The sequence below is a fragment of the Chanos chanos genome, chromosome 1 (assembly GCF_902362185.1).
Source record: "Chanos chanos chromosome 1, fChaCha1.1, whole genome shotgun sequence".
In the NCBI taxonomy this organism is placed as follows: Eukaryota; Metazoa; Chordata; class Actinopteri; order Gonorynchiformes; family Chanidae; genus Chanos; species Chanos chanos.
Genome location: NC_044495.1, coordinates 18572567 through 18644655, shown reverse-complemented (window position 1 = coordinate 18644655; position 72089 = coordinate 18572567). Strand labels below are relative to the sequence as shown.

The window sequence follows — 72089 nt, the reverse complement described above, 5'->3', positions numbered from 1 at the left end:
GTTCCAGGGCTGTTTAGTTAATCTTTCCAGAGAAAACACCCTCAAATTGCTTCAATTACATTTACTGTACAGTAAGACTAGTCTTGTGCCAACAGTTGCGTGAAATGAAAACATGTTCATCAGCGTCCTGGTGAAACGCTTGCGTGATCAGCAACATTCTCAGCTCAGGTGCCTCCCCCCCAACCTCCCCCAAGCTCATTTCTTCTCTCCTTTTCCCCCACTTCATCCTCCACCTCTTCTCTGCCCTCTTGACTCCGTCTTCCAACACCTTACAGACTATTCTGTTTCATTGTCATACAGCAGTGTTTTTGATGCAACCAGTCTTACACACACTCCTCAGTATAGCACTTAACCTTCCTTATCATAGAGCAGAGGCCACCATTCTAAAAAAAAAATAATGTGTCACATGTAAGCATACTTGCCTCTCACAGTGATGACTGCCGTAAAAATAAACAGCAGACAATAATGTAACAAAATGATCAATTCAGTACAGTCTAGAGACAGCACAGCATGCTTTCACGACATCAGCAGTTTGCACCTCTGTGGAAATGTTAGTACATGTGTCAGTCAGGCATTTAAAGGAAATATACAGCTTAGAGGTGCCCTTACAGAAAAAATTTATGGACCATTTGGGAGCAGAGGAGAGTGGTCACCTTCTCCTGTCTTTTAACTATACCAATATGACCCACCCACCCATGAATGATGGATGGACAGGCCCCACCCCAGCGCTTCCATGTAATGATACAATGATTAATGAAATCACATGTGCCTCGTCTATGCAGCCTATTGGCCTAATTTTTTTTTTTTTTTTTGAGAAATGAAACTACAGTAGTGAGCCTGTGTTTAATAGTAAATTTTATCATAAAATTTCTTTGGAAGCAATTGCGATAAACAGCATCAGTTGACGTGTAAAATATGTGGCGTGATCACACACCGTATATAATTTTCAGGGCCATGATTTAGCCTCATTCTTGTTGTGCTGTCAAATACACCAGAAACAGCCATCACCTCATGATAATACACTCTAATGTGCACTGGCTTAAGCAGCACAGTGACACTGGTTTGTGATTGTTAATCCCAGGATATAAATTACACAGCATCACATTTAGAAAGTCATCAATGAGTCAATATGTTAGGCTCAAGTATTATCATAAAACCCTCTGAGGAGGGAACCGATCGTGCCTAATTTGCTTTGACAGGGGAAGATCAGTGAACTTTACTGCCTTAGGGAGCATCAATACATTAGTAATCAGTGGGTGGTCACCACATGTCAACAATAGATCCTTCTCCAATGTGAGAAGACGAACCACAGCCTCTCAGGTCACTGTAAGTGGCAGCCTTCCTTTATCTCTGGGCCTCTGGATGGACAACTTCAATTTGTATTTAGTCCCACAGTGCTGAGAAAGCAGGTTGCTGAAGAGTGAAGATGACACAGGTGGATCAAAGACCCTAATAACCCATTAGGTACCTTTCAAAGGCATGGAAGGACCAGGCTGGCCGCGTTGGAGTGTGTGTTCTCGCACCTTTCTAATTACAGGACCTGATTTGGCTGCAAGTACTAGATTGTTACAGTCTTTATATTGATGTAGGGCTTTCAGATTCACATAATCATGTTCCTCTATAACCGAAGCATTACTACATACAGCAGTGGGCAGAAATGCAGATACAGGAATGAAGGGTTAGATATATCTGAGTGAGATTCAGAGTGAATGTTGAGTCTTCACTATTTTACCTGTGACTTTAAAGCATATGTATCCAGGGGTGCAGGAAGACAGATTGGAACACTTAAAAATGTTCCGCTTTGGTAAGAACAGGAGTGTGCAAATGAAGTGATCAACTAGTTCAGCTGAGAAAATCCCAGTATTCTAAATGTTAAACTGTAGGAGATCCATGGAAACATCAGATAGCCAATAATTACATGCAACAAGAAGTTTCAGAGGGAGTTTGTTTGCTATGCAGCAGAATTTTACACCATTAAAGTTCAATAAATCAGTAGTTGGCCTACTCTGATTTCAGAGAGCCCCACTGCTCTCATAGATTACTAATAGTAAAAGATTAGCCAGTAAGCGAAATTCTGATCAGCCGTCTCCTTTAGAACTATGTTTATCAATCCTCCCCTGGCGTGCTCTCCAGTGCCTGCAGGAATGATGAATGACTAAGCCTCATAAAAATCAAACTGGGAATTTATCCCAAAGTCACTCCTAATGGCATTTGCATAAGCTCCCAAAGAGAGAGTGTGGAAAGAAATGTAGTTTAGTGAATATGGTGTTATTTACTTGAGTTTTGACTTGAAAAATGTCTTTATGGAAGAAAGAAGATAAGAGTGTGTGTGTGTGTGTGTGTGTGTGTGTGTGTGTGTGTGTGTGTGTGTGTGCGCGAGCGTGCATGCCATGCACACATGTGTTTTTTCATTAAGACCATGACTGAGCACGGGGGGTCGACTGAGTTTAAGTTTTATCACCAGGCTCTGTGGCCTAGACCCTGACTAACGGCCATGTTTCGAAACCTCCATTAGGTGCTAATGACCTGTCAGTCAGCATGCCCCACTGATTTCCACACATTTCCACTACAACTTGGCTTCTCTGTTGTCAGGGTCATTGACACACAACACAAGTGTGCCCGCTCGCCTTTCAACTTCACTGATCTCTCTGGTTGGCCAGCCCCAGCCTTTCCTTTTGCTAGTCTCACAGACAACAGTGAGCTCTTGACAGTGGTGGCAAAACTGTTAAACAACAGCATCTCTTCACTTCTTATTTAACAATTATCAGAGTGTTTCTTTTTCCCATGTCTAATTGGGTTTGACTTAAATAAAGAGTTGAGTTAACGCTTTAGAACTGATTTCACACAGGTTAGCTGGTCCCTAGACTAATGATGCTCTAATGTCTGGTTACAAAACAAAAGAGTAAATCCTCTTAACTTCTAATAAGTAACCCTTCAAATCCACTTAATACTTCTGATCTGTAAGCAATCATAACATCATTATCATCTGCCAGGTCAGCTGCACAGTTTTTCAATGTTAAAGCCTCTCATTTGATCAAGGCTCAATCAGAAAAGAGCTGTAATTTTTAAACAGCTGTTTAAAGTTAAATGGCATTATTTATGAGATCTACTGTACAACATAGATCAGAGCATACAGTATCTGACCACACTGAATGAACCAAAAGCCATTACTTGCTTTAAATCAAGCTCAAATGATAGTTCTTTCAGGAGTCCCCTTGGAAACAATGCACTCTTTGAGCAGTCTATTTTTCTGGTTCTAACATCTCACCTTTTACCACTGTGATTCAGTCAAGATGACATTTGTAAGTGTTTGGTCATCTGAAATCTACTGACCTTGTGCCTCTAAAGGAGCACTCGCTCAGAAAAAGTATGTAACTGCACCTGAGACAGAAGGTCATGTTTGATTTATCTTTTGTAAAAAAAAAAAAAAAAAAATCCATCTCATAAGCAGATAGAGTATAAAAGCATAGTGCAGAAACTCTAAAAATTGACATGAGTTTAACTTAAAGGCACATCCAGACTGTTTAGGATGCTAAATACTCCTACACACTGATATCTATAACACTATTTGAGCAAAAAGGTTAAATTACATGCCCTGAATACCAACGTCAAACCTCATTCAATATTGTCTAACTGCACTTACTGTACATTTAGAAGATTTTGTTCAGAGAGCGTCTCAGCCTCCACACCACCCACTTCTTGATGCTAACCTTTTCTACTTGGATAAAGGTGGCAGCTCCCCCGAGACCAATTAAAAGAAGTTGGAATAAGCAAATTGTTCAGGTCATGACCCATCGTCCCCTTTACCCTTCATTCAGCATTGAATTTGAGTAAAGAATTATTAATAATATATTAATCTAAAATTTGATTAAACTTTAAATCTATCAACATGGGATAAGGTCTTGTTTCAAGGACAACTGAGGTTTCAGTTGACCTTCATTTCTAAAAATTCAATCAAAGATTAACTTATCAATGTTTTTGTTTGTTAAAGGTTAGTCAATTCGGGGGTCCTTAAATTCTGAGTGGAATGGAATTCACTTCAACATGGGCAGTTTGTTTTTAGTTCATTCTCTCTCCATCACACATACACAAAAATATGTCTCTGCATCTCTCTCTCTGTATGTCTGTCTGTGTGCATCCTGTAAATGCCACTGATCAGTTGGACAGGGAAAACCCTGTCTTAGAGGAGGCTGGTCACGGGACACATGTGCTCCAAAATTTTGCCACCTATGCCTCCAGATGGCTAACAGGCTTCTATCTAACCACATTAATTACTGTGCAGTGTGGACCTTAATCAGGCTCCATTTCGCACAGAACTCAGTGTCTTCACTACAGCTTTTAATGAGTGGGCCAGGACACAGCTAGCCGGCCCAGAGATAATGAGTCTTGCCAGCAGCTGGGTCTGAGGGAGCTATTTGTGATTTGCCAGGAATGGATGTGAGGAAGATCCTTTCTTTGTCTCGCACAATCGTAAAATTAATTGGCCAGATTAGAGAATAGTGTCTTTTTCTATGCCCATCAATTCCACCTTGACAGCACAAATGGAGTTCAGGAAAGTTCTCTACCACACGCATTATGGTGCTTTGATAACCTTGGAAAAAAAAGTCCATTTCTTTGACCATTTGGGTGGCCTTTGATTGATGCCCCCTTTTAACAATTTCCTGTGCTTCTGCATTGGAAGGCAAGGGAGAAATCCAGTCTTTCACATATGGTCTGTGAGAATTTAAAAACATGAGAGACTGTGAATCAGAGTTGTTTATCTGCAGTAACATAACCAACATACAATCAATAGTTACGCAATACCTTAGCTAAATATCTTTTCCCATGTTAGAGTCAGCTCAGCGCATTTCCTACAATGTGATCAATTCTTATGTCCATTGCATCTACTTTAAGCGTGAGGCCCAAGGTCAATCAATCGCCGTTTACAATATAAAAAAAAATGCCAAAATAATGTTCTGACATATTTTATTTATGCTGAGGTGAAAAACTGTTGCTCTGAAACTGTCTTGGGCTCATCTTGAGTTGTTCTAGGAGATCAGGGCCTCAAGCAGCAATCATTTCTAAGGTCAAAGGTTATAAAAATCCATTCAGCATCTCCGATTAGTCCAGACAGCTGTTAATGGGATTTAAGTAAAACTGTTGGAGGTGACTGATGTTAGTGTAGAGATGAGCCTCATGGGGTGATTTGGTAAATAATCCCCGTAGGGAAGTCCTACGCATCATTGAGCAGTGGAAGTTCACATGTCGGGTGTGATTGCTCATACAGTGTTAATTGCATGTTGCCACTTCTTTCTTATCAGTGTAACCCAACTGCCTGTGAGAGGCAAGAGCTGGGGAGAAAGAAAGCTGTATGCCGTAACATACTTTCCTCTTCCTTTCCTCAATCCAATGCACTCTCTGTATGAGAGAGAGTTTGTGTGTGTGTGTGTGCGTGTGTGTGTGTGTGTGTGTGTGTAAAAGAGAGAGAGAGAGAGAGAGAGAGAGAGAGTGTGTGGAATGACTTTCCAGACGCCTGGGTGTAGCAGTGTGGGCCCCTGGAGAGATCCATGAGGGTCGGAAGAAGTAGGAGGAGGAGGTGGAGGTAGAGGAGGAGGAGGATCTGTGGGAGCAATGCTGACTCAAATGTCTGAACCACAGCGAGGCAAAGACTGCCTCTCCATCTTAATCACAGCCATATGAGTAGGTACTGCGTCAGGAGAGACCTGATTCCACAGGCACCACCATCTGGCACTCCAGAGAGCGTGTTGTTTAAGGAGACGGTCAGGTTACTGACAGACCAAAGACAGTTTATGAAAATCTACCAAAGCTCCTGAGCTGTATAAGACCTGTGTGAAGTAGAAAATGCATCTTCAGCTAAAATGAATGATTTAAAGTTATAGCAGTAAACAATAGCTGCTTTCCTACTTTCTGGGTTAGAGGTTTCCTACTTTCTGGGTTAGAGGTTTTCTACTTTCTGGGTTAGAGGTTGCTATTACCGGCAAATATACTCGCCCACAAGCAACTATGCATAAAGTACTGATTTTTCAATATCCTTGACCTTCTCTTATTCTGTAATGCTATAAAAAGCTATCATCATGTTCCGTTGCTGCATCAGTATGTTAAATTGATATCCCTAGAAATTAATCTTGGCAACAACGCATAATTCATTTAAGTCTGTCTAGAAAAACACATCCATTATGAAAAAAAAGAAAAGGAAAAAAATGTCACATTATACTGCTCTGCATAATTCATCCCCTTGCCTCTTTAGAGAATTTAGAGGGCCTCACAATAGGTTTATTCTATATTATGTAATTCATTGGGATTGAGAGGTTTTTGCAAATTCTGACAGCCCTCATAAGTAATCAATTCTGCCATAGTGTGAATCCAAACAAGGGCCTTTGTCATCATTCTCTCTCCATTTTGACATGATTGAACAAACACATATTAGACAACATATGGTGAACATCACATCTGTACCTTTATAAAAACATACAAAACACCTAGAGATCAAACACTTTCAAACCGATACATCTCTGGTTTATATGTGACCATATGTGAAAGACTGGATTTCTCCCTTGCCTTCCAATGTGGAAGCACAGGAAGACATCAAGGTGCCATACATGGTCTTCTGTAGTAAGAGAGTGGCACAACTGTGATACGTGATATATCTGTATGTAAGCTCTTTTCCTGAGTTAAGGTATGTATTTTAATGAGGCAAGAAGGCAAGAGCCCCTCCGCCAACTACCCCCCAACAACCCCCCCCCCCCGCCACCGCCCACTCTCTCTCTGTTACCTGTAGATTAACAGTCTGTCCTGATCCTGGGGCCATCTCTCATTTGCATACAACATTGGTAATGTCCTATATTTTGAGGGAATTTTCACACCTTTTTCAGGTTTCAGAGGAACAGTTTTGTGCCACTATTTTTTTTTTTCATCTTCTTGGATACAGAGATTTTGGTATTTTTTCAAGTTCAAAAACAGTTTTGATGACTGCATGTTAGAAGTCCTTTAAAGTCCTCTTTGTAAATTCAGAGACACAACTAAGGAATAATTAATGTTAGAAACGCAGGTAAAAGATGAAAGAATTAATAGCTTTTCATAATTAAAAGTAAACTCTGCAGTGCCGATATATTCATATTAATTTTTTATACCTGTTAAATGTGGACTAAATAAGCCTACTAAACAACAATGCTATCATGTGTTTTAACATAACTTAAATCCCTCTTCACTGCAATCACAGCATAAACCTTTCCTATCAGCATTTTGACACATACACATGATCCTTGATAGGGAAAATTGTAGCTGTTCTCCATCCACTCTGATTACCTCAAACAGTAGACATACTGTATCTGGGGCATTCCAGATAATCTTAGGCAAAATCCCAGTGGGCAGGCAGAGGGGAACACTTACCTGCACCTGAGTCCACACCTGTGCCCTAAAGCCCACAGCTACCTCAGCTAGGAGAAAAGGCTCATATCTGAACCGCCTAAACTAGCCTTTGGCCAAGCAACTAGGGCAATGAAAAGCTTGCAGTCTTATAGGCCCTGGATGGACCTTATGACAAAACTTGGGCTTGCCTGTTATTATGGTAATTTCTTAAGTGTGTTTGTGTGTGTGTGTGTGTGTGCGTGTGTGTGTGTGTGTGAGAGAGAGAGAGAGATCATAGTTTCCTTGGGCATTTTTATGTTCAGCTTTGTTATTCACTGTGACATAAATTCAAAAGTTTTATTTCAGTGTCTGAAGCCATAACTTCAATGTCACCATCTTTGTATTTTAATCTGCTGTATATTTCCTGTAACACAGGCACTTTAATCAGTTGTCAAGTTTTTTGAATTTTACTTAAGAACTTACAATAAATAATTCAGAGTGCTAAATAATACAAGGACCAGATCTAATTCTCTCTAACACACACATGCTCACTGATCTTTCAAAATGATCATTCAGAATAACAGACGACTAACTGCTGCTTTGTTTGTGTGCATTTAGACTGGAAACAAAAAAAGTGTTTCATAATGAAAAATATGTCTTCAACACAAAATATTTGTGTTATCAAAGAGCTGAAATGAGACTGTCACAAAAATGTAAAACAAGTCAAGACGGAGCTTAGCTTGCTTCTGTCACATGTCCTGGAGTGATGAGGCGTCTCGTCCCTCAGGGGTGAAGACACATTCGTCGCATCCATCGGAGCAGGAGTGTGACAGGACAGCCTGTGGGACAGATCTGCAGGACCCTGTCATGGTGTCATCCCTCAGCGGGTGAAAGGTGACAGGATCTCACTCCGATATGCTCTTTAAGCTAAATCTATCTTCAGACAGGCCTTCAAACAAAGTGGAACACTTTTCCCGGTTTGACATTTAAACAGCTTGCTGCTTCAACTAAACTGTCAACCTCAGCTTTCTCTAAGGAATTTTCTGAACAATAGAGAAGTTGAACGCATTTAAGGCAGGATCACGAGTTCCCACGGATCTCAAAGTTGACGTTGAACTTTCAAGAAACTGCTTTATTTGTAGAGCAGACAATCGTATATTAGTGTGTGATGAAATCCTGCGAATAATGAAACAAACCTTGCTGCATTTTCAGAGCATGAAGAGAGCAGGTTAGCTAAGCCACCACTTCACAAACATCAAGTAGTGGACCTGGAATTGCATGTGCACTAACACTGCAAGAGGTAATAAAGATGTGACAAGGTTGGGAATAATCAATGGAAGACCGCTGTGAGAGCACTGTCTACTGCCACCTGGCACTCCACAAGTGGCAGAACCAAGGATTGCTTCCAATCGATTCTGGCCTCACAGGGCAGCGCAATTAATTGTATTAACATTTAAACAGCAGGAATCCAAATTAACAGAGGTTAGGGAGTAGTCATGAGAAGGGAGGGGAGGATATTTTCATTCCTCATTAATCAGCTTTTTAATGACCTCTTGGCAATTTGTAAGCACAACTGAGTAACCCACCCTCCGGTAAATGAATGTTGTGACTGTTTAAAGTAAATGGATGCGTTTCTCTCAAGTGAACATGTTATCGAGAGGCATGACATCATGACTTAAGAGAACCATGACTAAATTCAAAATAATGAACTTTTGAGAGTCTTTCACATACAGGATGAGGTGTGGAGGTGGTATACGATGGGACCATACGTGCTCTCTTATCTGTAGAATGAAACGTGGTGAATTATGCATGATACTGAACAAATATATGTTGGTGCAAAAGGCTGTAGCCCTTGGAGAAAACTAAGGACTGGTCAAGTATGGTTAAAGTTCCCACTCTGAGACTTTCTCTGTTCCAGCTGAGCCTGAACCGAAAGCTCTAACAACTGAAGTTCATGCCAGTTCACGGACACTAATCCCCAAAGCTTCAATGCTCCGAGTCTGGCACCTGACATGCTTCTTACATTACACCACTGCATTATTCATGCATTTAGCAAGCCAAGCTCTCCTAGCCAAGCTCTGGATTTGCAACTCTCTACTTGACACCTTTCACCTTTCTTCTGTAACATTCTCTGAGAGGAAGAGAGGCTCCACTGAGATGCATATGATAGCAGAGCACTAAGAAACTGTCACCCAAGAACAAAACGTTCAACATCCGCTGACAAGCAGAGCATAGTCAAATAGCTTGAAACAACAGAGACAGCATCCAGCAAGAGAGGTATGGAGCAAAAAAGACCCAGGTTGTGCACAAAATACCTGTGATCACAGAAAAGGAAGTTGACTCCTCCAAGAGCCATATCACCAAAAACCAACACCACGTATATCATGGATATACTGATGAAACATGCAACTCCCGTAGTGAACAGAATGCATCCATAAATACAAACAAAACCTCCTCCTTTTTTGCAAAATCATACATTTAACACCCCCCCTTCATTTTTTCCCCTTAGGTGAAGTACTCAACACAGAGTGAACTGTTAGGAAGGTTAAGACATTGTCACTTGGTGCCAGCGGTCTTTTAACAAGCCTCTCCAAAGTGCTCCTGTCTGATTGGAGTGGTAGGTGTTCTGACGTTAATAGCAGCACAGCACATTAAGTGGCAACTTCAAGTGGTGCACTTTCTCAGGCTCCACTAGATGCCAACCACCTTAGACACAGTGTTCTATTTCACTTAGTGGGTATATACACCACTGTGCAAGCCAACAGACCTCTCTGAGGTAAAAGGTTTGGGGAGGCATGTAAAAAATATTTACCTCTCAAATGTATGCACAAAGAGATGAGAGACAAAGACTCTTGTGGGCACTGGCGCTAAATGTAGATTGCTACCATACAACACTGAGGGCTGAATGTAGCCAGTGTATAAACAGATACCACAATCATCAAAACTTAATGCTTCACAGCTTCGAACGAAAACTTTTGAATGCAAAGATTGTCAGGCTGGTGTCAGCTAAACGTTCTTGACAACAATAGCAATGGCTCAGAGGAAGCACAAATGCCTTGAAACATACATAAACTGCTATGTCTGTGAGCTCTCTCTCTCTCTCTCTCTCTCTCTCTCTCTCCCCCATTCTTATTCTTTCTGTGAATATAAATCATGGAGGTGGCCTCAGGGTGTGCTCGGCTGGTTTGGAAACTGCTCAGTAGGCATCTGCCTGTCAACACCACAGCCGCATCAAATGACAGATGGAGTCTCGGGAGGAGTGCGGGCTGCATGAGGGGTAAGGTAAGGGACAGGAGGAAAGCCCAAGGCAGCTAAGCACTGAGGAGGTATGCACTAAGAACACCAGTGGGTCACGCGGTAGGGGCAGGGTGATGAGGTAGCCTGGGTGATATTGTATACCCCTGTCTAAGACAATCCGCATTCAGACGGTGGTAAAAAGAGTTCAGCTGCACTTGAAGTGGTAATGAAATAGGTGATAAATGGAACTGTGATCGGAGCCAAGGCTTCAGCTGGTGGGGACTTGATGAGTATGAGGATTTGCATCTATGAAGCTGAAGAAAACATCTGGAGCTCAGGAGATTTTTTTTTTTTTCCCAGGTATTTTGTGATTTGAAACGGTCTTTCTGACGTGAAAGCAGTGGTGTGATTGTTTTCTTTGGTTTGAACAAAAACTCTACGTCTGACACCACAACAACTGTAGGCCATATTCTGTTTCAGTGCTTTGAACACTGTCCGCAAAGTGAGCTCTATGAAAGTCCTGAATATTTTTCATTCAATTCATGCAGCAAGTTGAATTCTGAAGAGTTGTTTATTCCAATGACTTTAAAGTGTCAAGAGTACAACGTCACACAAAGCAGTGTTGCAGTGTCAAAAGTAATATAGCAGAAGCATGAGCTCTGTGATGTCTGGCAGTCTCAGAGCTGTTTAAAGCGTACGTGTGGAGACCAACATGTTTCTATGACTACAGTGCTAATTTACTGACATAGAGTGAAAGGACGATACAGATGTTACTTCACAGGAAAAGTAGTTGGAAAAAAAAGTGTCATAATTCACAGCACTGCTAAACACACAGAGCCAAAGGAAAAGGGGAAGACAATCACAGAAGGTTTTAACAGTCAAACCCCACCCAGACTGTTAGCCCTTCTGAAGATCAAACTGCAAAGAGGGTGCAAAGACATTTGGGCAGGCTCGAAAGAAAGTGTTTTCCAGAGGTAACCTTTAATGCCTTGTAAAGGCATTTTTAAATTTGTGAAGTTGAGAGGGAGAAAAAAAAACAGGGGATGTATTTGAATTGGGCCAGCCAAAATCCTGTTTGAAACAACACTGGGCATCTGTATATGGCAACTGATCAACAAGGAGACACCTTCAGTCACAGTACAGGCACTGACACCTGTACCATTAGTCATTGCCTGGCATATATGACATTTTATCCCAATTTTGAAAGTCGTGAGAGTACATTTAAAAAAAAAAAATCTTTGTTGAAGACATGCAAATGCTTGCCGTGAAAATAGTATAACTCTAAAAATCTGGTTAACAGGAACCAGGTCGGAATGCAATTTGCACCCTGAAGCCTAAGCTGAAAAGTGTTATTGCTTCCCTGGTGGGTGTTGAAGCACACAGTGAAAATGGTTTGAGATAAACAAGTGAAGCTTTCCAAACTGTGACTCTGTGAGAGCTCAAATGTTACATCCACAGTCAAAATGATTTCAGAATACAAGTGGCGTACATGTGTTTACTGAAGTTTTCAAATAACAAAGTCTTTTTTTTTTTAATGAGACTCCATGCTAGAGTATACACAAAATCCATTTCACATTTCACAACCAAGCTCTTATTCACATCTGACATATATGAAAGTTTTCAGTGGTCTGGATGAGAAAACACGACTTCCCCGAAACAACACATATTTGCACATACTTGCAACAACACATACTTGCATTTGTTAAAATAAGTACATCAGAATATCACTCTAAGACCTAGAAAAGCAGCCAGTGAAGTTATATGCAGCAAATATTTTTGGAGCGTCATTAGTCTTCTTTACAGGTTATCCACAGTAGCTCCCTGACACTGACCAAACCGGCCCGCGTGGGAACACTGGCCATGGGTCCGGTTCACTGGCTCCTCTGCCCCATTAATCATGAAAGAAGCTAAAGGATCAACCTTATCTACTTCTTAACTTTTTAATAGAGTGGATCAGTCACAGAACATCTACCACAACCTGTCTTCCAAATGCGCGTATCTGATCTAGAGGACGTTCAACAGGGTCTGAGTCAATTGTATCAAGGGATCACAGTTTCTTTTACCTTGATTTCAATTTAGCAGTGTCATCTACACAGCAAGGAGGAATTAATACCAGGAGTGAGATATGCAGATGAGATTCAGTGAAGCAAAGGGAGATGTTTATTTAAGTAGGAGCAACACTCTGTGCCCCCATGCAGTTCAGTGACCCTCTCCACAGCAATTCCCACAGCCTGTGAGGCTCGTCCATCACATTCATTTACGCAGCTACACTCAGGCAGACTTTACTCAACTCTACTGAGGATAGATATGTTTTCCGCTCCTGTGGAGTACAAATGCTGTCTGCACAAGCCCCTGAAGCAAAATCTAGCAATTATCTCCAACATAATCAAATGGCAATCCACAAAGGCCAGGGAGTGCTCTAATACAGATGGTAGTCCGGAGACTACCGTCATTTATTCATCTACTTATGTATTTTTCTTTTAAATTAATAGCATGGGAGTTCAGTTGAGACATACACAGTTATTTGGAACAAACACAAAATATGTGTTAAAAAAACGTAATCTGAACATATGAGAAATTTTGTCTTGTTTGTCTTGTTCCTCTTATGAAAACTAAATATATAGTGACAACTGCAAAAAGTGTTTAAAGACATAATATGATCAAACACAAATATTTAGTGTTTACATCCACAACCACGAAAATATTTCCAGTTAATTTATCAAATTTTCAAACTCTATTTTAAAGTAGCCGTCATTGTGAAGAAAGTCCATATTTTCCCTCAGTATTTAAAAATATTTTTCCTGTCTTCACTTTCTTTCTTTCTTTCTTTCTTTCTTTCTTTCTTTCTTTCTTTCTTTCTTTCTTTCTTTCTTTCTACCCTAGAATAGAATAGAAAAAGAGAGAACAGCTCTTGGTAAAAATGAAAACATTCCCTAATAGGTTCAGATTGAATGCAGTGAATGTTATATAGAGCTGACCCATTCCCACTTAAAACAGAGCCTCTAAAAAGCCAGTCTATTTCTTTCTCCCTGATTTATCTCATTCTGATGGTATGTTAATATGAGCGAATCCAGTGCAGTGGACTACAATTGTGGGGAGTAATTTGGCAGCTGTCGGGTAACACAACATGTAGCAGTCTCTGCTGAATTATTCATAGCTATATCAATTCCCCAGGTAGCAATCCATAGCATGTGCAAATGCTTGCCAGTTGCCCCAGGATACCCGATGCTTCTATTTCCTGGAACTGAAGAAACAAGCTGTTAAAAGAGTCCTTTACTCATTTAAATGCTGTAGGTTAAATTAAAGAAAAAAAGAAAGTCCAAATTCATGCTTCACTCGAGATATGGTGCTCTCTTGATGCGACACACCTGTGCTTGTTCAGTATGATCAGTTTTATTTACTGTCCTCTGTGGTGTGTTAAAACACTCAGCTCTCCCATTTCCACTGGTCATCTATTATAGTTGATGAGAAGGTTTGTATTCCTCATGACTATATTATTTTATCTGATCACAAAGGTGAAGGGCATTTGATGATCAGACGTGGCTTAAAGCACAGCAGGGGACTAATACACCTTGCCGATCTTAAAGCAAACACCTGCCTCCTTCTTTCAAAGTCCCTGGACCAAATGCAACTGAGGTAAAACACACACACACACAAAAAAAGCCAAACACAACACACCCACAGAGTGAAGAAACATCCTGATGTTTTAATCTGCTCCCAAATGATTCAGCACTGCGGGTTTTTTTGGCGATGCTTGCTGCGTCACTTTTTATTACTTTTGACAAGACCATGTTTATTTTCAAGGATTGTGTGAAAATGAGGTCCCTTGGCAGCTGAGGCATTGCTGCTGAATTTCTGTCCTGTTTCAAAGAGACTCTTACTTTATGAGGCTTCGGGCTATCCGAGGAAGTGTACATACTCAAGAAAAGACAAATCACACAATATCACAAATGACTCACAAAGATACCACAAAACCCATTACACTCAGCCAGCAAATGCCAGGCTCAAGAGCCAGACGGGAATGAGATCAGCTCCAGCTTAATCTGTCAAGTTTGATGAACAACGGTGATGAGGAGACTAGTGGGAGGGTAGGAAGGCCTCAAAGCCTGATGGAGGTGTTTGTGATGACAGGTATCACAAGCAGACGGTGGGCCCTTCAAAAGGACTGATGAGTGAATTAGGGGCTGTTTAAGTATCACGTTCTCACCACAGGCTGTGCTCATAATTGGGCATCGCTCGCTCACGCTCGCCCCCCCGCCGCTCCAAACCTACTCAATAAATTTTGGAGATGTGGTTGGTTGCTGAAGCTGGAGACAGATCTGGCTACTCAGAGGTCTGTGTACAGCCAATAGGAGCACTTTAATGGTATCTTACCCACTGTCCCTATAATATCAAAGACGCATGAGTGTACCATCAGATGCCGTTGTGTTTTCCTGATCAATCACAAAGCAGACCAGCGAGATAGTTAGCTGATCTAGATACACGTGGCACAAAAATAATCCCCTTAATGGACCAAATCTTACATATGCCAAGAATGCAACACATGAGTGAGTGTCTGAGAAAGGAGCCACTATTGATTAGTCTCTAAAGATTGAGAGAATAAGGACGGGGCTTCCAGTTGCTCTGCTGCCATTCGCATTGACAACACCATCATCTGTGCTGGTCTCTCTATATTTCAACAGTCATCTTCTCAGCTTGTCTACAACATATATGTTGTGTGACTAGAGCATTTTACAGTTCACTTTAATGTCTCTCCACAAGGATTTTATTTCCCCTAACTGAAAGTGCCAACAGCTCTGCTAGTCTGACATTTCTGCCCTGTTTACGAAAAAAATAAGATGAGCCATTGTTGCAAATTGTTACATCATGAGGGTTCAAGCTCTTTCAACACACTGATGGTCACTGCAATTTGCTGATGTATTCTGACTTTGAAGAGAAGATACAATAAAAAATGAATATTGAGATCACTTTAAGTGGACTAAAACAAACAAACAAAAAAACCCAACTGTGAAATGACATAACATACAAAGAATTGCGTGGAAGGTCATTTTCTAGCTGTGCCATAGGAACACAGCTGGTCATATTCCCTTGAATAGGTGAGTCCATCAGGGGACCGGGGCCTGTCCCTGTCTTTCTTAGCAGTACCTCCTGATGCTCAAGTGCCTATATAGTAGCAGTACAGATTTAGCGAATAGTGATGCAAGTGTATTAGATTGCTTGGTGATGCTTTGTAAACTGAGGTGGTAAAATGAGTTACTGACATCATTCTCGATACATGCGTGTTCTAGTCTAATTTATTTCAGCTGACCTTACGTCACTCTGAAGGTGACACATATCATAGAAAAGCAGACATTCCCAAGTGAAAGAAAAATGGTAACAGTACATAAAAAATGTTAAACATAAAAACATAAAAAAAAAACATCGGGTGGTAACCTACAGTTTTGTTTGTTTTAGATGAATGATTAAATAATTAATACATCAATTTAAAACCCAAGTTACTGGACTGGAAAAACAGCTTGGAGCACCCTGCACAGTACAGAGATCTGTTCTTCCATACAACCCTCAAATCATGCAAGTAACTATATAACAATAAATATTGTGCAGGGTCAGTCAGATCACACAGCACTACCCACATCACAACAACAACAACAACAAAAACAATAATAATACAACCCAGATATTCACCATGGAAAAAAGCGTCAAAGTGTTAGAGTGAGAAACGTCAAATCACAAAGAGCCAGGTTGTGTCTCTATATATGAGTGAAAAGCAGGACTCAACACCCACGCTGTTGTTTCAAAAACACGCTTTCCTTCAATTTATTCTTCTCACTTTCAAATGTCAGATGAAAAGCTTCTAAAATTAAACAAAGGCATCGCACAAGGCTGTGAAAAGTGGTGAAAAACAATCTGACAGGACTGCTCAGTGTGAAGGGTCTGTTTTTGTTTCGCATACTAAGATAAACATAAGTTCTAGCATTTAATGAAAGTGCAATAAATGATCTTATCTGGATGCATGCTTTGGCTCTTGTGTGAACGACGTCAAAGCTAATGATAATGTTAACCATCTCAAAGAATTACTCCTCAATTACAGTTCTAACACAGCTATGAACTCATACAGATAGTGAATATTTAGTAGCTGTGCAATCATTTCTACTTTCTTCTGCTTCATGATACCTATTAAATCCCTTGTGATTGTGTGCATGTAGATGGGGTAACAGAGGCAGGATCTAACCACGCTCTGATTATATGCACCAATAAACACATCTGATGCATCAAAGAAGTATGTCAGATGAAAATTAAACAGAGAACAAACCTCCATCTCAAAACCCCTATGTGCTTTTTGGGTTAAGGTAAAAGTGCAGTAGTTCTCATAGGGAAATGCAAGCTGACTTCAAAACAGAGACAATGTTAATCAAATCCATCCAATTACAAGAAGATGAATCTATTGCTTAAGATTGTCCTCTGAACATATCTCTGAAAAGAAAAATTCACTCACGGCTAGAGGGAGGAGCTGAGGGACTTGCCGTTATGCACATGTCTAAGTGTTGGCTTCTTTCTGCATATCCTCGGCTACTTAGCTGATTCTGTTTGTTCTTCTGTCAAAACAATTTTCAACATTTTTAACACGAGATAACATTTTCTGTGCAACCAAGAATGCTGTTATGTGAGACGCTGTCAGATAGCCAGAGCCATGTCAACTCTCCTCACGATGTAAGCAGGAATAATTTCTCACTGACTGCTCCCTAACTTTCCCCACTTACTGATACGCCAAAGGGAAGGACAAAAGGCAACACGAATCTCTGTAAACCCTAATGTCTACGATAACAAAAATAACTAACATCTGCAGGCCTTTAGATGGTACATCAAAACACTTGCTCATTACAAGTGCCCTCAGGCTTTTATGTTCACCACAAAAAAAAAAAAAGGGTCTGCAGTCTCCACTCAGTAATCATCTCTCTATGCCTCCTACATCCTTCCACACACATACACGTGAGAGAGAGAGAGAGAGAGGGGCTGCTCCCTCAGCCTCAGACATTTCATTTTGTCTTTATACAGGCTAGAGCTAGAAAGCATCTAATGTCTCTGATTACAGAGCAGTCTGAGGACCTCTTCTGTTTCGAGATTTTGTCCTCAGAGGTTCCACAGCGCACGTCTCGTAGAGAACGGCCCGGTGAATAGCCAAGCGAGGCAGATTACATGACACGAGGAGCACTCCAAGATCTTTGCTCTCTGCTGGAAACACTGTATCCTTGAAAAGAGAGGCACAAATGAAACTTCCTTGTCCAGCCTTTGAACAGTGTTTGGCCCTTAAAGGAAATACAGTCAACAAGAAAGCGGTGCATCTATAAATACTTTCCTCTGTGTGCGGGAGGAGAGAGTGTGAAGGTTAGAGTGAACTAACGCACCAGGAGAAAAATCTACTGCTTATGTGGGCGAAACAGAACATCAGGCCAATCGTCTCTATCTTCCGTCTTTGAAAATTTGACTTAAAACACTGTACAACCCTGTGTACATTTGTGGTGATTGCACAGGGTACAGCTACTGATCAGTCCAGTTAAGTTTCATTTAAACCGTCACCACTGCAAGGTCGTAAGTATTGCACAAGCTTTTAAAACAAAGTGTCCAAGAATGTGAGAAAAAAAATCAACCTAAGAACTTCCTCATAGACAGGACTAGTATTTGTTGGTGTGCTACAGAGGATTAGTGGATCAAACACCTTACAAGAGATGAAAATTGCAATTCCCATAACGTAAAATAAATAAATAAAATCAATGAGCCAATTTAAGTAACTGGCACGTGCAAGTGTTATCATTTTTTTGACCACGCTGAAAGGTAAATTGAGTGCTTTCAGTTCATAGTTTCTATAACCATTTTCAGTTGCTCCACCCATTTGGACTTGAAGATGGGCAAGAAAAACAGAAAATGTTTCTTGAAAGAGCTCTTTTTACTCTTTTATACAGTTATTAAGAAAAATGAGCCCTGGGAACTCTATCAGTCCCATTTATAGAACTCTTAATTTCTTAACAAGCGAAAATACTTTTAGGATGAGTCATGGTGGTGTAATAAGAACTGATAAGAGGACAGTTGACCCTGTTCATAACCGCTCTGAACGGTCAGTTTAATTAGGCTATTCAGTGCAACAAATGAACATTTACAGGTGGCAAACCTGAGATCTGTCTCTTTAACATGCACACAGATAAGAACTACTCCTAAAAGATACACTTACATCATTTCCCTCTTCTCCATGAGCAAATGAATATTCACCTTCATGGTTATCTTCTCAGTTATCCGGCAGTCTCTACAGTCCCACAGGCTAGGGAAGACAACCTGAGAATCCCACTAGACACAAACATTCACAAATAGCATGAATCACACATGTGTGGCTTGATTCTATGATTAATTGGACCTGTGTTTTGTACTGTCTGTGTTTCTGCAGTCTGGAATTTTTGCTGAGAATCAAACAACATGGCAGTGCATAAGCAGTCTGCCTTCCTGCTTTATGAGATGGTCACAAATCCAGGACGCCGAGATAACATCTGGGAATGCACAGATAATACTGGTGCCTTTTATTGATGTCAATCATACTTGAGAAAAGAAAGACCTCAAAGCAGGGGCACTCCTTTCATTGTCAGGCTGTTAGATAAGGAGCGGTGAGATAGCAAGTAATTCAAGGGTGTTGGGTGCCATGGTCAACACAATTTCCTGTCAGGCAGGAAAAGTCCATTTCCACTTTTTGGGCGAGTTTTCATTTGACACTTTGACACTGATAAAATGGATCGAATGCAATAGAGCAATGCATGTATTTTCTCACTGATTTTGCCTCCTCTAGTCATTTCTACGCTCTGAAGACAAGTCCAAATTCCAATTAACAAAGACATTATAGGAGACATAAAACAGCTTAGACAAAAAGCACTGTGACAAGCATGAAAGACTGCCAATGGCAGAATTAAAGACCAGCCTATGTATCCTGCTCACAGATGGATGAGTAGACAGATACATCAGTCATTCAAAATCCTTCCATTAACAGCCTAGTACTCTAACAGAAACTGAGTACCACATTTTGCTTGAATAAATTAATTCATGAATTAAGATTAACTGAGACAACAGTAGGTGGGATATTCTTTATCTGGAGTATAATATTGGTAAACTGGGTGAAACAGAAGAGGGTAAAACAGCATATACAGAATGAACTGTTACTCTTCAACAAGGTAGCTCTAACTTTGTAAAAATATACTAGAAAAATAAAACTTCCCTGTAAATCCAGACTAATCCTATGGCTGAATATTCAAAAAGGCAAATCTAAGCATTTATTTCTTTTTAAAGGTTGCAAAAATACCCAAACTTAACAGAATATTAATTCTGAGATGATCAAAGCAACACAATACAAATCTCAAAAGATACATAAATAGGTATATACACAAAAGATATACATATGTATAAATATGCGCAACCCTGAAAATGTCTTTTTGGGTGTCAACAATTTCTGCTCGTGGTTCTCTGAAGAAGACAAATTAGTAAAATTTCCCATACTTAATGTGGCATGGACACAGTCATCTAAAATCCCAAAGATGTTTCCAAAACACACATTTTTTACCATGACCGAATGTACATCCAGGTAATATATATGTACACACACACACACACACACACATATATATATATACACACACACACACACACAGTATATATTGTTACCTACATCCGGGCAAAAAATATGAACATAACTTTCAAAGCTTGTGATAAACCCAAACAATGTAAGCCATGTGTACAACAGCAGTTAAAAACGTCAGTACTTCCAAACGTGTAAGCTTCGATTTCCATGCCAATCCACTGTAGATTTAGACAGTTTAGAACTAAAAGCAGTCATTAAATAAGGGGTTCAGCCCCTCAGACATGACTACTAATTAAGGAAAAAATGCTCCTTGAGGCAACTAGCTTATCACTGTAATAAACAACATATTTTTAAAGCTTAAATCACTTTCAATCAACATGTGTAAATTTTACAAAGCCTAGAAATACTGCAATTACAGCTTATTAAGTTTCATTTATTAAGCGCTGATACGTGACTGTGCCATGCATCACTGCAGCTCCACGTAGAGAATGCTGGGTGGCTCAATAGCCCACGCGCTGAAAGGCAGCAGCTCAGAAATGTGAGGGCAGCGATGTTTAACTGACGGAGAGTAATCCAAGGCCAGTATTTTCCTCAAATTTCTGCACGTCTTTGTTAAGGTCTCAGAGAGGTTCCGTACTTGGAGACTTATTTTCAGTTTATTTATTGCAGGACGAACTCCCCTTTTCATCTACTCTTAGTCGACAGTTCTAGCTGTTTGGACACACCTTACACCTGGTCATTAAGGCTGATCATTCTTATGCTTAAGTCACGTGTTGTGAGAGCTTTCTGTCAAGCTCATGTCAATCTAAGGTCTTCAAGACAAGAAGCATTCAATCAAAACACTGGGGTAATTTATTACATCCAGTCCTGTTGTGTAAAAGATAGAATCTGTTGTAGGAGAAACTATAGTCATGTCTTCTTTTGGCTAAATGTAGAAAACAATGTAATTGTACAAGGCAAAGGATAGGTCTGTATCCTTTCACATGATTCTGCAGAACAAAGGCAGCCCAGATGATAATACTTTGCAACACTAAATCTGAACAGTTAAAACTCTTGCAATAACAACAACTGTAATCATATTACAACTATGTACAGGTTAATTGACAGCTTGTGCATGATTCTTGAGCATCAAACAAAAGCAAATGAGAAAATATATTCATTTTTTTTCTTGTGTAATAGTTCAATCCTTCCCAGCAAACTTTGAAAAAATAGATTCCAGTAAGACAACACCAATGATCACAACAAATTCGATTTTACAAAAATGATTTGTAAATTATTTTGTTCATCTTCATAATACATCCAGAAAATATACTTTTTATGTATCAAAGACCTCTTTTGTATAGACTAAATTGTTAGCTATGATATGTAAGCTAACTTGTAAACATCTTGAGCTGCTTCCAGTAAATGCTGGTTGCTGGAGGAGCTGGAGTCTGTTTCCACTCCGTCTGCACCCGTGACAGGCTCTGGAGAACCCTGGCCCCCTGGATCACTTGCTTCCATTTGAGATGATTCTGCATCCGTGTTAAAGCCCAGAATTTCAGCTACTGAGGCGGGTAAATCCTTAAAAGTGGGGATAAAATACGAAGTATATTTGTTGTTGTTTTGATATGTAACACATAGACAAGTTCAGACCTAGAAACACAAAAAAAAATGTATCCCCAACAAGACTGAACTAAAAGCAAAAGAGACAGACATATGTAAATTCATTACGGCTTCACGAGTTCCTTTCACAGAAAAAATCAAAGCATGTATTATCACTGAAGTGGCTGCTCACCTTGCAACACTTCAACTGCAAACAAATAGCTTCAGCTTTTCCAAGAATCTCTTCGATGTTCAGCTTCATTGAGAGCTCGTTGATATGCTGTTAAATGGAAAATTGCACATAAAAACAAACTGCATATTTACAAAGGTAGCAATTTTCTCAAACAGAATACAACAATTCTCATGCAATTTAACCGACTCAAAAAGCTTGTTGTGTGACCGCCTACATCAGTGATGGAATTCTCAGTCACATTCAAACTGTACATGTAGCTAAGATTCCTACTTCTCTTTATTATCTACAGAGAATAAAAATGGTGCAATTGGAATCTCCATGGTTACACTGGGTATCTCCATGGTCATCTTTTGTGCACTTGTGTAACAGAGCACAGCAGAACTAAATGTGTATTAATCCTTGGATAGCATTTCCAAGCTTCAATATCTCCATTATAATGACAAAAACAGATATGTGAAATGTGGAAATGTAGCAGTTAGTGTGATGGTTTGTTACTGCCCATCCTGTCGTGATCCTGGGCTTAACAATGACAACAGCAGCCACTCCAACTAGTTAGTTGGTAGACAGCCATGACGTGCAGAACTAAGGAGGCACAACAGCACTGAAACCATAGGGCAGTGGGCCTCGTGCACCAGCATTCATGTAAAATGTTTCTATATTTCATTTTCAGTACAGTAAAAACAGAGAAAAATGGAACAGCCCATGCAAAATGAACAACACAGGATTTAGGAAAGCCAATTCTGTAGTTTATGATGAATGCCAAATCTTCCTGCCAAATTGCATGCACATGCGTGTAAATATTAAATAACCAAAGTAAATGGTCCAAAAAAAGACGCTGAAGACAAGGTGAGTTTGTTATGGTATGCCAAAAAACAATCTGGAAAAAGCATCATTATCAACTTCAAAGGAACCAAAAAAAACACATTTTCTACTTCTGAGAGGTAGGTATGTGAGAAAATGCAAGTAACACAAGTAAAAAATAGAATTTTCAAAGGTGAGAAGTGTGTGATGCTGCCAGCTGAGGATAAACATGCTACAGTAAGGAATGCTCATTCGTCAGTGGTGTTTCAGTACAAAGCCAAACATGTAGTTTGTAGTTTGGAAATAGTTTTATCTGACAGTAAAAGCGTGGCAACCAGTGGGGGAGGCTAGGGCACTCCACAGTGATCAGACGTATTTTGGGAAATTCTCAGAGAGATTATTAGAAAGACCACATTTACATTCTTTCAATAAATAAGTAAATACATTTAAAATATATGACTTCCATATTCAGGCATTTTAAACAATCGCAAACTAGGGAAAATATAGAAATACATTTTAAATATAGAAAAATAAAATATAGAAAGTACAAATTGGCTTCATTTAGAATCATGTTGTGCGTACAGCTTGTAAATTACATTATATCACTGTCATGTCTCCACTGGGCACAAGGCCCAGTATCACAGCGTGAGGCCTTATCTAATAACCTTGCAGAACCATTGCTTAGCATGAGTGCCTTGTGCTGTAAGGACCATTGTACAAGGTCTGTCATTGTCTGTGTATCTACTGATGTGCAGCCATTCTGTGTGAAATTACAGTTACCTTTAAAATCTCATTGAAGCCGTAACTCCGCTCCATGATTGTTTGTTTCTCTGAGTCAAGAATAGCACAACACATAAGCAGATGAAAGTTCTGGCATGGCAAGCCTGTCCACATGACCTAAAAAGAAGACAAATTTAAATGGGGGTTTTTTGCTATGCGCGCATGTTTGTGTGTATGTGTGTGTGTGTGTGTGTGTGTGTGTGTATACCTATATGTGCCACGTGTGTGTGCCTGTATGTCCGCGTGTCTGTTTGTCTTTGTTAAGGCAACAAATTAACACAACTGTAATTGAATTAACTGAATTGAATTAGTCATTTATGGTCTAAGGGAAAGGAGTTTTATTTTGTTCGGGGTCAAATTCCCTTAAGTGAGCACAAAACTAGTAAGTCAGTTGTTCCGAAACAATAAGTTTCACGCATTTTTTTTTTTCCTCACATCAAATCGAGGAGCAAGAGCTTGTTCTGTTTTGTTAAGTTGAACTAATTTACAACCACTCCACGTAGCTACGCTCTATGTCAACATTATTTATTCAGACGCAGCTTATGAGTCTGCCCAGTCCTCACATGCCCATTCATTTTTGTGAAGATGTCAAACACCAGTTGATGTCACTCTCTTTCTGTTTCTGGTATTAGAGACCGAGTCCCTGATTTATGTGACTTACCTCCCACAAACGCTGCACGTCCTGGAAGCTGAGCTCTCTCTTGAAAAGAATGAGCAGCCAGCGGAAGCAGAACAAGTAGCCTGAATCCTGAGCCTCTGTATGGGCACAGACCAGAGCAGGACAGGGTGAGACCTCATGAGACGACACGTTTGAGAAACCACCGGATACATTCACTGGTATTAAGACATCTTACTGGCCAAACTGCTGTTGCAATGCATCAAACTGATGTTTTCTTGGAAGATGTCAGATGGTATTACAGGGAGTCTTTCAGCCAGAACAGTTGGCAGGCATTAAAATGTATCTTGCAGCAATTTAATGGAACAATTGTAAACAGCAGAATGAATTGTATTCATATTAATATTCGAGTTGCATCTATCTATCTCGCAAAAATTACAGGAATCTGGGAAAGAAGCCAGGTGTTTCGAATTTTCTGTTATGCCAAAACAAGAGTGTTTTTAGTTTGCAAAAATTTGTTTTTGTTTTTGTGGGGGTTTTTTTGCAAAGTTTTAAAAGTTTAAGCTGTGGCACATGGATGGATGAGGGAGGACCATTAAAAGCAAGGAGCTAATAAATTATCAACTATTTATGGCAGTGACAGCATCGAACCCACTGAAGGAGCTCCTCCACAGAAAAAAAAAAAAAAAAAAAGCAAAACAAAATGATGTCCTTTTCTTCTTGCCCTATATCCCCCTGTACCTAGCAATCCCAGCTTAAATTAAAGTAATAAATAACATGATTTCATTTACATATTATTGGATTTACTTATTTACTGTTCTTCAAAGGTCTCTAAATTCTTGGGCTGTTAATCTTGGGCAGCAGCTGAAGTTTTGGGTTGCTGAGGAGAATTAATCATGAGAAATAATGGCAATAGACTCACTGGTAATACATCACTGTCCTTTGGCTTAAAGTGTTATGCATTCACAGAAACTAATTCTGCCCATGTTATCAGTAGCTGTTTAACGATGCAGCTGATCCTGTGCCCTCTACAAAATGAAACCACTTTCAGACAAAAGGCCTTATTCCTTCTTTTGAAGGCACACCAACAACACACGGTTAAACTTTACGGAAATGAAGAGAGAGGGGGGGGAAATTATCTATTTTCCCCAAGAAAATGTGTATAAACATTCATATCGCCAAAATTCAGGTTAGTTCACCAAAGTGCCTATAATGGACACAGTAATACCCTCATGAAAAGCTCCACAACATTTGTGTTGAGATTACCCACTATTTTTTTCTTCTTATCGACCATTTTTTCTCTGTATTTCGTCCCTTACAAAAGCTAAAGCATCACCTGACATTGTTATTCTTCATAAATTTGTTTCTGCATGCTATAAAAACAGTTAACAAGGCAGGTGAGAACAGCACATCCGGATTAGTCACACTCAAAACTGTCACAGTTCAACAAATACTTTTTTTATAGTTGTTGAGACAAATCCTTGTTCAGGGTTTAAGCATATCTTAAATAACTATGAAGGTATTTTCAGTTCCAAACAGAAAAGGTTAAATAAAAATCTCCTTTCACAGAAAAGACGGCAGATAATTATCAGTAGCATAGTGTACACACCGAGGTAGTTCCAGAATGCTAGGTCCAGTAACCGTAGCAACGTGCTGAGCTGGATCAGCTGCGTCTTCATACCTTGCATCTGCTCTTCAAAATTCTGGTGCTAAGAGGACAACAAAAGAATACATTTGATGGTTGAAATTTACCAAAGATGGTGTCTGACTCCAGTGTAGTTTATATGCATTATTTATACAATTCTCATTTTCTTGGATTTGTGAAAATGTAGTCTCACTGTTTTTTGATACATTATCTGGTGACATTTAAAAGAAAGCTTTTTGCTCCTTTAAATAATTGACACTTGTCAGTTATTTCTGTACCATTCACACGGTAAATAATGTGTTTACTGAAGTTACAGTAGAGCTAGACAGTTTGAAAGCTGTGGATGGTCAGTGCATGTTAAGAGCTCTTGAGAACTACTTCTAAACACACTGAATGTAAGCTGAAAGAATCATGTAAGACTGTGAGGTTAGACCTATACACTCTGCTTAAAGACTTCACACTAAAAAACAAATGTGAAAGGAGGGAGGTAAGTTTTAAAACAAAAGGAACAAAAAGACTTCTGACATATTAACATGGAACCCGGTAGACTCTAGTGGCAGAAGGAGACAAAAGTTAATTCACTTGCAGCAGAGGTGCCAACACTGCAGAAGCTGCAAACAGCAAGGGTGGAAAAACTAAATGAGACATTAAAACTCTGGTATTTTAGCTGGGACTTCAACAGTCTTTCATAGTGAGCAATCTCTTTAGCGAGCTCACCAACAGCAAACTTCAGCAGTAACACTCCTCTAATTGACACCGAAAACTGAAGTGGTTAATGTTCAATATTCTGTTTTTCTTGTTTACCAGTTATGAAGCGTAGTATAATACATTTACATTGCTTGATATCGCTATCAAGAACTGAGGTGATACCTATTTAGAAGGAATGCTCTAATACGTGTTCAGTTCCTTTGTAATATAGCACTGTTTCTACCTTGCTCCCTGAAGTCACGCCCTTTTTGTCAGCAATGGGGTGATAACTATACGAAAGACAATTAACACTTCTACAAAGCTGGAGGGAAAATAGGAAATTAATTGCCAAAGTAGAAAACCTTTTTTTTGCCATTGGATGTAATACTTTTGCAGGTGGGTAAAGACTTAGAAGTCACTGAGTTTAAATGCTACTCCGTGTATTGTAATGTACAAAGAAGAAACATCCAGAGATTTATGCAGTTATAGTTCTCCAGGAGACTTCTGATGGTGGTAAGAGCAGTTTACTGTCTCACCATTTGATCCATGAATGACACAAAGCACCAGAAGGCATCCACTTCACTTTCCATAACATAGAGGATGGGAGAGAGCAGATCACTCATGCCCTGGACATAACCTGGAAAGAGAGAGAATTTAGAGGTAGCTTGTTTATGCTGACTCAGCATTAAAGACCACTGTATGAACCTTCCGGCAAGTGAGTCGAGGCCTTACCAAGATCAAAGTCATACATGCAGTATGTCATTAGGATGTCATGTAGCATGATCAGACCAGGGTTGTCTGGGCCCTCGTAGAACGTGTTGGTTCTGTCAGTCCTGTTGACATCTTTTTCTACAGTGGAAGAGATCCAAAGAGTCAAGATCAAAACAGGAAAGATAACAGTAATGAAGAATCAATTCCAGACATCTAATTTCAAATGTCTCCTTAACTAAGCCCTCCCATTTTAAATTCTTCTTTTAGAGTTTAGTCACATTTTCTATCAAGTGCCCTTAATAACCACATGTTTATGTGATAAAATGCATATAGTGATTCAGCATAGCTTTGCTCTAGGTACTTGAGCGACACTGTACTCCCACTGAAATGCACTGAACATTCACACTCAGACGACGCTTGTGCTTGAGATCTACATGAGATGGTTTCAGAAATGACATTTTCCACAGGCCTGGCAACCATTACGAGGACCCGTGACAATGATTAAAGTCAGCACTGTGCTAATAAGTTTCGTGTCTGCCCAAACAAAACAACGGACAAAGGAGTTAATTAGCACCTACGGGGTGCCAATCCTCGGTCCGCAATCTATTCACAGTCATACGCAGTGAGACAGAGACACAGGAATTCAATATGGATTATGGAATTGTTAAATAATTTTTATAACCTTAATGTCCATCCTGCTGAGCCATCATACCCATGTTTAGAAACACAGAAAACAAAGTAACTTCCACTCCTCCTTACACAGGGAAATGCTGGAGCAACATGTTTCGTGTTGTGAACATTTCAAAGAAAGCTAATGCTTCACACTGTCAAAAATACTATCATGGTAACACCCCCCCCCCACCACCACCACCCCCCACCACCCCCCAGACAGCCAATCATCAGCGTCAGGACACTTTTCCTGGCCTTTCAAAACACTCCCACAGCCCACTTGAGCAGATAAACAATATCAGAAATACACTTTATTTGATTCATAGTTGAGGCTACTAAAGATGGAGGCCTACAAATGTGTGAGAAGTCTAAGCCCAGAGTGAATCTGAAGATTCTGTCCATCTCCAATCGTGTCTGAGCCCTCACTGATCTCGGAAACCAAGGACTTTGTACTCCAAGCAACTCAGTGACTGCACTGGAGCCAACCTTACAACTGTGTCTGATCCGTCTTTGACTTCAGACACTACTGCAGCAAATCTATTTCGACCACAGAGGGAGAACTTTCCATGACCTACGTCTACACAGGACCGCAGGACATCTTACTCAACATGTCCTCAACCTTGCCCTCCACGCTTCCTAAGACCTGACAAATCTTTATTTAGTCCTGGCCCGAGAAGGTAAGAGACCACATCACCTGCCAGGATCACACATCACTGCGAGACTATAGCTAAACCTGACATTTTAAAAAAGCATTCGATATTTTGCTATCAGAACTAGATTGATTTATACTTTGTTAGAGAGGCTGTGTGTGCTAGACTGAGATCATTCATACAAAAAATTAATAATAATAATAATAATTTTTAATAGTACTGATTTTATTGCACATATTAAATTTGTCCATATCTAATATCATGTCTCTGATCTTTATTGTCAAACTCTGCTAAATTCGAACAATTCCTGCTTCTTTCTCTTTGTTGCAACTGCGTTGCACTAACTGTAAAGATTTCTCAACTTCCCTCAGATCTAAATTAAAACTAAATGTTATTTATGTATTACTCTTCCGTAAGTTTCTAATTAGACCATTAAATGAATTAAATCATCCGTATTCAACGGTAATAACGATAACAGATCATTAAATGAAATTAATTAACATGAGGAAATAAGCACTACTCCTTTATTGCGAGTGGCACATATGTCAATGCAGACTACCAGTTAACACCCACACACCTCATGTAAAGAGGGATCCGAAGTGTTAAAGTAACCAAATGACAGACTAGGCTGAAGTTTCAGGCTGCGACACAAAGCTGAAACAGAAAGTATGCTGAGGGCAATTAGAGAGTTGGGCGCTGGTCTGTGCCAGCTGTACATTTCCATATTCATTCAGCTGACATTTGCAGAAGAAGCTTCGACGCTACGACCTTAACCTGACTGACTCAGGTCTCTCCAACTTCAAATGAATTGACTTCCAGCAAAACCGAGAAGCGAAATGCCAAGACCGGTCATTTGCACAGCAGAGTCCTGCGCTGTTTCTGGAAACAGAGATGAAGAAGTGTGCTGGGGACCCAGCACTGACGGCTGAAATAAATAAAACATGTTCCAATCTTCGACAGGCGGATTCCTGCCACCGCGGCTGCTGAGTCAGGACTCCTCCTGTTTTCTGTCAATCCGTTCCATTAGGGAGTAAACACTGTATGTTTTGATGCAGCCCAAATGTTAAATGGCACAACTGCTTTGTAATAGTGCACATCAGCATAGTAAACTATTCTGGTGCTGATTTGTGACTGAAAATGTTTGACCTTAAAATAGCTGATGCATGTATTTGATAGTTTGATATAAATGTCATGGATAATATATGCTGTTAAATGCACTGTCAGTATTGTGCATTTGTTTGAAGGACAATGTTATGGAAAGGACTGGTGGGTTACCTATCAGACTCCTGTTGTCTCTCAGTCTAGAGTTCCTCTTTTCCTGCTCCTCACTCACTGATTTCCACTGAAGCTTCATCCTGAAATATTCATCTCTTCATGTGAGAAGAGGGAGAAGAAGGAGAGAGGAAGTGGGATGGCTAGGTAAAAAAAAATTGCTTTTGGTAGCTTCATTCCAAATGATATCTTATGATACCTCAAAATCACAACGAGAAGAGCAAACATTCAGTAATGATGTGACTCTCCATAAACAAACAAACAAACAATAATAAAAAAAAAAAATTCAAATGAAGTTCCTCTTGCAAACATGGCATGAAAGTAAGCTGAGTGCAGAGAATAAATGCAAGACCCAGTAGATCTTCATGCAAACCTAATGGGGCAGGGGACTTGATTTAGCACAATCAGTTTAAAGATGACACACCCATGTCCCGGTGAGAAGGCGGTGAGTCCTAAAGCACTGGATGGGAGAAGGGACAGGGCGACTTGACTCTGTGTGAAACGGCGGTGCTGAGCGGATAATTAAGGCACAGTGGCATGCTACTCACTCATATTTGTGAGCCCTGTCCAGATGGAGCCACTCAGCAGTAAATTATTTTTAGAGAGATGATAAAGCAATCGTTGGGCGGACGTTATGAACACTTCACTGTGTTGTAATGGAGGCGGCTAGCAGACAGCCTTGCAGGTGAAATAAAGGCGGGCGTCTGTATGATTTGGTAGTCTAACTAATGCAGTTCGGTTTTGCTGTGAGAAATATGATGAAATGCATCTATCTGGCTTGTTTTTCAAATTCAAACAGGCAAAAAACATATGCTCCCTGCTTTTGTAAGAAGGGTGGAAAATATGGCGGTCTAATAGACCTAGCAGAGAGCAATGTTTACCTTATAAAATCTAACTGTTTACTCTACCTGAGAGCATTATGCAGCCAGTGCCAAGCAAATAAGACTAACTTAATTCATGTTATGTGTGTGTGACCTGATGTAGGCTGCTGGCTAACAGTTGCTGGAATCCATCTAGGCAATAAGACCACAATGTGGTTTCAAGCCAGATTTTACATTACTCCAATGGTCAATGTCTGGAGTTTCACAGTTCACAAAGTTCAAGGCTGTCTATTGCTTATATTAGTAAAATCTTCAGACTGCATTAAAACTTTCAGACAGATTAGTGCTAAGATCTAAAACATAGCATTCATAATTCAAAAATCATTTATATGACATTAAATATAATATGTTTGAGTCCTGCAGTGTGCAAGATGCCTACGTCTTCGTTCTCTGCAGACTCTCTCTCTCCTTGTGTGTGCTGTCCCATGGGAAATAGCCCAGGAGAAACTTCCAGGCCTCCTTCCTCACAGCGTGACACAGGCCCTACGGGACAAACATCAGGATTTCAACAATTCATTTCAGATCACTACCACCCTAATCCTGCCAAATGATACAGCAACTCATTTCTCTTCAATTAAATTTTTATTTACACAGCACTTTTACACTGTCACACGGCAGCTTTATAAAAACCCCGAAAATAGGTCCCTAGTGAACATTTGATTTGTCACCTAAGGTGACAGTGGCAAGGACAAATTGCCTGAGACTATAAATATGGAAAACACCTTGAGAGGCACCGGAACTGAAAGGGGTGAGCCAAAGCCCTCTCCATTGGTGCTGAGTAATCAGAGAGGTTGTTAGAACTACTGGTCTATTCCTGGTGCCAACGTACCCATGAGGCTAGAAGGAAAGGAGATGTGGGCACATCCTCAGGATGGACCACTACACATCCATACATATGTGCGTGTTTGATTTTAATGACATTTTTACACCCACCACTGTCGTCGTGTCACGTCATCTTTCTCAACGCCCACCTTTCCCGTGAATGTCTTGACATGTATCACCACCATTCTCTAACGCCCTCTGTCATGTAAGTCATAGTTTTACACGCCCACACCCTGGCTGAGGTGGGTACTACTGTATAAATAAGGACAGAGAAACTGTGATCTCAATTTAATCCCACAATTCCAACTCCCACCTCAGCTCTCAAGTTCAATACCTTTCTTTTGTTTGTTGAGACATACAACATACTGCTCTACAAACAAAACACTGTGTCTTTGAAGCAGCCGCAGCCCCCAGATCTCAGGACATGTATATGGAGAGAGACATCTGATTCTCACTTTAATGACTCCTCTCTGATTCAGCACCAAGGCCAGAGCAGCACACAGACACAGAGTAATACTGAAGAGGCTACTGAGAGGTTTGTACTGTGTGTTTGAAAATAGGCATGGCACTCCCAGAGGTGTAACCTATTTTGAAGACCAAAGGAAACACAGCATCTAGGATGGATCTCTGTAAGCCTACCGTACGTAACTGACAGAGAAGATCAGAAATGTATTTCACTTTTACAAACTCAGATTATTACCATAGCTAAAACAGAAGGAAATGATGATGAGGACACACGGTGCCACAGACGTGATGCACCACTCTGACACAGCAACCCTGCTAAACATCGAGTGAATTTGTTACGCTTAGCACTTGCCTCGTGGTGGTGGTGTGAAGTGTACATTTACTCTGGTGTTGAGGCGGGGCTGACGAATGATGACAGATTTTAGTCCAGTTTCTGCAGGATATTTCTGCATGTTGTATTTATTCCACTGACGTGATGATAGGCGACAATGTAAAAATATCAATGTGTTAAGTTCAATATTCTGCAGAAAGTGCTGGAGTTTTCAGGAGAAACTTTGACTGAAGCTGACAGGTGTAGGCAATCAAGAGATAACCTTGCGAATGTGTGAGGAGGGCTAATAACCAGTTCTAATTTTCATATGGATGGTAAATCTCCCCTGACAGTCAGTGCATATGAGCCAGCTAAATGTGAGTGGGTGAGGTGACGGAGGTGAGCGAGTTTCCTGTCTAAAAACTGCTGCTACCTGTCAGAGTATACATTTGAATCATTTCTTGGTAAGATTATTTTTTTGTCAGGTTAGTCTAGCGATTTTCATGTGTTTATTGCACTGTTCTTGGTTCTTACTTATCAAAAAATCTACGCAGTTGAACCCAAGTTTTACAGCGTGTCACACTAAACATTTTTCAGAAACCGCTTTCATATCATTTTTTCTGCTTTTTACACTCATACATACACAAAACTAATCCATATTTCATTCTAAGTCTGATACATTTGATAAATGACAGTGATCAGCTCTGTGTCCCAATGTTAAGGCCACACATATGACAAGGTGGTTCTTACCCCCTTGAAGATTTTCTGCTTCAGATGCTGAATGGTTTTCATGCGCCCCTCTGAATCCATGTGCTTTGCCCAATCCTCCACCCACACAGGCTCCCCTCGCTCCACCTCTGGCCTCAAGCCTAGATCAATCTACAACAGCAATATGTACACACACCACATTAATATTACACCATACAGCTCTGTCTAGGATTTCCACAGTGGGTCACACTGCATGTGTGAGTGTGTGTGTGGGTGTGTGTGCTAAGGGCACTGACATCACCATCACCTTTTATAAACAGCCAAAAAAACGAAAAAGAAAAGCAGAGAAAGGGAGGGAATGAGTGTGAGAGAGATAATCAGAGAGAGAATGACAGGTAGCGTACACTTTCAATTCTCATCAATATGGCTGAATAGTTACAGCAAATCTATAGCTGCCTGCAATAGTCTTTGAGTCTGATACGGAGGCACCGCCAACCAGTGTCAGCGAGAGCATCTATGTATCTGTATCAGCTCACAGTCAGTGAAAGAGCCCACCACACGCAGCACGGGTTTCCATGGGGACCGCAGCCGATAACAGGGAGGGGGAAACTAAATAGGAGTCAATAATTCATGGGCTGAGTGATAAGTAGGGATGCCAGCTCAGAACCAATACACAAGATAGCACAGCTCTTTTGTTAGGCGATCAGAGGGAAAACTGCAACTCAAACAACATTTTTCCCCGGCGGGGTGGGCTTCTTTAGTGCTAAAGCATCCCACAAAGTGCGTTCCATCTAATCAAAAGGCCCTGTCTGAAAACAAATTGGACATTTCTCAGAGTTTGATGCTGGCACTTCATTCAGATTCTTCATAATAATATTTGTGGTATTGATTTTTGTTGTTTTCTACCCATTTCTGCAAACTAATAAAGTCAAGAGGCAGGGAGGTTAATACAATTGAAATCAAATTATAAAACGAGAGCAGTATATTTTGACTGTAAGTATTGCAGCCATATTGCTGGCACAAATCAACTCATTTCAGCTCTCAGATATGATGTTGCTCAGTGCGGAATGTGTATTTGCTCATTGATGTTTCTTTTTTCACTTATTATAATTCAGAGCATCCGCTTTAGCAGTCTGTGTACAGTGATGACAAGAACGGAGCTCCGTTACGCCTCTCACTGCCAGCTTCAACTGCGAGAAAACTGACAACTCTCTCCCCTCCACATCCAAAGGGAAATAAATGGATGATAAATTCAGTCTAGTCTCATCTCTGCATTTCTTATTGTACAATGTGCAATTAGGGTGTTCTTTTTACCTAAACACTAATTAACATAAACTATGGATTCATTTAGTTACCCACAAGAGGAATTATCTGAAATTTGTATGTGCACAAGTTTACTGAACACACTGTTGCTAAAAGGCAACTCTTTTTCATCAAGGTTAAGCCATTTTTTGTCACTCCAGAATTCTCTTGTTCAATTTCATGTCTCAGTAGATTGAGTTCTGTTCCCGTACCTGTTCCTCCTCAGCAGCTAAGTGTAGTGTCATACGTAACATAGGCCCTTACTTAAACAGCTATCACTACTCACAGAGCGGTTACCACAGCAACACACAAAGGAGAGGGTTGTTTCCAATTAAAACACAGATCCACAGGAATTACACAGGAATGGGTGACTAAAACTGGAAGAGAAGATAACCATTTGTTGGGCTCTTGTGCATTCACAGCTTATCAACTTGTGTGTCTATGTTTGTGTGTGTGTGTGTGCGTGGGTGTGCGTGCGTGTGCACGTGTGTGTCTGTGACGGACCAAACTGATGTGTGTGCACTCAAGCATGACTCTTCATGGTTCCTAACCCCGCTGCATGATAGGTCCTCAGGTACAGCCTTTGAAAACTGATGAAAAGATTAAATTTAGCATTTAAAAGGCAAGACATCGCATCGGGAGCCTTTGACCACATTCTTTGATCTGTGCAGTATTTGAGCTCCGGTAACTGGGCATACTGGGTGCACTTTCTCAATCAATCTCTCTCTTTCTTGTTTTCCTTCCCTTCTAATCCTCAGCCTCTTTTTTGTCTGCTGGGTTTTCTGGACAGAACTCACCCTGGTGATGACCTCAAAGCCAGGCTCCTCCTGCTGGTTGATCTCCAGGCCTGGGATGACCTCGCTGAGGATGTCGGCCACCTCCTCAGCTGGCCGCTCCTGCTGCTCCACCTCTGCTCCCTTAAATGCGTCAAAGAGGTAGTTGGTCACTTTGGAGAAGCCCCCTAGTGTGGTGGTGTAAGGGTCCTTCCGAAACTTCTGCAGGGAGTTGAGTAAAAGTGAAGGAGGTGTACTGTTTAAATTGAATGGTGATGCAGTTAACACACTCTCCAATGTAATCTAAGGCAAGAAATTCTGGCCAATTCAAGTTACACTCGCTTTGATGGGTTCATCTAGGATATGAAAGCACCGTACAAACTGATACGAAGCTATAGGCCCTTGAAAATCATTCATTAAGGATAATGAATTAAGTTCTGATATACAAGATCAAAATAAATGTTTCTTCTGAATAACTCTTTGATTAAAAAAAATCAGACAGGTTTCTACAAAAAAGATTTCTTCATTCACTAGTGTCAACCTCAATTTTCATACACTTAGTGGATGGCAAAATTCTAAAGGACAAAAGCTTTGATTTACTCCATGGTTTTGAAGTGCAGAAAACTGCTCTCAAGTACTTTCCATTAAAAGGACCATGTACTACGTACCACAGCAACAACTTTTTCATGCAAAATCATGTGTTCATTTTTTCAGGAATTAAAAGGCTTGACAAAACCTGCTCTACTTTTCAAAAACTCAAACAGGAAAGTCTGACTGTCAGCCTAAAATATATTACTCTTTTCAGAATATTTGAACACCTTTACTTTTGAAATGCTCCATAAAGCCCATGAAATCAAAGCCTTTGCAAGAGAACCAATTTCTTTCGCACTACGATCATTTTTTCCCTCTCTTTTTGTTAACAGGAATAGTGACGTGGCCATTCATCTTTGCAATTGGATTTTTGAGTCGCATTAGAAAACAATATTCCTGCACCACTGACCTCTCCATGCGAAGGCCAGCAAATGTTATTAGCAAGTCAAGGATCATTAACCTCCTCCCTGACTCCACGCATCTCTAAATGATTCCTGTAATAGTGCGAGAGCTAAGCCGGCTTCCTAGTGCTTAACGATAATGAGGACCCCGGCTCATGCTAATAGCACGCTATCGCTGCCGTTCGATTTTCAAAGGCCTTATTGCAACATGGGCTGGCCATTACGCTGCCTGAGTGCATTGCCTCCTCCATTAAAAAAGTGTCACTTCATCTGAAAGAAGTGCAAGCAAACAATGACTCCAGAGTCATAACTGGCAGACTGTTATGTTACATTCCTGAGCGAGAAGATGCCTGGATACTCGCGGTCCAAAGCCACGATTCAGAAAAACATCTGACTCTCATACTCTTAACAAAGTGAAATTTCTCAACGCTGTTTTGTCCATGCAATGTTAATTATCAGAGGGATGAATCACTGTCTGACCTACAATACTGTGAGCTGGGGGATCTGTTTGTTTATTGCCTAATCTGCATATCCTTTTTATAATTCATAAATGAACATATCACAGCAACCATCAACCGTTTGCACTGGGGGCTCCAACACTCTGAGCCAGTGTCCGATAAGCACGACGGATAGAAAATAAACAGGAACAGGAAGGCCACAACAACGCCTGGGCAGAGCTCTCGCACCTTTTCACTGAGACCAGAAAAAAAAAGAGCTAAAGTGTTCACACTGTAATAATACACCCATCAAAATATCAATATCTTACGCTTGAAACAGTGAAAATATTTGAGTGTTTTGTGTTTTCTGAAATTTCTTACTAGCTCCTGATTTAGCTGAACGTCATCAGATCAAACAACAACACAACAATCAATGGAATGTGCGTGCAAATGGGTTATAAAATGGTATTTAAATGTCAAATTTAATCAGATGTGAAAGACATCTGATTAGACAGTGTCAACAACAATGTGTTGCTTTCAATCAACACAATATAACATACAACTGACTATTACTTCAGGCATAACGGTTTCACTTACATCTCCTGATGTTCTGGGTAATGCTAAAGTACTTAGCTCAGATATTAAGAGGAGGAAAGCAGAAGTGAAAACTGAACAGGCTGTAGTTAACACTCACTTGCATGCAATATGAGATGTGCCACGCTCTTAAATGTTTCGTAGCACCAAACCTGTTCTCAGGCAACCACTGTCTTTTGTCCTTACCTTTCTTACACTATGTCTTTGCAAACAGGTAACAGCCAAAGTAAAGGAAATGCCAACACATTGTCTGTTAATAAGGCTTTAGGCTGCCACCACCCACCACAATGACTTTGATTGAGATTTTGCAAATGCATGAAGCTCTGCTGGAGCAAAATGGCATCAATCTTCTCCGTGGAACTCCTTCGTGTGCTCTTTATTTGATACTGTGCTTGGAACCACACCAGAATCCCCAATAAACTATTTAGTGGTCACCAGTGCGTAGTGGGACTTGAAAGAAACCACTCTTATATACATAGAAATGCTCTTCCACAGGATGAAGGCTTTTATTCAGTGTCTCTGTTTTTATCAACATCACAGTTTGATAACACTTGACCTTACTTGCTGAGGTCCTTCCCTAAAACCTCCATCCTAACATCACCTTAGCATTGTTTCTGATAAAGTACTAGCAGGTAGAGCAATCAAAGAGGCTTTTGCATTCCACAAGTTTATGGACTTGACAGAATCGAATAAATGTTACTGATCTGAACAAACATTACGAGACTTAAATTCGCAACAATTGTTCGACCAAACCACTGCAGATCGTGCATAATGTTTTCAAAGCAATATTAAGTATGTGACTCTTTGACAGTGTGGTGTCTGTGAAGGTTTCATTTTTGAATTTATAAAGTAGAAAGTGGAGATCTCTGTAGAGGAAGATACCCACCTGAACAAGGCCAAAGGTAGTGTCATCCAGCAGATTCTCAAAGGACTGTGAAAGTGCTTTGTTAGGGTGACTGACCTGCAGGCAGGACTTATCAAAGGCAGACCTGCGCAAAGACACACAGGAGCAAAACATGAGCTGCCCAGCCAGAGTCAACATACTGCAGATCAGAGCTTAGCCTCTGCAAAAAAAAAAAAAAATAGTGTTTTTATTCAGACATCCATTAAAAACACAGCGAAGCCCGCACGCACGTGCACACACACACACACGCACTCACACTCACACACTACGAATGACAGATTCACAAATCCACAATGGTTTGGAACACAGTACATAGTTTTATAGTCTTCCTGGAATAAGTCATTTGAAATTCAGATTCCTTTTATTTCTTAGAATTCTATTTGCATCTTCCACAAAAACAAATATGCACATCCAAGTGGTTTCTCTGCCCAGCCATTACATTTTATTTGAGAGATGTTAAGTTGCCAAAATAACAATGTTTTGACAGCTGTTCCAAACCCCAGCACTATTGGCATCAAACAAAGTACAAATAACTGGAGGTCTTGAAGCTAATAACATGCTGTTTGATGTTATCTGCTACATAGAGCTCTCTGTCTTCTGCTGGTCAGAATTACCTCCTAAAGGATTTAGAGAACATACCAAATCTTGAACATAACCCCGCTCAGTTATTTACTGAGAAAGTTAATACTCAATAACAGACCCAGTTACTGACAGGCCCACTTCAAAGCTATCATACTGTGTTTCTCTTTAAAAATACTAAACTTCTGGGTTTGAATTTAGATCGACGTGCAAGTTAATGTCATGTTTAGGCATTCCAACAACAAAGTCATTCTGAGTGCAGAGGCTTTTAACTTTGCCTTTATCTGTCCAGGAAAGCTCCGTTACACTGGGGAAGAGAGCAGGGATATTATGCCACTCTATGCTTAGGGCAATGCTTTGGGTTAAATGCCTTCCTCAAAAGCACAACAGTACAGTTCTAAACCGTGGATATGGACCAGTAGAACTCCAGTTCATCCCTTAGTGCCTAATTAAGTCTTTAAACCAACAAGTCTCTTGTTTCAAGTCAACAGCCCTAAATTGTGGGTTTCCTGCCACTTATTCCAAACACTCTATCAACTATAACGCCCCACCCAATTTCAGATATTCATATTAGCTTCATAAAAAAATCCTATTCTCATTTTTCCTCTCATGCAATTCCCATTGGAAGAGTTTAGAGCCTCCAGGCCTCCCCTTTCAACCTGCTGTAAAATACAGAGGAGACAACAAAGAAAGAGAAAAGAGCACCAAAAGTGGAGCAGAATTCCCATCTCATAGGCGCACAGCTCAAAGTGCCTTTTCATGCCCGAACAGATGCAAGCCCAGCATTTTCAGAGAGGTGAACTGGCACAGAGAAGGAGCTGCCACAAGTGGCTAGCAGCAAACGTCCGAGCATGGGTTGACAGGGCACGATTCACCGGCAACTATCTCATTAGAGGTGGGAACAGATGTACCGTTGCCCGCCATTCCCACCAACCTCCATCAGAAGGAGTGCACTATTGTGCTATTATACGTAATTTCAGATCTCATAGAGCAGGCAGCGGGAAATCATCTTAAAAAAGGAAACACAACAAAAGAGAGAGAGAAAGAGCGAGAGAGAGAGAGAGAGAGAGAGAGAGAAAGAGAGATTTTAAATGCCTATTATGCCCTTCCCCCTCCATAAGCCAGGAGATGAGGGGCAGAGGGTTATGCCATTGGTTGGTTGTGCCAGAGCGAGAGGGTGGCTGTCTCTCCTGCAAAGCACCAAACATTAGCATACAAATAACGCTAAATCAAAATCCAGTCATTTCAGAGAGGGAGACTCATTAATAATAGGGTGATAGCACAGAATGAAATGTCTATAAGCGATAAAGCCATGGTGAGAGCTGCAGCATGCCAATGGAGCACTCACCATTATTAAACAGGCCAAAGAGCCCGCTGGAGGCTAGTCGGCTGGATGTTAAAAGTGCCTGAAACCATGTATACAGACCTTTCTCCTACAAACACACATGGCTGATTGGGGGAGAAAGAGATTAAACCAATAATAGGGCGTGTAATGATGGTGGTAGTCTGCAAGGCTAACTCAGCATGCAGTGTTGGCTTCATAAGTCCCCATGGGATGAAAAACCAAGTGTCTTAGTTGAAGAACATCACTGGTAATGGCAATGAACATTCCCCCATATAGAGGGTTTCTTCTACTATGATGCTCTAGCTGGATGTGGATAAAAAGGCCAACTGGTTGTCAAGTAAAATAAACCAAGTCCTGTTTTCTCTAAAGCAAAGACACAGGAACAGTGGACTTATTATACAGAAAAGATTCTGCTACTGTCTGAGCTCCTAGGGATTGTGCATGATGTCATACAGTTATGGAGACTGTTGACTTTTAAATTGGTGTGTGACTGTAAGACGTTCAACAGCTCTTAAAGCGATTCATATACTGTATATCTTTTAGGCTATAGACTATCTTTTAGACTTGCTGCTGCAAGTAAAAAGTAGTTACAAATGAGTGTATATGAGGTATAAATGATTCTAATAATACATGAAAGAAACAAGTATCATTATTTAGGAGGAGGAAAAAAGAATAAATAAATTGAAAGAACTTAAAGAGTTCCCAAACATTTCAAAAGAGCAGTGCTTCTGAACTACATCTTCTGTGCTGAACCGTTTTCTGCACGAAGGCTCTGAAGTACCCTCTGCTGGGGGAAAAAAGATGTTGCATCATTCTCCACCCTCCCAGGGCAACCCAGTTCCTGCTAAGATCAATCCCTCTAAAAATTCCCTCTCTGACTTAGTCGCAGCATGCAACCTCACCTGGCAGCAAACAGGAGCGGAAGTGAAACCCTACTTTAAATGGCAGGTTTCCCCCATCCTGGAGGCAGAGTACTGGACCAGCTGTCAGCTCTGCCCTTTTAAAAAAGAGATGTAGCTGGATCCTTTCCTTTCATTTCCCTTATTTCTTCCTGACTCTATTTCTCTATCAAGTATGCCATGCAATCACACCCCTCGCCAACCAATCTTCTGCTTTTACCCAGGCAGCTCTATTCAGAACTTGAGACCCCTCAGTTTTTGTTACTGTTTATTGTGCTCTTCCACTCTGAGAGGGGGTTATCTGTAACCAAGATGGCTTTAGAGAACCATCAAGTCAAAGAGATTCCCACAGCAGACACACGAAAGGGACACATGAAAGGAGAGGTTTTCGTGTGCTCGCTTTGAAGTGTTTTTTCCTAGGTAAGGTTTCTCCATAATTCCTGTATGTGACTGAATTGGGTAAATATGTATGGACATTATGGAGAAAGCCTGAATGTAAGACGGTATACTTGCTCACTGTGTGATTCCTATAGCGTTCCTTCTAGATTTTTTTTTTTCAGCTTCTCGCAGCAACCTACAAGCTACATGGGAAATTAGTCTTCATCTGCTGGAAACTTCTTAAGAGAGTTAAATTCACATTTACTCACATTAACATTTCAAGCTCAAAGGGCAATAGTCTGTAACGAGCTCTTTTCAGATGGGCAGGATAATGTGCTTTTTTAAATTTATGATTTCCTTGTAAATTTGTAAAATAAATATTTCATTTTTTAACGAATGTGATCTGACAATGTAGACCAATACAATTTCCCTGAATGAAATGACAGGGGCATGTACTTTTTAAAAGCATTTGTCGTGCTCTCATCTAAGTGCAAATTTAAACATCATCATTACAGAGGAAACCAATTAAACCAGCTAATCAGAGACATCACTACACTGCTATATTATAGATTCAACAAGCGTAGATGTGTCATTTAGGATGCACAGAATTATTTTTGTTGTTTAAGCTACACAGAACAGTCCATTAGCCGGCATGAACTATCACTTCTCTTTGAATTACTGGCAGAAAGTTTCAAAATTTATTGAGACCTACTGAGGAACTTTGCTAACAACTTGCGGTTGTCAGACAGTATGACAGCCATTCATTTGTCAAACACCACAGGTGTTCAGGAGAGTACTTCTGCTTGTCAAAACAAATCACATGAAAAACATAAGATCAACATCCCCAAAACAAGATCCCCTTGGGTGTGAAATTTGTCACCTACTGTGCATGTACTTCCTGTATAGTTATACATTCTATAATACATCACAGGAAACTCAGAATGGTGCGCTTTGGGGATGCAAGATGTTTTTTCAATAGCATAACCTGCAGTCTTAGGAGAGATACTGTGAAACAGAGTAAAATTTAAGGCTATGTTTAAATATTCAATCTAGAAATATCCCCCTTAAGTTGAACAGTATCATTTTGGCCAGAGTTATGGTTTGTGGTGTACATACTCGGTGAGAATGACAAATCTCCTCAAGCAGTCCAGGAAGGCCTCACTGCCGCCTTGGTGAAAGTGGAGCTCAGGGAGCGTGCTATCATCTTTAAGGCAGGGGATCAGATAGGACCAGCCCTCCTTCTTTACTTTGATGGACAGCAGGTCATTCAAACTGAAACTGAACGCTCTCCTGTTCCTCGTTGGCAAATGGTTGGAAGCACCTGAGGAATGTAAATCTGTGAACATGGCTTTCAAACACGTGAACAAACACACGCATAATTCTCGTACACATAATGCAGGCCATAAGGGTTTCAAATACCTAACTCAACCTTGGATGGGTTTATAGTGGATTAATATTACAATCCCAAATCTACAGGCCTCGTAGAGGACTGAAAGCTCGATGGAGGTTATGGCGAGACGAGTCGGAGGGAGGTTCCATAATGAAAGGTGACACATTCGCCATGTTAGAAGTCATTCTCGATGTAGGGCCCAAAGAGTAATTCCTTTTAATTTGACTGGCTTGACATTTAAAGGCCTTGAGAGTAAGCAGTTGCAGGGAAGCTGATTAATACACAGAGGCCTGCCTGAGACTGATTATAGCCTGATTTGTACCTTGGGAAAAATTGAAGCAATTAGTCTTTTCCTGAATTAATCTTGTGTCACCCAAGCAATACCCTCTGTTAGTCCAACAGAGGACACGCCGCTTTCAGCACAGCTAAAGAAGAACTTTTTTATCACTGTTTATTTTTGGTCTGATTTGTTTTCAACACTACACAATGAAAAGGTCAGCCAGAAACATGAATGCAGAATCATGGATTAAGGGGATCCACGCGAGAAAAATGGTTATTACAACCTTATTAAACAATGAAGGTGTAATATCAGACAGATAATCTGATCAGCATCTCATGTAAACTGTTAGGCAGGTCAAAATCCTTAAAGCTACCTGTGATGGCGGGGGAGGACATGGTCTCCCCATTGATCATTGGTTTCTTTCTGAAGTAGACAGCATTGAGCATATCCCACTCAGTCTCACTGCTGTGCTGCCGGTCCAGTGGCTGAAGGGCTCTGTCTGGCTGGCTCCACTCCACTACCGAGCTGGAGTCCTTGAAAAACACAACAAAGCACATCATTGCCAGGCACCCATCGCTTAGACTGCTGAGCTCACTTAAGGTTTAGCACATTTCACATCTGCAGTAGGTTTCAGCATAGGGCTTTGAGCCAATGCAAACATCCTGAGTTCAAAAGAAATTCAGCTCTGAAACCTTGACATGAGTGAAAATAGAACTGGATTCAAAAACAGAATCTCATGTGTTCAGTCCATTTTACAATGATCTAATGCTATGTCGCTTTGTAGTTACAAAACTGTGCATTGTCGAGTTATTTTCTAAAGCGAGTCTTTTTTTGTTGTTGCTGTTCCTTGTTGTACTTTTGTGTTGTTTTTGTATTGTTATTGTTTGTTGCTGAACAACTAACTTTGCCTGCGCAGAGCATGCTGGCCAGATCATCTTCCAAAGGTTTGTACTCCACAAATATCTCTCCATCCTGGTGGGAAAAGAAAGAGTAGTGGTTTAATCGACCACAGCAGACAAATAATACATATTTGAAGGGGAAAATTCAGAAGAAATTACTCATAACCCCAGTATAACAAACCATCCAGCCACCAAAAGTATTCCGTAATGAGAGCTCTTTATTCCTTTTATTCAAAATAGAAATGGCATTACTGTAATAAAGACGTTATTACTCACCTTGTCAATCACCCGTAAACACCCTGATGTAAGAGAATCCTGATCTTCATTCCCCTCTGTGTTAGTGTGTATGAAAATGCCCTCATGATCATATAATACCTACGAGGTGAAAAGATGACAGAGTTGGGCATACTGGTTGTAGCACTATAGTACAGTGGTTGGCAGGCATTCTCAGACTATACTGTGCATAAGTGCTATGTTTAAACAAAACCACAAGAGAGCACTGTTCAGATTTCAGAAATTCTCTCCAAATCACCATCCTCTTAATAGTACTTTCTTATATTAGCTTATTTCAGTACCTTTTAGGAGCGTTTTTTTAACAAATGGTCAAATCCAGGCTCATCCGCTACCACTTCAAACTAAGTCCAGACTTTTAGTTTGTCACAGGGATATGTTACTTTCTTGATGGGTTCAACATATCACATAGCCTAACCTGCGTCCTGCACGGACTTTAAGTTTCGAAAAGCGAAAACAATTTGGGCCACTTCCTTACCGTTCCAAAAAGACATACATTGTCTATCACTATCACTCTCATAGGTTATTTACGCAAACCTCCTGACTATCTCTGTTTTGTCAAGAAGAAACTGTGTAACCTGACGTGTGAGACGTGACTAGAATGTGAAACCGGATGAGATGAACGAATAAATATTGAACTTATACTACTAGGTATAGAACAGAACGTGGTGAAATTATTATAAAATCCATATGTCCGCCTTATAAAATCTGCTGTCTAACTTTTAAAGCGTCCGAAAACTTCTTGGGCAAAGAATTCCATAGCCCCTGTCAAATGACATTCGACCTGCTTCTTTCAACTGCTGAAGCAATTTGTGGTGAAATGCGCCTGCTATTTTACGTTTGCTTGCCAGGTTCAATACGGGCCATTTTAGAAGTAGTTAAAATCCATTGTGCGTTAACAGCAGCCAGAGTAACCTTGGTGATGTGTAAATTTCTAAACTCTTAAAAGTATGGGTCGTTTGGCTCGATACAGAGTACACGCACTTCGCCTGAATATCGCACTGAAGTAATTCAGACAATTAGCCGAAGCAGCAGGCTAGCTTGAAACGGTGTCTATTCGCGTTGTCCACTTTCTGCTCTGCTCAAAATTCTCACCTTTTACACTACAAAGAAGCTGAACTGCTATCTTCGACACAAATTGAGTTTGTTACAATCAAATAATACTACATTATCACTACCTTCACATCTGTTGAAGCCGCCATGTCGCTAGGAACGTTCTCTGTTTACAATGACGTAGAATTCACGTGCTACGCGGTGCTTTGTTCAAAAGACGACAGAGGAAACGACAAAGTTTTTTATTTGGAAAGTGTTCTTTCTGTATATCTAACACCAAATGTGCTTAACGTTCACATGGATTTTGTGAAGGGATATGTTACAATGTGTAAGAAAAAGAGACATCAGCTGAGGGAGACAGCTCAGGGAAAACAAGGTGTTTACTTGTGGTAAGCCATTGCTCATGGGCTCTCGTTTGTGCATTATGTCAAAAGCTGAAGTCATTTTAAATGTTTACAACCACGATGTACGCAGTTCAGCGAAGACACAGGAGGCTTTCATTGGTTATTTTGTGGTGGTACTTAAAATCACTTTTCATAAAATTTTCCAGGCTTTAACATGAGGAAAGTGATATCTGTAAATTGTTGATCAACGTATCTGAAGAATTCATGTGCCCTTTAGTTTCAGTTTGTGCTACCCACTTTTATTTAGTAGTTAGTTTGTCTTAAAATGCATGGCTAGAAGACTAACTGCTAATTTGTATGCATCATAATTTAACTGGTTTATGACACCTTTGAATGCATTAGCAGAAACATCATGAGATGCATTTGAACTTAAAGGTGGACTGGTGTGACAGCGAAATACAATTCAAGTCACAAAACTGGTTTGAACAGTATAATAGCCCCATCTGATGGGTAAAAACAGTATTACAAATGGACTGCTAAAAAGTCCGAAGTTGTCCAATTATACTTGGTTAACGTTTCTTCAGTATCTGCACTGTGAACAACAGGCGTGTATTACGCTTCACGTATTATTTTATTTTGTCTTGTTCATGAAGGAACTTTCTTTAAACGAAATTATGGCTGTAGTCTTTATTCATCATTTGCATCATCTATGCCAAGTTTGGCTCACTTCCTGAAAGATACAACCAAAGAGACTCAAGCACCAACTTATGAAACACTCGCCCTTTATTTTTAAGCGTCAAGTTGAGTTCCAGGCACTCATTCCCCTCCCTCTCCCTGCAGCAGAACAGCTCCTAAGCTAACTCAGGCACGTCTTTCTGCAGGATGCATGGCTGCCAGAAGTCTGAACATTGCAGTATAGTGTCAGCACAAAGTGGCCCCCTGAAGTCTTGGAAAGCATGGTCATATTCATCAGTCCAAAGCATGCTATTCAGAGCCAAGCTCCTGGTGAGATCTTTACGACAGAAGCTATTGAGATGAACTCTGTGGGCCACCTAATTAAACTAAGCTGGCTGGTTGTAATGATATAGTCTAAAGGGAGCGCTAAATGCTGTGTGCTCCTTTGCCTCTTTAGCCTATTACCTGCCAGTACCTTCTGCAATGGACAAGGGTTGGAATTAACTCAGCCTTTCCTGACCTCCCAGGTAGGTCAACCGTTTTAGCACGGTGTATGGATTATTCTGTCCTTTTTAGGAACGAGTTCAGTCAGGCCGCACCATTTAGTGGTGGAGTTACTAACCATATTCAGAAATGGCACGGTCTCCGACTATTCCGTGAGCAAAGAAAGAAGACAGTCAGTGATGCATTTATGTTTCTGTCTCTTTGGACCATCTGTCCTCTGATACATACTTCTCAAAGTGCTGTACCCTGGCTGTTCTCAGAAGAGCTCTGGGTATTGCTCTGATGGCTTTAGGTGGTCCAAATCTACAGCTTAGGTGTGACAATATCTTTTAGGGGTTGATGTAGAAAATATTAGTCTCTTGTTTCTCCGGCACGTAGATATTGCATGTGATTTCATGTACAGCATGTTCAGCGGCCAACAACTTTCTCTTTTGGCTGTAATAGCATCACCTCCTGGCCCGACATAAAGGTCCAGTTGTCAGGCCCTTGAGTCGTGCATCTTCTCCTGGATCATTGATACAAAGTGCACTGTAGTCTTGCTCTGCTCTCTTGGGCCTTCACAGAGCTCCAGCTGAACAAGTGGTCTCTTACCCACTGACTATTACCTGTTGGCTATCTGTTTGCAGACGACTAACACATACTTATTTACAGTTTATCCCCTCCCTAACTATCTAGCTGTGTGTAAGAAATATGAAAGCTGGTGTAGTGACCTTTTGCCACCACTTTGATGACTGACTGAGAGTACTGATTCCTTTACTGACTGTCCTTGCCATGCAGCAACAAAAAAGGAATGTCCAGAAGTAAAAGTAGGGTGAGCTCAAAATTAGAGGGTTTATTCCAGGTTTGGGGCTTACAACAAAATGGAGACCATGAAAACAAGTTAAATAAATCTAAATAATAAGATAAAGGGTATTGGAAGTATAAAGGTGGGTACATGACGGCAGCACAGCAAGACACAGACGCAAGAAGCTGTTGCCTCCCATCAACCACACCTGGCCCTCTCCTGGGCAGGTATTTTATCATCCCCCTGGGACCTTTACTCTCCAGGCATGTAGAGGGTGAAATAAAGATTCACAACAATAGGTTCATTATGGCTCTAACAGCAGGTCTCCACATTAAGGACTGTTAAATCATTGCAGTTTAAGTCAATCAGAATTTGACAGAGATCTTGTGGCTCAGCGATTGGGATGATATGATTTTGAGAACAAAGGGGGTGAGTTTGTAATGATTATGTCACATAATGATAGAGCCTGTTCAAGTAGCAGCAACAGTTGAAGACACACTTTATTGCTAAGTTTTATTTATTTATTTATTTATTTATTTATTTATTTATTTTTTGGACATGGGGACATGGCCAAGGGGACACTTCGGAACTGTTCAAGAACTATTTCTCTACTGTTGTTAAAGATGACGAGGAAGGCAGCGAAAAACAGGACTTTCACTTGTCAAGATTTCATTTGGATTTACCGTGAGCTAGAGATATGAATGGTGGGTTTTCTCTATTTCTTTGTTTTTCATTCAGAAGCACCTGTTTTCAGACCCAGTGACCTCAAACATATTACCATTGATCTGAAAAAGGAGTCAGTCAAAGACTTGTGTACGACATTTTGAGTTGAGCTATAAAAGGACTCTTTCACAGATTGTATGATATAGTAGTCTAGGGATTCTCAGTGTATCTAAGAGTGTTTTTTTAAGAACATGTATTATTTGGTTGTTGTTGTTCATTGTTTGTTTGTTTGTTTTTGCTACTGTAATTGTGATGTATATCTGTGAGAAGGTGAGTTGACTTTGTGAACACAACAAGAGCTGATGGTAATAGTGACCCTAAAATTGTCTATATGTTGTGTGATGCCTGAAGGTTTCAGACACCAGAGCGTTTCAGTATTTCGAAAGGTTTGTATTATTCACATCTTAGTACTTTTCTCTTCTATATATGGAAGACTTCTATTTTACTAAGAAGTGCAGGTGTTAATTTGATTTAATCCTCCTTGCTATTCTATCTTTCTTTTCTTATTATTTAATTATTATAAATTCAGCCTATCTGTTATTTCAGCTTTGCAAGTCTGAGCATTTGTCTTCAAGTAGCCTATATGGCCATGGAGTAAGAGCCAGTATTGGGTGGAGAGTGCAGATGTTCATAGGTTACTCCTCTCCATGACATTAGATGACACTCATAACAAGTCTTACAGAACTCTGTGTTGAGCAAAGACAAAGTCAAATGACTTGGACTTCTAGCCATTGTTTCATGGTTGCCAAAACACATCAGCCATGGAAAAGAATATGCAAATATGCCTGAGTGAGCCCGGAATAGCCACAGACCCAACATTTCTCTCAGTGTGGTAAATAATTCTCCATCATGTACTTCTCATCCTCAAGAGAGTCTCTTATTTGACTCCACCTACCACAATACTCAGCATAGATAAGCACTGAGCATCATTAAAAATCTGTCGTTAAACTAACTCTCTCCATCTCTGTCCATTTCCTTTCTGTACCCTGACTCATGATGTTCAGAGTTTCTCTGGGACATTGAACATTGGGTTCATGTAACCACATTGTAGGTCTTTGTCTACAGGACCAAATCCACCAAAACGAGAGGATCTTGACCTGAGACAACCAGGAAACGCAACTGGATCATTAAAAGTGATTGATCATTAAAAGTGAGTTAAATGTCTACAGTAGGGTATATCCATATACATTCCTGTACACACCAATGCCTTACTGCTTACTGCTGCTGCCATCCCTCCCTTTTCACCTCAGTCTGTGCACTGCCAGGGCATGGTAAAGCTTAAACTGCCATAACATTCACAAAGACCTGGACCAAGAGCAATGAAGCACTGTCCTCTGAATACAGTGAGTGCAGTCAGGACACAAAACAGGTCTTCATTGGTTTTACTTTTCTGGCAAGACAGGGTGGTTTAATATGTCCCACTTGCCCTCAATGGAAACACCTGACCTCCTTTTGTGTGCTTATTGTTGATATCTGCACACAACCAAAACCCAAACCTGACTCTTTTCTGAGCATAGATGAAGGTTTCAGCCAACATAGAAGTGTCCTGCAGTATCTTCAGATTATATTCTGTTACCTACACTTTCATGTCCAAGCTGACCATGTGTATAAACTGGTTCAGTATAATGATTTCTGAAATTGGATCTTTTTAGGCACGCATACAGCTCACATAGTACTTTTGGTAGCTGAGCAAAATCATTGTTTGTATTAATGTCATACATTCCATATGACATATATTCTGCATGCTTCTCCAGCATTGCTCCATTTGCGTTGGCACTCTCTCATCGTGCACACTGCTTGCCCCTGCACATGGATTCATGGCAAGAAATTATAACCATTCTGAGCTACAAATGAACTCATGATGAATTGTAATATTAGTGAAACACGTGCACGTGGTCTTTAAGTCTGTCGTGCAAGGACACAGTCCATTAAATGAAAGAAATCGTTCAGTTAACTGTTAAAAAAAAGTCTGGTAACAGATTTAGAACCATCAGGATGACATTTTTCAACAATGAGAGGGCCCAGACGTGTACAGACCTCATGGCTGAGACTGATCAAAACTGATATTTTTTATCTTACAGAGCCCTCTCACTCTCCATCTGTTTGGAGGGCAGTGAGGCACTGGGTGTGTTATTTAAAGATTGATTGAATCCATAATCAGAGCAACATATTTTCTAGCCCTAGTTACATTAACACAATTCTCCAAAATATTTCTCTATAAAGTACAGCCTTTTAAAAACTAGCAAATGTTTCGACACAAACATGGGTACAAATGACCTTGCACACAAACGAAATGAAATTCAGAGCAAGTGAAGTAAAGGTGAATAACACATCAAGAATATCATTCAGAATTGCCACTTTTAAACACTTGAGTATTATTATAAGAAGGATTTTAAGGGCCAAGTTTTAATTTTGTGTGTAATATAACCACCACAGCCAGTGGTTAACAATAGGTTCTGAATTTCAGGTAATAGCATCACTGCCACAGCCATTACCTCTTAACAGGCACAGTGCAAGATATGCACTATACCCTTGCCTAAGTCTACTCCTATAATCAGACAAAAGTGTTTCCATCGTTGAAAGAACCCCCCCACACACCGCCTTCTGAAACAAAGCAAAAAAGAAATACCAAGTTTTCATCGTTTACCTTACTTAACAAACATAATACAGTCAACTAAGGCTAAGTACAGTATAAATGGCATGCCCAAGATTTATATGTACATCCAGAGCACTAGCTATGGAAATTTTCTTCAAATAAAGTCAGCCGTCAGCCTTTTACTTTAGACTGATGACGATCTGGTAGTTGCAAAGTGCAAAGCAAGTATAAGAAAACATGATATTAAAAGTCATCCATAGAGATAATCTGAGGATATTCTTATATGTTGCCCAAAGTTGTAATGGTGAGGGTTCACCTGTCTAAACATCACACCGAGGCCTACTAAATTATTCATCTGATCTAAAATTTACACTGCTTGATGTATTGAATCTGGTTATAAATTTCACAGGCCAAAACACGATGTGCCCAGAACTCTAAATCTTAGGGCTCTGGAACTACCAGGAGACACATCTCTCCTTCCTGAGTCCGTGTCTGGATGAATAATGGGGTAAGAGAGCTACTCATGATCTAGCATATGTACCACATCCCTAAGCTTTTTACAGTATATGGAGGAATTGCCTGTTTGTAGAGCACAGCATATTATAAACTCACTAAGGAGCATCATGGGCTACTTCTGTATTTCCAGCGCTAATATCAGTCCTTAATTCATAAAACCCAACTGGCATAAGGTTATGAGGTAAAACTCTCTTTGCTAGGATCAGATCTGTGCATTTTACCTCTCCAGTTTTTATTAAGTAGGTTAACGATCTCCCTGTGCAACAAGTGTGTGTTAACACACCTGCAAATTTATAAACTTTTGAGTCATGTTTCAAAGCAAGTTCTGAGTCATCAGCCATGTTGTTCCTTGATATTGATCACAACCTGACTTCATTTCCACGAATACCCTTCCCTCTGGTCCTATTTAATCTAAGGCTTACAATAAATCAAAGCCACTTCTTAGTGATCTACAGGAAAAAAAACAAACATTCAAATTACACATCATTCGATCAACACCGGTCCTGTAAGCCTAGAGCGCTACGAAAACACTGTCAAGTTCAGCAAGCTTAAAAGATCTAAATTTAACCTCTGGATTCATAAAAGTGTTATAAATGCTTATTACATCAAATTTGAAAATCCTACATCAAATATCAAACTTTAAAAAACTTCAAAAGCATCTTTTAAAGTCTGTCAGTTTAAAACTGTGATGTGAAATTTCAAAATGGTATGCGTGCGTTCCATTTTGCAGCAATACAATGTATCAGACTTCAGGAGGTTGGTATAAAATTCCAAAAACCTCCCACTAAAATATTTTGTCTGGCGGGTCAAAGTACTATATTAGTGATGGACAGATAGAGTTAACCTACGGCTTCCCAGAAAAGCCCTCTGTGGTCTGGTGAAAAGAAGAGGTGGGTGACTCCACATGTATTGGAGGAGACTTGTGGTAGTCTATGTCCTCTCTTGCTTGTGGAGGCTTTGTGCAGCCAGTGGGAAATAGAGATTCAACCGGCCTAAGAGAAAATCGGGAGAAAAGGGGATAAAACAAGGCAAAAAGTGTAAACACAGAAAACTTTAATAATGATACCACATTTCAAAAATCTGATTTTAAAATGTCAATCATAACCATTCTGATACCATGAAAAATGGATTCGTAGCAAAAGGGGCAGCACAGTGGCGCAGTGGGTAGTGGTGTCGCCTCACAGCAAGAAGGTCCTGGGTCTCTGTGTGGAGAAGGTCCTTTCTGTGTGGAGCATGTTGCATGTTCTCCCTGTGTCTGTGTGGTTTTCCTCCAGGAGCTCTGGTTTCCTCTTGCAGTCCAAAGACATGTAAGTTAGGTGAACTGGAGGTACTAAATTGCCCCTAGATGTGAATGTGTTTGTTTGTGTGTATGCCCTGTGATGGACTGGCATCGGGTGTTTCCCTGCCAGTCCATCGCATCCATCGCATTGCCAATTAGTGCTGGGACAGGCTCCAGCACCACCCGCGACCCTAATTAGGACAAGGGGCTTAGAAAAAGAGTGAGTGATGAGTGAGATGAGCTGATGTAAAAAACAAAAATTAACTGTAAAAATGTTCTACAACAACATATTGTATTGTGAAGTATTAACAGCCATTTACTGGCAACTTGAATTGCCAGGTAACCTCTGTAATTTGAATAGAATACAAGATAATGTTGTTAACTAGATTACAATTAATTGTTGTTTTTCTGTAAAAACAAAAGCAACAACAGCAACAATAAATTGCTGTAATTTAAATACAACAAAAATCTGTAAAAACTATACTGTAATATACTGTAATTCTTTTTACAGTAATTAACAGCAATTTTACAGTACTTTATCAGCAACTTTTTTGTCAGGTATTTACTGTAACTACTACAGTCAACTCTTTGCAGTGTAGAAAACATGATCCATAATCATCTACGGAGAAACAGATTAAAAGAGACAACATCAAAATGTAAATCAGGTAAAAATAGTTGTTAATTATTAACCTCACAAAATGGACTATTACATCAACTGAAAATGACAAACAGCAAAAAATCTGATGTTAACAGTAGTTATACATTACAATCATTTAGGTTTAATTATCTTATTTTCTGTTAAACAAAAACTGATATAATAAGAATAATAACAATAACTGCTGAACTACGTTAAGGTATGGAGAGGGAAAACTCTATCAGATGTATGCTATATGACAAGGGGATGGGCTGTACATGTTGCTGTGTTTCAGCTAAGCTTTTATGCTGGAATTCAGATTCAGTGTTTCCCTGGATTTAGACCCAACATTATGAAAAAAAAAAAGAGGTGAATATTCACACTGAGCGGTGTAAGAAATGGAAAGGAAAGACACTTGTGTTGACTTATGCTTGTAGTCTCATTCACTGTGGTGCCCACAAGAGGGCAGCACAGCACTAGTTTCTCGGCAGATCTTCAGAAAACAGAGAAGCTCATTTGCGTCCTTTAGTTGCCACAGGTCAAAGACATCTGGGCAGGTTAAGCTCCGCTTTGAGAGTGACTAGAAAGCTAGAGAATGTCGAAACAAATATGCAAACAAGTATGCAGCACTTGTCATTCTTATATTTGATTTAATGAACATTTTCACATTTTCACATTAACACATTTTAAACAAGAAATACATCAATGATAGAAACTAAATGAACTTGCGAGATGCCAAATATACATTTGGTCTTTAAAAAAAAAAAAAATGAAATGCATTTTAAAAATGAAATGCTGATTGATTTCTAATTGTCGTTCAAAGCTCTAATTGTTGGCATTTATAGAAAAACATAGCAAAATGTGAGGAAATTATACTGCCCACAATAGTCAGCCCTGTGCTTTTTCCATGCCAGTTACCATGTTTCCTCTCATACCCACTGCTGCAATTCAGTTTCACACAGCTCAGGGAAATACACAGATTCTTAAATACACAGATTCTCCAATGTCACCCTTTTGTAGCAGGAAACATTCATTCACTCAGTGGTTTTCAGGTGTTCTGTGGAGCGCTGTAAATACTTTTACTGTTTGTGTTTATATGTGTGAAATTGTCATCTTTTACAGATGCAATTGCTTCTGTTTCCTTTGCCCTGGATGTGTGTTCATTAGTTGATATTGTGTATTTTGTATCGCGTGTGTTAATGCAAAATTTTACTTGGTGTGTGTATGTATGTGTGTGTGTAGGTATGTGTGTGTGTGTTTGTGTGTGTGTGTGTGTGTGTGTGTGTGTGTGCGCGCGTGTCCATGAGAAATAGAGAATGATGCAGCAGCACATTTCATTTGAATCAGGGTGTGTTGTATGCATGTGTATGCACCATGCAGAGTGTATGTGACTATGTGTGCGTGTGATTTCCTCCGCCTCTCTCTGCCATGCACATGGCTGTAATTGTCTTTCTGCTCGTCTTTGTTCCGTCTGGATGCCTCCATCTGACAGTTTGACTAGTCGCCTCTGTCTGTCTCTCCATACTGATATCCTCCATAATCTCAGCCTGCGCCGCAGACACCCTCTCCCTCCAGTCTCAGACTGTAGGGAGAGTTGGGTAAAGTTTACTTTATGGGACTACATTGGCACGGTAACAGCTGTTCTTTTTCTGACACTTTGATGTCTCTTACTTGAATCACTTTACGCCTCAGGGAACAAGATGCCACTAGTGTTTATTTGTTTTGTTTTGTCTTAAAATTTTAACTCTCTTTCTCTCTCTCTCTCTCTCTCTCTCTCTCTCCTTCTCTCTGTTTTGCACACTCAAAGATAAGATTGAGAGCTGGCTCCTTTTCTTTTCCTTTCTTACTTAATCAATTATTTAATGGGTAAGAGATTTCTGTACAAGTGAAAGAACACTAGCACAAACAATTACTGGGATGGGTAGTGCCAGGGAGAGAAAGTGAGGAAGAGAGTAAACTAATAGCGAGAGATAGGTAAACCCCACATGGACTGCAGGCACTACACTAATATTAGTATTAATGCTTTGTGTTTGGGAAGGAGGGCTCATTATTGAATGGGGGAAGAGGACTTCATCGGTGCCAGGACAGCCATCTGCCAGAGTCCTCTGTGCATAGACTTAGTGTTAAGAGCTCAGGCGCTGCCATTAGCAGGCCCGCACTCTCTCTGATACACACACACACACACACACACACACACATACACTCTCACACACAAACACAAACACACACAGGATACGTGTTAATGAAGAGCCATGTGCTCCTTTATCAGACTGATTCTTACTGACTCTTAGGGGACTCAGTACTGTAGATTAGTCCAAGGCAGGATGTAGGGTACTCCACATAGGACAGTGCAGTGATTATTCTTGACTTTAATATGTGAGAGAGTTTGTGTTTGTGTGTGTGTGTGTGTGTGTGTGTGTGTGTGTGTGTGTGTGTGTGTAGGCTTTATTTACTTACCACCTCATGTGATAAGGTAATACACACCTTTCCCAGGAGTAACCTGCTGTCAACAACATGCTTTCCCCTGTTGGCCTACGTGTGAAATTACAGCTTAAAGCCCAAACCTGAGCAGCTAAGCGCTGATCAGGAAACTGTGTGAGCTAACTGTATCTTCACAATACGACTGTTACCTCAACCTGTTTTTCATTATTTTCATCGTCAGGAGAAGAGAACACACAAAAAAGAACAAACAATCTCAACACATTCTCAACAAGTTTACAGGTCTAAGCTGACCATATTTTTCACCATCATCTCCTGCTAACTTCTGTCTCTCTGATCTTATTTAAAACTTTTTACAATCTCTATAACAGTCTAATTTCACAGATTTTACATTTCTAACTGAATAGGAATTTTCTTTAACTCTGTAACTAATTTTACAAAACCAATTTCACAATTGCTTCATGAGAACTAATAGAGCTTGTAACTGTGAAGCTGAATTTGTGCTCATTTTTGGAGAAATACAACGCATAAATATACTGTGACTAATCTGCTATGGAAAATGGGTTTTCCCATCACTGAATAGTACAGGGAAAATTTAAGCCTGTACAGACAACACCATATGCCACTGGCAGACAATTCTCTTTCTCCGTATCATTTAGAGGAGAATTAAAGGTTCTCCCCCAAACAGGAGGTGCAGTACTAAACTCTAACTGAGCTTCAAAGAGGTGTTAAACACAAAGTCAGACTTTCACCTTTCATTTCTTAAGAGAGACGTTTTAACATCACAGCATTCGGGAAAACAGTCCTCGGAAATACATGGATATTTATTTCCATGAAATTCTGTTTTTATCGGTGATGCTTTGGATAGTATGACTTGCTTGTCAATGAGCGGTTTTATGGTTTTGGTTGTTGTTTTTCAGGGCTAAATGTATTCATTTGTATCGAGGAGAATAAACCGTAACGTGTAGGAGGTTTAAAAGAATACATTTCGAAGTATTTGCTCTGCACATGTTCCAGATATTAAGTAGGTTGTTTTCTTTTTCACATAATGAATTTGAGGAATTCAGTAAATTAAATCTGAGAGCAAATTAGTCCCTTCGAGACACACTTTCTCACTCTCCTTCACTCTCTCCTTGCATGCATTTTCCCCTATCTGTTTCTCTCAAACATGTCCTTCCTTATCTCTCTCTATCATTCTTTCTTTCAAAATGTCTTTCTGCGTCTATTGTTATTTGTCTACAAGCAGCAATTTAAACAATAAGAACACACAGGCACAAACACCCAAACAAAAGAGAGACAGACAGGTTATGTCAGTCTTTGAACAGAATTCAAATTGAGAGAAACTCCTACGTTCTCCCTTCCTTATTTCTGTTACTCTCCATTTAGACTTTTCCCTCCATTTACTCTGACATATTCAACAGAGACATGTCCGTCACACATAATTGGGTGTGGCTACAGGGATACTGTTTTTAAGAGTCAGGATCTGTAAAAAAGGTTCTTTTTTTTTTGTTAAACTTCTCTTGACATACATCACAGTGAAAACTTGACAATTGATAGATATTACCGAATAATGAGTAAAACTATATCTTGATATGAGAAAGGATTTATTAGAAATGAACAGTGGTGTATCTCTGTGAACAGCTGCACTCACTAATGACTGATTTTCACACACACACACACACAAACACACACTCTCACAAACACAAACACAAACACATACATGATGAAGGGGATTGTCACAGATGCTTCCCACTCTTCCTGCCATCACTTATCAATATTCTATTAAGACCACAGTCCTCTGCCTCAGAAACACAGGCTCCAACCGCGATGGCGCTACGTCAGCTCAGAACACCAGCTAAGACAGCTCACAAATATCCTGCATCTTTTCCTGCATGCCACCCCCTCTTCTCCACCACTCTTTTCCTGGAGGGTAGGGACTGTGTCTGATGTTTCTCCAAGATATCTTATTTTGGAGGGGTGGAGGGGATGCATACTCTCTAAAATAATGCAGTTTGGGAAACACACAAAACACTCTCTTTCTCTCTCTCTCTCTCTCTCTCTCTCTCTCTCTCTCATATCTATGAAGTGTAAGTCTTTGAGATAGCAGAAGTTACGTGGAGTTTCTCTGTCTCTCAGAGGTATTATGCTACCCCCTGTTTACAAGAATAACAATGGGGACCAAGGTTCATACTGTTTGTTCTTTGATAAAGGGAAAAGAATGGTGAAAGAGATTGAGTAGAGCAGTTTCATAGAGTGAGCAATCACACATGCACACACACACACACACACATGCACACGCACATGCACGCAGACACGCACTTGCACACACACACACGCACACACACACACGTGCGCACACACACACACACACACACACACACAGACACTTAATTGGTGTGCCAGCCTGCATTCAAGCAGTTAATAGAAAGCTGGCATCAACAAGAGTGAGAGAGAGAGAGTAGCATAGAGAACATGCACAGAGGGAAGGATGAGGGGATGAGATGGAGGAGAGATTAGATGATATCTCTCCATCTTTCAGCTCATTAATTGTTTAAGATATCCTTTCCCTTTTCCTTTGTGGTTTTACCACACATCTAATTAGCACATAATTCAGAAAGTTTGGGGCCGGAATCTTATTTATATCCATTCTCATAAATTCCCTTTCATTTGATCTTTTTTTAAACTCAGTGTGGTCTCCAATCTCCTCTTTCCCCAGACTAAAATCACAAAGCTAGTTTAATGCCGTTTTAATTGTTCTGCTTGTCGGACATGTTTACAGGGGGCTGAGGCTGTTAGATATCACAAAGTGTCTTTTCCCCCTCTTTTTAAATTCAGATTATTTCTCTGATAATTAAGGAAACTGGGTTTCAAACAGATAGCCTCAAAATCTAAAATCAGACAATACGATAAAAGGGAGATCGTCCTGAGGCAAAGTCTGTTGCGAGGACATAAAACTGTATGATAATGCAGTCATTTGATCAACCAATTGAAAGGGCCAGCTCCTCATTGTCTGAGCAAAGCCCCGGTTCTGCCGGGCTCTTAATGGAGGGCCGGAGGGGAGGTGGTGGTGACAGCTGAAACCACATCTGGGAGCAGACACTCTTATTTTAGAACGGGCAGATTTGGTGGCAGATCTAATAAGAGTTCAATTAAACACAGTGTTCTCTGGGAGAGAGTGGAGTGGAGCATTATTACCCAAGAGTCAGAGGGGTATATTTAGTATCTGTTCTTGGCCCTGTGCAGTATAAGACTATGACAGTGGCTTTCGGGTGGACGCTCAGAGAAATTCACATGATTATAATTGGGCACACACACACACACAGACACTCACATATATACATGCACACAAATACACACACACACACACACACACAATTTTGGTCACTTATTGCACACACCACTCCCACCACAACTATACAAACATAGGACCACTCACTCTTTCTCTCTCTCTCTCTCTCTCCCTCTCTCTCTCTCTCTCTCTCTCTCTCTCTCTCTCTCTCTCTCTCCCTCTCTCTCTCCCTCTCTCTCTCTCTCTCTCACTTTGTCTGTCTTACGCAAGCGCACACGCACAAATTACACAGATCATCACAAGATCATTTACAACCAATGTCTTTAAGTACCTGCATCATCTAAGTAAACTACCTGCAATAAACATTCGACACCCCAATCACTTGTGTACGCACTTTACTCCCATCAATTCTGTCTTCTTCCACTGCTACAAATACACTTAACATCCTCATAACCCCCTCCCTCAACCCTCTCTCTTCCTTTCTCCCCTAACCCTCTCTCTCTCTCTTTCTCTCCTTCAAACATACATTCTCTCATCCTCTTTGAGGGTTGTTTGATGATGGAGTGTATTTGTGCTTGTCTGATTACTCCTCCATCACTTCCTTGCGGTGCTTCAGGGGACCAGACTCGGCGTGCTAAGATCAAGGCAGGTGTGTCAATAAGAACCAAAACAGCGGCAGCTCACAGATGAAAGGCCCACAGAATTGCAGTACGGGAGTTTCAGGACTTCATTTACCCTGAGGCACCGACCAGTTCGGGCCCAAGTGGCTTTTTTAAACTCTATTAGAATGGCAGGAATCTGAAGGCAACGCCAGGACTTTCTGTTTGTTTGATTAGAGCTGAAACAAACACAACACTCCAGAAAGCTGCAGTATACAGGAGCTAACACAGAAGCTAATAAAAAAAAAAATAGAGAAAAGAGATAGAGCACAAAAAGGGAGGAATAGACAGTTAGTGACAATGAAAGGCATGCAGATGCTGAGAGGGAAAGCAACCTAGAAGGAACGTAAGTCTAACCACAGCTTTTGTTCAGCGTGGATAGTAACATCACAGGCCCAAGAAAACTATTCAACTCAAGGACATTGTAGGGCATGATGGAAAGGCAGTAGAAAGTCATCCTTCAATTTATAGAAGAATCCATAGTGCAAACTTTGTGTCTGGTTGTCAAATTACCCACAGACTACTTTTTGACAGGTCTCATGGGTATAGGCAGCGACAGGTTCATTTCCAGAGATTCTAATTACTTTCAGCTCACACCTTGGTCTCTAATTGCTCCACATTTACAACGTGAAGAGTCCTAAAGCCTGACAGAACACCACAGATGTCCTCTCTATATAGCTTTCAAACAATCAACCTCTAATGACGATGCTAAACCAGTTATGAAGCTTTCTTGTAAATCATAACTTTTCTTTTACCATTAACACAGTCACACAGTTACAAATGTATATGTGTTATACACGTCTTGTAAGACAAAGAGCGGAAATACTACTAAAAGCAATATGACGATATATGATCTTTTGTTGTGTGTTTGTGTGTATACTGTTCCTGGGAAGCATTATACGATCATTTGTCATGATGAAAGCCCCACACAGAGACTTTGTGGAAGCCTTAAAAACAAAGCGATGATTCAGCAAGTTATTGTTTGGTGGATTAATTTGTTATGAAGGTGGAAAAGAGAAGGTGTTGCATGACTGGGAGCTGAGAAAGACTAGATCAGGAATCCCAAAGCTGAAATCTTCCTCTAAAGTTACTGAGTGATCACCTTTAAAAGCTGGATAGGCTATGGCTTGAACTGATAAATCCTGTCTAGATCCTCTGACAGTTTTACCTGATAAAACATCTCGGAGACACAGGGGCTGCGGCAGTGTGACAGACTGAGGTGTGAAATGGAAAGATCTGGTATAGATAAATGGACCAGAACAATGGCAGGTTAAAATGACAGCTGTATGATTTCAAGTTTGAATGTGTTTAAACCTGGCTCAAGACAGACACAGATTCAGTCATCAGATACTGTGCAAATATGTCACTCTCATTTCTTTATTTGCCACTTCCATAGTGCACACACATACAGTACACACACACACACACACACACACGCACACATATACATATACACATAAATACACACACACACACACACACACACACACACACATACAAACACATACACACGTATATAAAGACGACCCATTCTGAACTATCTGAATCGAGCTATTGTCATTCACACCTTGGCCATGTGATTGATACATTTTTAGAAGCTGTACAGGCAGGAATTCATTAGAGAAAAAAAGAAAAAACTAAAACAACTGGCAAATTGTAGTAAACAACAAACAAACAACAACCCACCACCTGGTGATCAACATGCTTTTATGTTCATATCCCTGTCAGAGCTGAAACCCTGGGGAGAAAGAATATCCTGTTTAACCATTAACCTGCTCTCTGAAAACAGTCTGTCCTGACTGACTCCACAATCTTAGCTCCAATAACACGGCCACAGCGCCTCAAAAAATGAGTTGTGGAGAAGCTGGTCGCTAAGAATAAGACAGAGTATCCCAGGATAAACAGCAAGTGTTGCATCATTTCTTGCCCAGTTTTTGACCCCTGATACCCAGCAAGTAATCCTGAGTAAGGTCAGGTGACATACTGCTGGAACACCAGTCTTTTCATACACCGGTATCAACTTCCAGCATTTTGACATTAGTCTTCAGAGAGAAGAGACCAAAGCTGACTTATGGGTAGTACTTCAAGGCATTTTCTACCAGTGTATTTAGCAACACACAGGGCAGGGAGAAAGATCAACTATTTACAATGTCCAAGGGTAGATGTGTTGATTCTGGGTGCCTGGAGAGATCTGATCAGCATAAATGTTTTCCCCTCTCTCTCTCTCTCTCTCTCTCTCTCTCTCTCTCTCTCTCTCTCACCATCTGTGGTCTCTTGCTTGTTTCCTCTTTTTAGAGGACAAAGACAGAGAGGGGGAAATCGGCACTAAGTGGGGAGATAGCATGCATGAGACAGAGGGAACAGTTTTAATTAAATTGTTTGCCCAGAAAATAATCTCCTGAGTAGCCTTGTTAATTATGACTAATTCCTGCATAGGTAGCTCACACAAAAGCATCTCTTTCTCTCAAACTGTGCGTGGGGGCGTTTGCCATGGCAACTGCACTGGTGTTTTACATCCCCCCCCCCTCCCCTCCGTTCCCCACCCAGTCACACACCCACCCACCAGAACGGAAGTGGAGCAGCTCCTCTCCTCCTTTGTTCCCCCTGGTGATGTGGTTTTTCTGGTTTGTTTGGCCACCTAGTGAGGGGGCTTTGTTGTTAATTAGGACATTGCCTTTGCTGCAGTGCTGTGACTCTTGGACTCTGATGAGACACAAACACACGCGTATACGCATACACTCCCCGTATCCCCGGCAGAGAGAATAAGAGTAAAACTCATCCCATCAGAACGTGATGAAATGATTGCAGAGCTGTAAAGCTGTGTGTGTATGTGATGTAAATGTGTATCTGTGACAGCGGTTTGTGTGATGCACTCTAGACCCTTGGAGGATTTGTTCTGGTGTCCCACTAATGTTCTTCCTCTACAAATTCTTTTTCCCATGGACAGTTGCATTTTCAACAATCTGACCAATTTGTATCTTATCCAACTTTCCTCTGCTGAACTGATTATTCTTTGGGGTTTTTTTAATGATCGTATACATTTGTGATAAGTCCTGTTATGGTGTAGATTCCACACGACTCATCTCATAAGGGTCGGTTGCTATCTATGATATTGGAATTATGATATTTCTCTTTCAGTATGAGTAAAAATACTTGAATATATCCTGGAGATAACAAATTCTCTCTCTCTCTCTCTCTCTCTCTCTCTCTCTTTCTTTTCTCTCTCTTTAAAGAAGGCCAGAGCACAGCTGTATGCTACAGCTGCACCATCACATCGGTGAAAATGAGAGAACAACAGGAGTCACAATGTTAGTCATACTTTAATTTTCTCAGAAAGGAAAACTCCAACCTTTCCAAAGAAGACAAGTGTATCACTCCATTCCAAGAGACTGGTGTTGCTTTTTTTTTTAGGTTTTTTTTTTTTTTTTTTTTGGAGAAGCAGCATGCTGTCATACACTCTTCATCTAACATCCATCCAACAGCCCAGTCGCCCGCTAACAGCAAACCTCAGCATATCAAAAATAACTCCAAAACTTATCCATAGTCCAATTTTTTTAATACTTCCCAAAAATTATCACTAACCAAGTTGTCAAAATGACAATTGGTCATCTCAGAGAGGAACCCTGTGATGCCGGAGGATACCCGTTTTTACAGCAAGAAGAAGAAGAAGAAGAAGAAGAGGGAGGGAAAAAAAATCTTCAACATTTCTTGTCTTAATAATCAATCCTGTGAGCGGCAGATCAAACGAGAGCATCGAATGCAAACAGCGGCGTGTAATGAGACTCAGCTGCGGGTCTGGAGCCAGACAAACGGTGCTGCACACACACTCAGGGGAGCTGAACACAGAGCAAACGCAAACGTGCTCTGATTCCCGAAGTCCGTGCCTATGTGTGTGATTTTAACAGTCAGTTTTTTGAGTCGACCACGTCTGCCTCTCCTCCATGATTTCCCCTGCCGTTGTACAGCGTATTAATAATGATGTGGGTACAGCTCTGTTTCAGTAGATCCAGATCCCAGGCTGTATGTGGGATAAGAGACAAAAAAAAAAAAAAAACGCGTTTAAGTGAAGTCAAGTCGGTTTTATTGTCATTCCGTTCATCACGGACAGGTGTTGAATAAAGAATAAATTGTAGTTTCCTCTGGAATTATGGTGCTACATTCAACACGGAGCAGCAGTAGATGGAACGATGAGGTGACAACAATTCAAAAAGAATAAATAAAATTAATTACAAGGCAACACAAAAAGCACAGGACAACAGACAGTAAGCGCAGAACAATAACAGTGAATACGGAGCAATAGAAAATAAGCACTGAATAGAAATCATCGAAAAAATGAAAAAAAAAAAAAAAATCAATCAAGTGTTTGGAAGATTGTTGGACATTAGCAGCTGTTGGTAATGAGTGGTTGTTGTGTGTTTTATAGGTGACTGGCGTTTTTCTCTTGCACATTTTGTGGCTGATTGGAATGTGTCTCAACGTGTGTTGAAAAGACACATAATGAACTGTCAGTTTGTCTTAAGCAGTGGACTCCTACCAGACAGTAAACACACTCAAGTAAGGCCAGACACCTCTGACACTTAGTCTAAACCACGGCTTCGTCACACACAGCGTGCTCAGTACACTTAGGTTTTGTAAACATATTGATGGTAGTTGTAAATTCATTCATTGAACTTTAAATGATTACTGTCTCTTCCCCTGCCGGGGGAAGGCTTCTCCCACTTTAAAAGGCAGGGTAGAAGGTGCACTGCAGTCTGTTACTATACTCCAGAGTACACTTCAATCTTATACCACAACCGCATTCACCACCAGCACTACTTGTTAAATTTATCCATTCTGTCTTGATGGGTTTACCTTTCAGGATTTACCAGGGGTTCCACTGATTGCTGTGGCTGCTGGCATTGCTGCAAGTTTGTGTTAATAATTAAAATTTTGCTGCACATAATGTTCAATTATGCATATACAAAAAATATTTACCAAAAAATATGAATTTCTAAGGGTGAAGGTCATACAGTGATGAGAATATATATCACAGTGCTGTGTACATATAACAGTACTGTGTAAGCTTGGGATGGCTGATACCTGCTCCACATTCATAAATAAGTATCTAGCCGAGAATAACCAGAAATTCCCCCCCAAAGTACTCATGAGCATCTTCAGCCTCATACAATATATACCACATTCTACAGGATAGTGTCTCTCTTTCTCTCTCTCTCTCTCTCTCTCTCTCTCTCACGTGCTCACACACACACACACACACACACACACACACATACGCTTGCACACACACACACACACACACACACACACAAACATAAAAGACATTATTACTTTCCACATTACTTTTTCCCTGTACTTGCTTCATGAGTCATTGGAGAAATTTTTCGGCACATAAATATAGTATTCATGTTTGCCGTATCTCATTAGTCATGAACAGAAGAACAGAGACACTGAATAATTTTGACTTCTAGATGTTCCAGCTAATTATGTTCTTTGGAGGCTGCCTGGTAGCAGCAGGACATTATTTTAATTTGTATCCTCAAACACACACACACACACACACACATACATAAAAAAAAATTATTAAAGGGAAACCATCCGAAAAGTTCATCATCTTTACAAAGACAATTTTTTTTATTACACTAAGGTGGAAGTCACACAAGGTAATTATATGTTATGTACAATTGTCTTCATGAGAGCATGAGTAATGTGTTGCTCTAAGTTTCAGATAAACACACTTAAGTTACATTTGAAAGTAAATATTTGTTTGTTTGTTTGTTTTTTAACAGTCAAAGAAAATGAAGATGTCTATCCTGGATCAGAGCAGGAAATGAAGCAGTCAGGAAGGAACACTCAGCCCACTAATTTGTGGTGCACAGTAAGTATGGAGATAGACTGCTCTACTGGAGTAAACAGTGCACAAGCTTAATATTCTGACCTCAAAAACCTTCATATGGGGATTTTCAACAGACTCTTTTTTTTTTTTTGCAGCACAGAGTAGTTCGCTGAATGTTTTAAAAGGAGGATAAAGAGTGGTCCAAAGCAAGCAAGTGTGCTCCTTCTATTTCATTAAAATTGACTGCACTTCCTCACATATTTTCATAAATGTTAATGTTCATCTGTTTGTCCAGAGAGTCTGTCATCCAACCACGACTAGTCTTCCCAGATCCAATGTATTGTGTTTAGTGTGAAAGGCACAGCCAAGTCCAGGACTGTCTCGGTCTCTCTGTGCACTCTTCCTAGACTGACTTATGATAGTTAACAGAATGTAAACGTACCAACTTCCTCTTTGTGTACACTTGGAGCCTTTTACGTGACATGGTAGTGTTCATGCCAGAGACAGAAAGGTCTCACTGTTTTCCGTGTGGAGGGCTGTGGTGTGAATGTAGAAGGGTGTGACTTCCAAGTCCTGCACAGCAGCTTCTGATTCACCAGCAGGGAGATGGAGCACCAGTCCTGGCTCCGCATGCTGGGCTGCAGAATGAATGCCCGTCTCAACCACCACTCCTCAGAGTCTCAGATCAGGGCCTGAGAAACCAGCTGAACAGATGAGCTGAGGAGGATATGTGATAAACAGTAAAACAAAAAAAAAGGTCTATGTGTGTGTCTAGTTGATCGAAGATTTCTAGGGAGTATGCGCCATGAAACCCACAAACTAATTTCTGCTTCAGAACATGATATAACAAAACTCAGCGATAATTTATGTAATGATTTATGACTGACAAATGAATATGAGTGTGTGTGTGTGTGTGTATCTGTGTGTGTGTGTGTGTGTGTGTGTATGTGTGTGTACGTACACATGTAAGCCTCTGTGGACTGCCTCCTTTTTATCCATTCTCATTTTATTGTAGCATGCGTGGTGCAGCTGTCTTAATGGAATTCTGACTCAAACACACATCTGCTTATCTGCTTAACAAACCAATTTGAAACTGTTAACCCTAAAACTGAGCATAACCTTCCTTCTTTAGAGAACATGACTTTGTCTTTTCGAAGAGAGGTGCTACAGGGCATAGGGAACACTGCATTTAATAAATCTACATTTCTGTACGTCACAGACAATGCTGTTTTCACACTTCACATTGCTGTTTTAAATGTAGCTAAATATGCATTTATATGATAAGCCCTCTTGTGGAAACATTCATAATTTGTTCGCCATCTTTCTTCAATTAATACGCTAGAAGCTAAACGAATAACAGGGCTCACATTTGCTGTATGAGTATGCTGTTGCTGTATGAGAATGAGAACATAACAATGCAATACAATTTTATTGCTCTTCAGATGAAAATCAATTTTTATATTTCAGAGTGCATAGAGAAACCTGCAATTCGCAGCTGTTTAGCTCTTTAGTGTGTGTGTCCGCGGGTTGGGCTGACTGAAGTCTGTAGTGGCCTTTTCCCTGTTCATTTTTTTTTTTCTTTTTTGCATGCTCCAGGTCCTTGTCCTCCTGGGCTGGACTGAGAGGATGATAAGAAGATGATATGGGCTCTTTGCTTCCCTGCTAAACGGTCAAGAAACGACAAGGACACAAGTGGCAAGTGTGTGCTCCTGCTGGAAAGAGATCTAGAGGAGGTTTAGAGAGGAGGACTCCAGGCAACGCCTGAATCTCCTGTGTTTCCGGAAACCCCCAACACTCATTGACTGTAAACATTACACCCAACAATCATATGATTGTAGCTGTGTCAAACAGGTTTGGAAACCATCTGAACTAAGATACTAAGATGTAGCATCCAGTTTAAAGAGAGGCAGTTATATAGCATTGACGTTTTCTGTGGAGATAATCACTACTTTAATTTTTTGATTAAAAAAAGGTTTAAAAAAAAAACACAAAACAAACACTTATTGCACATGCCCAGTGCACACTCTCAATGCTCTGTGTATCAGCATTATTCAGACAGACCAGGAGCAGGCACATTTTCCATCAGCCATTAATAACCTTACAAACCATCGTGCTGTGAAAAATGTAATAATTACTTCTTGGGTTTTTTTTTTAGATCTATCATCAAGTAAGCAGCTACCTTATGAATGTGTTGATGTCAGAGTAGTACCAAACTATGGTAATGGTTTACAGACTGTCAGAGTGTTAGAAAACGGGTCCTCTTTGCCTTACACATAAGCAAATGGTATTGACAAAGCAATTGGTCTAGACAAAATCGAAATATCCTTAACTGTCAGTTTTTAAGCAAATCTGGTATAAAAGGTGTCTATTTCTGGTTCATTGTGGGACGCAAGTATAACTGAGAGCATAAAAGTGCAGGGGGGTGGGAGTGAAAGGAGGGCGGGCGCCAGATTGGGAAAAACTCAGTAGGGACCTCCCACCCTGAGGCTCTGTTCTGACACTCTCCTGATGACAGAATTGGAAGATTTTGTCTTTTGTGGCAGTAAAGGAGAGCCAGCACAGAACAAAGAGCGAGGGGGTGGACTGGTTGTGCAAGACTCCCCATGGAGTGGCTCAGTGGCGCCCTAAGCCATGTTAAAAGTGGGTGGATGAAGCTAAACCTGGCAACCTGCAATCTGCCACTTCCAAATCTCTTAGAGACGCAATCTGTGTCTTTACCATAATCTCTATTGTCCCAACCCAAGCTGTCTATATACATCTCCCCTGTCAGAAACACACGCTTCTCTTTTCAGTCTCAGTATAAAGACAACATTCACCATTCTGCAGTGCGTGACGATGAGCACTCTGGAAGAGAAGTATTATGCTCACAGATTCTAAATAAAAATGTTCAAGAGACTACTATGTTCTCACACTTTCTGGGCCACTATGAGGGTATGTAGACATCTCGCACTCTATCCTTATCTAATATTCTAATATTATTCCTCACAGCAAAGAGTCACAGAGTAAACTTACACCAGGTGGCTGCAATGTCTCTGCATTTCCACATGTCACAATGTGAGGAGTGGTTCTTACCTCATGAATACAAGGTTCTGTGGGTTCAAGGTGTGGGTTCAACTCCTCTGAGCAATCCAGGTTTGGAAGGTTTGCTAAACATCTGTGAACCTGTCATAAATTTGTGCTATAATGCAGAGCTTTGTGTGTCTGGAGACAAACCCAGGGCAGTGCCATTGGCACCGAGGATGTCGAGAAGGTTAACTTGGTTGTGAACTGAACAGTCATCTGAGTTCAGCACTAACTCAGGAACATGCACAGACTGTGACACATCCAATCCTTTTTTAGAGTTTTACAAGCTCAACAGGAAGCTGAGAGCTTTCATTTAACTAGAGCAAAGTGTCTGCCACTTGTGTTTGTGTGCACATCCAGAAAACGCCCCCATATTCACTCAGAGAAATTTTCTAACATCATAGTAGGACAGTTAAATAACCAAACTGAATGAGGCATTGATTTTGACCTACTGGTGAACTACCATATCTATGTATCTGTAAACATGTTGTGTGTCTTTAAACACATTCATTACTCAATTATGCTGTACATATGACTTTGTAGGTCTGAGTTTTTGCAATGTCTGCGCATCAACTACCAGAGCTCCTCGAATAAATGTATCAACATTCACCATCTATGACAGTCTTGCCCAACTACGTTTTTTTACAATTAATATTATTATTATTCATTTGATTACATATAGCAGCTCTCCATCACTGTGCATACTTTAAAAAGAAAATAGTCAATATTTAGCCACTAATGTTCTGATTAGTTACCCTTGGGTTTTTAAAATGTGTAATGAGCATGTGTTTGCCTTTGTGTATTAGGGAATGATACTGGCATCGCAGCTTTTCAAAGGTAACCAGACAGCTTGTTTTAAGATGTTTAACAGCAGTGAAACGCAGTAAACTGGGCCTTTGCTCAGCTTTAGGAGTGATGAAAGCGCTGACAGAAAGACAGAGGATATTTGTCATTTGTGAGATCACCCAAGTTTATGAGAGAGAGAGAGAGAGAGAGAGAGAGAGAAAAAAAAGACTGACAGTAGAGGACATTACAGTGCAGAGGAGTGAAAAGCAGAGGGGGGAATAAGAATGGTGCGTACAAACAGAAAACAGGAGGTGAGAGAAGGAGCAGGGGAAAGAGTGGCTGGAGGAGAGACAGAAGTGAGTACAGAAAGAGAAGTAAAAGAGACGAGAACACGTGCAAGGATAGGAGGCAGAAAATAATTGAGAGGAGGAGAGAGCAGGGTGTGGAGGGAAGGAAAATAGACAAATGAGAGTGTGAAGATGGAGAGAGAGAGAAAAAAAGAGGACAGAGTAAGATGAGGAAGAGAGAGCACATATTCTTTAATGACACAGTAAAAGCCAGCACAGGATAAATTACACTCCATCCCCCAGGATTACTCATGTAATTATTTGAATGAAGGATTTCATTAGGATGTGCAGAGGTGTGGAAGAGTAAAAGTAGAGAATGGAAGAAGGAATCTGATTTTTACCGATGTAAATTAAGTTTTGTCCAGGTTCGGATAAGTCTTATGAAATTCAGATCCCTTTGATTAGAACAAAGGAGGGAAGCCATGATTAAGTTTCAATATATTTCCCTAACACACAGCAAGAGAAATATCTCAAGACAGTGATCTAAGATGAAAGAGAGAGAAAGAGGGGAGAGAGAGAGAGAGAGTTAGAGAGAGAGAGAGAGAGAGAGAGAGAGAGAGGGAGGGAGGATGAAAACACAATCCAACCATATGGATAAGATTTAATTGAAATTGCATAAATTATCTTTTTCAGGAAAAAAAAAACAATCAAATATAGGAAAGACACATTACACAGATTGAGATAGGCCATCTCCTTAAACAATGTGTTAAACATCTCTACTAAAACAAATGTAAGAGCTTATAAAATCTCACATCAAAATAAAAACAAAGAAAAAATGCAAGTAAATGGTACATTTCTAACACAGATAATCCACAAGACAGGATTGTCATACAAATTTCAAAATCTCTATTTTAGAATTCAGAAAAGCATGCTGCAAGGAAAAAAAACCCCAAAAGAAAAAAAAACAGCGGTGAACCCATCCACAAAGTTCCCAAAGAAAAAAAAAAAAAAACGCAAAACACAGTTGCCGTGAAGGCATGAGTGCAGGAGATGAAACAGTGAGGAGATGAAAGCAGAAACCTCTACATCTGACCAAATTCAAACAAACATACAAACAGAAAAAAATGGCCAATAAATAAATAAAGATCAAATGGAGAGCACAGCCTCTTAGCTTTCAGTCTGTCTTTTACAGTTTATCTTCTTCATTTGACTTTTTTTCTTTTATAACTCTCTTACCAGCATCAATCTATCCTCTAGCTCTTCCCCTCTGGCTCCAGAAGCTAAAGGATTCCATCGTCAATTGATTGTGCTCACACACAAACACACATGCGCGCACGCACAAAAGCACACACACACACACACACACACACACACACATGCACACACACCCTCTGGGTGTTGTTGTATATAAATGTCAAGGGTACAGTGCATTTTCTCTGATTCATTCAATTAGATGGATCAGAGAGGCTTTAGCACTTTTACCACAGTCATCATATTAGGCCTATACTGCTTTACAGCCAATGCACAGACCTCAAATAACTGTAAACCATACTCGAATACATTACAGCAAAGAGGAATGTTAATAAATGATAGCAGGCAACATGTAGATGAAAGTGTTATGTAAAACGTACTTTGAGTGCAGCTCAGTCTTTGATTTTGAAGTGAGAGACCATTAGATTTAAATATCTTAAAACAACACTGAGAGAACAATGTTTGACCTTAACAAACACTTCAAACAGCTAAAGGAGTTAAAAATGCTTCAACAGGGACATGGCCTGCGACAATTTCACACGGATATTTACTATAGACTAAAAAACAAGCATAGAAAATGGAGAACAACAGCACAGATTTGATCCAATATTCTACCTATTTAAATACATTCTTATTCAAGTCATTTATTCCACATTAGTTTTTTTTTTTTTAATGTAATCCCTTTAAAGAACATAGAAAGTGGGGGTGGGGGGTATAGTAAGAGGGAGGGGGAATAAAATTGTCAGTATGACACTACGATGGATGAAAAGAGGTAAAACTTTCTTAAATTATTATTAAATTTCTGAGATTTGCCAAACTTTTACAGAATATTACACCTTCAGTGAGACCTTTCTTAAAGAAAGAAAGAAAGAAAGAAAGAAAGAAAGAAAAGAATGTGGTCTAAAATGAATGTTTTTTGCTAAGGGGTCTAAATCATTATACAAGCTAGTTGTAAAAGTTTCAGGAGTGTGTCGAGTGTCTTCTGTTCTCATGATCCTTTGAGGCTTCAAGACTTCAGAGACTTCCTTTTGTTTTTTTTTTGTTTTGTTTTTTTAAATCAGACTCTCAGCATCCTTTATAAAAGGCCTTTTATTTCTCAAAAACAGACTCTATGGATTGTCAAGTCGATTCAAGTGCAGTGGAAGAGTAGAAATTACTGAACATGATAACATCTGAAAAATCAGTTTCATTGGGGCAGAATACACTGCCTGTATTTGAGCTTGACGACAGAGCATGGCAAAACACAGATAGAAATCACCAAAAGGATCGTCACATGGAGTCTGTCCCCTGCTGTATGTACACAAGACCCCACCCACCTGTCCA

At 40.2% G+C, this 72089-nt stretch overlaps 1 protein-coding gene across 3 annotated transcripts; it reads right to left on the bottom strand.

Annotated features, from left to right (window-relative positions):
• Positions 1–21099: 21099 nt before the first annotated feature.
• LOC115813723 (TBC1 domain family member 15-like) lies at positions 21100–49365 on the bottom strand. 3 transcript variants are annotated; one of them, XM_030776317.1, is made up of 18 exons: positions 49342–49365; positions 44037–44135; positions 43765–43833; positions 43261–43394; positions 42308–42511; positions 37931–38075; positions 35354–35362; positions 35088–35285; positions 33031–33159; positions 31063–31166; positions 29806–29900; positions 27233–27349; positions 27037–27137; positions 25778–25877; positions 24214–24308; positions 23553–23669; positions 21972–22058; positions 21100–21757 (listed from the first exon to the last, which is right to left on the bottom strand). In XM_030776317.1, exons 1-18 carry the CDS (start codon positions 49363–49365, stop codon positions 21554–21556), a joined length of 2031 nt encoding a protein of 676 aa, XP_030632177.1. In that variant the 3' UTR covers positions 21100–21553. The 3 variants fall into 3 exon arrangements, with proteins under 3 accessions (XP_030632177.1, XP_030632186.1, XP_030632166.1); XM_030776326.1 differs by lacking the exon at positions 35354–35362 and having other exon boundaries at positions 37973–38075; XM_030776306.1 differs by lacking the exons at positions 35354–35362; positions 49342–49365 and adding an exon at positions 45230–45253 and having other exon boundaries at positions 37973–38075; positions 42308–42512; positions 43235–43394.
• Between the last annotated feature and the right edge of the window lie 22724 nt (positions 49366–72089).

What these genes read in the sequence shown, in the direction of transcription:
- LOC115813723 (XM_030776317.1), bottom strand. Translation starts at nt 49,365, where the DNA reads ATGGCAGCAGCAGTAAGCAGTAAG. An exon ending in GCATGCTCTGCGCAGGCAAA is followed by an intron (nt 43,395 to 43,764) that starts GTTAGTTGTTCA and finishes GTGTTTTTCAAG; the next exon opens with GACTCCAGCTCGGTAGTGGA. An exon ending in ACGTGCAGCGTTTGTGGGAG is followed by an intron (nt 23,670 to 24,213) that starts GTAAGTCACATA and finishes TCTTCTTTTTAG; the next exon opens with GTCATGTGGACAGGCTTGCC.